We start from the raw sequence: 51,973 nt of genomic DNA on the forward strand, positions 1-51,973 counted from the left end.
GAATTTTTGAGTTATTTTTGCTATGTCTTATGTCAGATGATTGATTAGTTTTGCATGATAGATAACTTTTATATGTATATGTTTTGTGGTGGCCAACACAGAGTATATACATGTAATTAAAGGTAGGATCGATAAAGAAACAACTCACCTAATCATTTTGTATTCTCTGTTTGCTAAGTAGTGATGCTTTTGACAAAAGTTAAATCAATCAACTTGGGTTTGTGACTAGATGGCTTTCATACTAGAATCTTGCCTAATAAACAGTCAAACTTTCATTTGTACTTAATTATTTGAAGCATGTTTAGACTAGCTTGCATTTCTTGACTATGATTTTATGTTTTAGAATGCTTTTGACTTTGAGTGTGTATCACTAAGATCAAATAACTTAAGGAAAGTAAATAATAACTTATGCATGCGTTTCACGGTTTGTTCTTGGGTGTTTTTTTCTCACGATATAGTAAAGGTACTTAGAATAATTAATTGAACTTGATTGTGTTTAGGTGGTGGAAAAATTTGCTTCTAACCATGTAGGATCCCATACTTGCATAGGAGAGAGGAGATGATGCATGTGTTTTATATGTGTAGAGTCACCACCACATAGCAAGACATCTTTTGGGTGGGAGCCCAATAACAAAACCGTGAGGGCGGCGCCCAAAGTGAACAATATCTTACTATGCAGACTAGGCTGTGACAGAATGGTATCAAAGCCACTCCCCGGGACGTTGGGCTCCTAATGGAGTGTATTGGAAGATCCCACATCACCCGGAAGAGAGGAGATGATGTGCCTTATATGTACAGACTTACCTCCCCATAGTAAGACGTGTTTTAGGTGGGAGCCCAAAAAATAACTGTGAGGACGGGAGCCAAAGTTGGACAATATTTTGCTATGCATACTGGGTTGTAACAAACTATCTTCATCCCATTGGTATCTTTCTTAAAATCAAACGTTTTCTTGCTTTAAAAATTCTGTTTTCTAAAACCTCTCATCTTTAGTTCTTCGTTTTCTTTTATTTTCTTTGTTTTCTTGTGTGAAACTTGCATTCCCCTCTAGTCCTTGGCATGAACGATCCCCATTTACTCTATATTATTCTAATGACCATGTCTTGCAGGGGTTAAATTGTGCACTACTTTTAGCGTATTACCACCGAGCTTTGATAGGTAGCAAAAGGTACGGACAAGTTAGTGATGATGGGTTAAAGTCATATATCCATATTTTTCAGACGAAGTGTTGTTGTACGTAAGTGGAATAACAATGGAGAAGTTGAGCTTTATATGGTTTGCTAATTAGATTTTTTTATTTTTTTTGAAAGAGAAGATATTAAATGAAATTGAGAAGTGAGGAGAAAGCATAGAACATAACAAAATGCAAAGCCGCATCTAGCCTAAAAAATTGTGAACCAGACCATATGTCAAAAGGCATCAAACAATGCACTATCAAGGTCATTTGAGCAGTGCAAAATTGTAAACATAACCATTATTGTAACTATAATAGGTGAGAAGACCACCTAAGAGAGATGAGTCGCTCACCGAGATAACGAGAGCGATCAAAGATGTCAAAAACTCGAATAATTGCAAACGAACTTTGAAGAACAAATTCCATGAACCTAGGTCCCAAATTCAAGAGCAACAGTGGGCTGAGGTCTAAATCCAATGCGGAACCCAAGTCCTTTGCCATATCCAAGGTCGACCTGGGGTCCCATGTCTGGATATGAAAATTACACGGATGTAGGATCGGGAACAAAAGACCTCCATACGCAAGGCCGCTCAGTAGTGGTGCTGCCACTCCCCACATCGAAGATCCTGGACTCCATAGCAATTAAATCTATCTGTTTGTGAAGCCCTACCAAAACCAAAGAAGGTTTAAGCCACCACAACACCTCCCCTACATGAGAGTAGCCTTGCCATAGCTTACAACCTTCAAGCAAATTATCATCCTGAGCAAAGCGATAGTGATCACCTCCAATGGGTATTAGAGATGCATGTGAAGAGATCAAATGATAATCCCACACAACTCGACACCGGCCAAGATCCGAAAGCCACCACAATTTAGGCAACAAAAACACTAACACATCAGCTGCCATCAACCCAGACCAATCCATATGAGATCCACCGCATTGAAATTGAACCTTTCAACCGCCCCCTTGTGGCCTCCCTTGCCTGCCACAAACAAGCCTAAACAAATTTTCCATGACAGATCCATATGCATCTACCAAAGGCAAGGGATGGAGCCAACAACGATGGAAAAATGTTGTACTAGACGACAACACACGCGATCGTTTTGGGTGATCGGGATATGTAGAGACATGACCAAGGTCGTGCACAAAGTGCTTGACACTGATGACGGTGTTGCTAGGGTTATTGAGAGCTAGAGGCTTTTTTTTTGTAAACTCAATATGAAAATAACGAAGTTTATTCTTTTCTTAAATTTAGTAAAATAAGTGTTATGTGTGATTTTGCTAACTAGATAGCTATGACAATGAGAAAGAGAAGACATTTGTTAAGAATTAAGTAACACGTACCACATACATTGCAAATCACAGACGTGATGAGTTATGACTTCTCTCTCGTTTACAACTCAAGTTATAGGAGAGTCACGCACAATCTTGTAAATCAGTAATAAATAATGGTACATGTAATACGTCAATAACGATCATTATAAGCTAAATGAGACTCAACTTAGAACCACCGAGGTATTCCATCATTTTAGATCGAATAAATCTGTCGTGAAAATAGTAAGTAGTATATTAGTTCGTGTTGCTTTTTAACGTACCATTGGAAGTATTGACGATAAGAAATGAATTATTCATAGTAACATAGCCCTTGGTAAATAGGAGTAAATTTTTTTAACTAGAGTCAGAGGCAGTAAATTACTACCTTTACACACCGCTTTGACCAAAACTTTTTCCTCTCCGTGTCATAGATGGTGTTTGGCTCCAATTTTGTTGCAGCTGGTCAACAGTCTCTTTTCTGCGCGGGCGTGCCAGCACCGTTCGGGTGCGGTCGTCGGGGGTGTCCCTTGACCTGACTTCTTTCAAGCAATTGTGGACGAGGAGAGCACCAACCTCGTTGTGGGATTCTTTGTGCCTCGTGGCGAGGACTTTTGCTGAGTTTCTTGAAAATCACAATCGATACTCGATGTTGTAGATCGAGCAGAGCGAGAACCACTGGGAAGTGAGGAGAACTTGCTAAAGCGTGACTTTAGCTTGGCTGGGTTGCTAGGGCTTTACCCTTGCTTGGCTGGTTCTGTAACAGTTGTGGTCGCGACACTACCGTCGGCTCCCGAGGAGACTAGGACCGAAGTACGTTGACAGAGGGTTTGGTGGCACTGAAAGTCGGCTTCTGAGAAGACTAGGACTAGGAGTGTGATCACCGCTAAGAGAAAGAGAAGGAGAGGAGTTGCTCTTAGAGAAGTTTGCTCTAGAGAGAACTTAGATCATCTTAGAGATGTTGTTGTTGTATGTGAATGGGTGTTTTAGAATGAGAGGAGAAGGTGTTTATATAGGGAAGAAAAAGAAGAGTGAAATGATGAGTGGAAGAAAAATAATGAAAGTGGAGTATGAAAGTGATTTGTAAAATATGGAAAAGATAGAGAAATGATGAAATGAAAGCAAGGCATGAAGGTGCAAAAACATGGAAGTGATGATGATCTATTAAAGAGATTGTTGTAGAAAAATATATCCAAGGAAAAAAAGAAAAGCATCTAGTTTTCTTCATGTGGGTAGGAAACATGAACATGTGAATATTGAGCTGGTTTTAGGTCAGTTTCTGCCCCTTTATTCCTTCAATTATTTCTCCAACAAGCCTTCAGAATGAGCCTTCGACTTCTTCATAAAAAATGTTCCACTATGAGTGTAGATCATCCTAACAAATTTTCAGAGCTTTATTCCATGCGGTTGGGCTGGAAATGCTGCTGGACCTCTTACAGGTCCAGTTTTCCAGTTTTGCTTCTGTAGAAAATTGGACTGATTTTTTGAAGGCCTTCCACTCAAAACTAGCTCTGGCACTCTTCATAAGAAATGATCCTTGGGCTTTCTAGAATTAATCTGGAAAGTTTTAGCTCATTTAGATTTCATTTGGTTAGTCTGCCGCCCCTCCTTCCTTGTTTAGCTCGGCTTCTCCTAGCCGAAGTAGGAAAATGTGCTAAAGTTGACTTTTCATGCTTCCATGCTTTCATAATAGGCTTTATTTAGCCTCTAAATATATATTTCGAGCTTGTCGACAATATATAGCTTGAGCCACTGACATTGGCTCAATTTCTCAAACACATGCCTTGTTAGGCCAAAATGTTCATTTTGGGTCCAAACAGATGGGTTAGACTTATAGAAGCAACGAGCTTCGTTTTTCCGCGAACGAGAGTAACAGGTGGCCTCTTTTTTTTTAGGGGAATGGAAGACTGATCAATTGATATAAAATCATACGACCTCACTCGGTCAAGCATGAAGGGTACAAACACCCCTCATATTACAATCATTGCTCATTGCTCAACTAGTGCACTGCACATAAAATGACCAACAGGTGGCCTCTTAATTATGATTATGTCATGAGAATCGTGTGCCGTGACTCCATCTCTCTTTCTTTAATAATTAAAACTCGTGACCCTATTCTTTTCTACCCCCGATTCACGACTCTTGACCCTTCACGACACCCCCGAGCCTCCGCCGGCCAAGGACGCCCCCTTAAAACCCCGAATATTCGCTGCCATTTCCGTAATTAAACCCCCAACCCATGCCCATTTCCGTCAACTCCAAGCCAAAAACTACCAGCAAATCAATGTGTGATGGACAGCTCCGCCCGCAAAACCAAAGCCTCCAGAAAAAGCCAACAGATTTTCAACTCCAACTACTTCCTAGCACACAACGCAAACCTTCAAAGACCCACACAGAGAGCTATGGAGTGACTCACTGCCAATTCAACTGTCTAAATTTCTCCGATTGCGGAACCTCCAATGGCTTCAATTTCCGGCATTTGTTCCTCTTCTCCGACTCTCAAGCCGCGGCTGAGGCCGCCGGCGGCGAGTCTATTACGTAAAGACTCCGTTTCGTTTCCGACGGCCCGGCCGAGGCCCGGCGATCGGAGCTTGTTCGCTCAGTCGGTGGCGCGGGAGATCAAGGCCGAGTTGGCAAAGGCTGACGGCGATGGCGCTGTGATTAAGGACAAGAAGAAGAAGGTTCTGGAGAAGGATCCTCGGGCGTTGTGGCGGAGGTACGTGGACTGGTTGTACCAGCACAAGGAGCTAGGGCTGTATTTGGATGTGAGTCGGGTCGGGTTTACCGACGAGTTCGTCGCGGAAATGGAGCCCCGGTTCCAGGCGGCGTTTAAGGCGATGGAGGACCTGGAGAAAGGCGCGATTGCGAATCCCGATGAGGGGCGGATGGTCGGGCATTACTGGCTGAGAGACCCTAAGCGGGCGCCGAAACCGGTGCTCACGGCTCAGATTGAGAACACGCTCGAGGCGCTGCTTAAGTTTTCCGGCGACGTCGTCAGCGGTAAGGTCAGAATTGTAATTTCAAATGTCTGTTTGGTTGTGAATTTTGATTCGGTTAAGTTTGATGGCAATGTTGGTAGAGTGATTGAGGAAATGGTTGATGAGAATTGCAGATTAAGCCGCCGGCTTCTCCGGAGGGTCGTTTTACTCAGGTTCTTTCGGTTGGAATCGGAGGCTCGGCACTTGGACCACAGTTTGTTGCTGAGGCATTGGCGCCTGATGTTCCTCCTCTTAAGGTACATTGATGGTAGATAGTGGGAATTATACTGTAGAGTTATGCAAACTGCATGCAATTGCTTGTAAGGGGAGATTAAGAGAGGTTTACAATAGTTATTTGCTAGTTACCGGTGATATGGATCATACTATCCCCTTGTATTTTGATGAATGTTTGTTTATTAACATTGGATTTTCTTGGCAGATACGATTCATTGACAATACCGATCCAGCAGGAATTGATCATCAGATTGCACAGCTCGGTGAAGAGCTGGCTTCTACTCTTGTCATTGTGATTTCAAAGGTTTGAACCGACGTTTTCTTTGCCATTTTTCTGCTGGTGTGTGCTAATGCTATGATATGAAGTTCTGAACTATGTAGTAAACGCTCCCTGTGAATAGGCATGATGTTGGATCATGAAACATATCTAATAAGCACCTGGTGAATTTACATTATGTTATAGCAAACAATTTTATTCATCCCCACTTTTCGGAGACCACTCTAGGATTATTGGATAAGTTCTCTTAATGTTTCCCTAAATTTTAACTTGGAGCTCATTCAGGGTGCCCCTAGAGAATGTTCTAATACCCTCAGTTTAAAGACAAATAACCCTTAAAGTGTACGATAAGTGAGAGCTAAATTGAGAAAAGATGGAGACAATTCTATCCAGTTTTTTATTCTGTAAATTTTGTTCTTGCTTATTATGTAATGCATGTTTCTGATGTAATATTGATTTCAATCATTTTCAGAGTGGAGGTACTCCTGAAACTAGAAATGGTTTACTCGAAGTACAGAAGGCCTTTCGTGAGGCTGGCCTAAATTTCGCAAAACAGGTTTTGATCTCAGGTTTTTCTTTATGCTTTGTTAAAATTCCATGCTTTGTAGTGGAAATGTAGGAGTCTGTTTGGTGTAATTAGGGCTAGAGTCTAGGTAATATATTAAGTGGTTTGTTGACTAGCTGGATGCTGATTGCTGTTCATTTACTCATTTGTATTTGACAGTGGGATGTTATCATGTTTTCAAAAAGTTATTTATATTTTTGTCACTTTTCCAGTGCCTGATTGACCAATGTGCTTATTTTTCATGTGCATTTTACTCTAGCAGCAGATTTTTTATCGTCTTATTTTAATTGTTTTACGCCATTTATTTCTCATGCTCTTCTGTTTCTGTGTAGGGTGTGGCTATAACTCAAGAAAATTCATTATTAGACAACACTGCTAGAATTGAGGGCTGGTTAGCTAGATTCCCAATGTTTGACTGGGTTGGTGGAAGAACATCTGAAATGTCTGCAGTTGGTCTTCTTCCAGCAGCGCTTCAGGTTGGTATTACAGAATTCCAATTGTACATGATCATCATTCATGTTTTTTAATTTTGTTTATTTACTTGGATGGTTATCTATATTTCATCCTTGTTTCAGGGAATTGACATTAAAGAAATGCTCGCTGGTGGAAAGTTGATGGATGAGGCTAATAGAACCACTGTGGTAAGCATGAGGTTTTTACTTCTGCTTGAACATATTGCTGAAGTTTCTGAATCATAATGTCAGAGTATCTTTTCAATTTTGATTTTGAGTTGTGATTCCTGTCAAGTACCTTTTCGTGGCACATGGGCAAGGTCATCTATGAGGGTTGGTATATTATAAATAATGGAATAATTAATGAAACTATACCTTGTATTGCAATATATGAATCATGTCTTTGGCCCAGCTGCACCATAGCTTCATTGAAGTTTGATTAATGATATTCAGTATATTATATGCCTTACCCTGCCTCCTTTTTTATTTCTGTTTGAAATAGTCCATTTGCACACCAGTCTAGTACTATTATATCTGTTGCCTTTAGCATCAAACCCAATTCTTGTTGTTCTTTGCTGGTGATGTAATTAGTTTTATGTCCTAATAATAAATGATTTTCAAGTCTGAGCTCCAATTTGTAGTTGAATTCCATGAGAAAAAAATTGCGAAACTAATTGACAATAGTGGTTGTGTTGTTGTTTCTCGAGTTTACCCTGACTAAAATAAGCTTGGAATTCGTTCAGGTTAAGAATAATCCTGCCGCCTTGCTTGCTTTATGCTGGTATTGGGCTACTGATGGATTGGGATCCAAGGTATTGTTTGCTCAATCTATGAATGTCTTTAAATAGTGTATTTTTCAGTGTGATTTCTTTATGGTTGGTTTCTTTCTGAAGATATTTAACTGTTTCCCCTTTCGATTTTCTCAGGATATGGTTGTTCTTCCTTACAAGGACAGCCTATTATTATTTAGTCGGTATTTGCAGCAGTTGGTCATGGAATCTATTGGGAAAGAATTTGACCTTGATGGTAATCGGGTATGTGTAGGTTATTCTTTTGTTTGGGGAATATTAATCATCCAGAAAACTCTTAGTTAGGTTGCCAATATCATGTATTTCTAGCATTTTGCATTATAATTGTTTATAATGGTGATTGGGATTCTAGTGTCAAGCTTCCACCAAGTTCTATGAGTCTTTGTTACCAAACCGCTCATAATTTGTATATCTTTATGAATCAATTTGGATCAGAGTTGTTAACTGATCAAGTAAACATGGATTGTTTTCTGAGTTGTTCAGTCTATTTGTTCACTGGATTGCTTCAGTCCATTTTTTCTTTAAGTAGTACTCTCCAATCTCCATCGTTAAGATGGTCCTGCCCTAGATTCTTCATGTGTCAAGACTTTGTAATTTATAGTTTTAGCATGGCTTGAAGCTCACCTTTTGATTTTTCAGGTGAATCAAGGACTTACAGTGTATGGAAATAAAGGGAGCACGGATCAGCATGCGTGAGTTTTCAATTTACTTTATTAGGTTTATCTATATCTTGATGTAAACCATTTCCGAGCCTGATGCACCTGCTTTTGCAGATACATCCAACAACTGAGAGATGGCGTGCACAATTTCTTTGTGACATTCATTGAAGTACTACGAGATAGGCCTCCTGGTCATGATTGGGAGCTTGAACCAGGTGTCACATGTGGTGACTATCTATTTGGAATGCTACAGGTTAGATTCATCACATTAACCAGTTAATGTTATCTGGAGAAGAGATTTTTCAGTTTCCTTGTACTTTTCTATTTTAAAATTCCTGCCTATCTAAAATTAACTTCTTACAGGGAACACGATCGGCTCTTTATTCTAATGACCGAGAGTCGATTACGGTTTCTGTGGAAGAAGTGACACCTAGATCTGTAGGTGCTCTTATAGCACTTTATGAGAGAGCGGTTGGGATTTATGCCTCACTTGTCAACATTAATGCATACCATCAACCTGGTAAGTAAAACTGTTTTGACCATCCTTGGGTTTGAAATGAGAGATAAAAGGGATTTTTTTTTGTTTTTGTTTTTTTGCTCAGTGCATTATGCATTTGTATCTGATATTGTTAACTGAGTTCACCTAAAATGTCTGACCGGTGATTTTTCTTTGATCTGTCTTTGTTAATCCTACATGTATTGTTGTTTCAGGTGTGGAGGCCGGGAAGAAAGCAGCCGGAGAAGTATTAGCTCTTCAGAAACGGGTTTTATCCGTACTTAATGAGGCCAGGTGTGATGTCAATTATACACTCTTTTTGTGCATTTGTTCTGAAATAAGGAGTTGTTGCAATTCTTAGTTATATTCTGGCATATAATCTTGTATTTTTACAAGAAAGGGAAAGAGCAATTTGCTTCGGAACAAAATTTGTTGTTTAACGGACATCCTAGTATTGAAATAATGTTCTCTGATTTGTGAAGTGTTTTCAAATGTAGCAAAAAGAAAAATGTGGAAACTTTTACATGCTATACTTCTGAGAATGTGACAACAAATCATATTTTAAAAAGATTCTTACAGGCAAAATCTGGAATGTTACGAAATCTATAGGAAAAAAGGCACTTTGCTTTGGACCAAAATTGGCGTCACATCCTTGTATTTTTGAGTGCAGAAGTTTTCTTACAAATATGGCAAAAAGATATGCTACTAAGAGAATGTGACCACTTATCATTATTTGTGTTATCGAAAAAAAAAAAAAACTTGACCATTATTTGGAAAACAGACAAGGGGCATGAGGGGAATGAGGGGACCGCTTCTAAAATGTGACATATGCTAAAGATATGACTGAGTTTGTCTTGTTTCTAACCATCACCACTTACCCTCCTTTTGTTTTCAGCTGTAAAGAGCCTGTTGAGCCGTTGACACTAGACGAAGTAGCTGATCGGTGCCACGCTCCTGAAGATGTATTACCAGTTTTCTGTTTCCATCCTTTTTTTTTTTTTTTTTCCCATTTGCTAACGTACTTACCTAATTGCTTTGCTTGCTTCAGATTGAAATGATTTACAAGATCATCGCTCACATGGCGTCAAATGACAGAGCTCTTATTGCTGAAGGCAGTTGCGGTTCACCACGGAGCGTCAAAGTTTTCCTCGGCGAGTGTAATGTGGAGGCATTATATTGATTTCTTTCATCTCCAATCTCCATGTGCCATAGAAAAACAGAACAGAGCAGAACAGAGAGTACATCTCCATGTGCCATAAACGAAGAGATCATCTCCATGTATTAGCAAGCATTATTTAATTTCAGTCCCATAGTATCTTTGTTAATTTCAGAATCGAGAATCTGGTTAAATTAAGCTTGGAAATAAAATTCAAGTGCGAGGCTCTGTCATTCGACCGTTGTCACAAACTACAGTTTCTAGACGTTATTGGGGAATAAGCTGGTTTAACAGAAATATTATACAAATTAATCTTGGGGTCATAATCTTCATTCTCTGTCAACGTTGTCTGCTCTGCTTGTTGCTTTCACATGGTTATGGCTATTGGCCTTTAAGGGTTATCAAAACTCAAAAGCTTTTATTAGGAACTAGATCTCTAGCGCCTCCCGTACTAATGGATGATTTCCGTTACCTCTACGTATTTGAATGTATAATAAGTAGGTTTATTTCTATGTACCATCCACAATCACTATATTCTTTTCTGTCTATGGCCTTTCACTAATAGATGATAAATATAGTATTTCGCTTCAGGGGTTTGACTCAAAAAAAAAAAAAAAAAAAAAAACAACTCAAAAGCTTTTATGAATTAGCCCACGTATTGTATTTTCACATATTTTTTTTTAAATGTGGATTTCATTAAACACATGCCAAGATGGCTATTACATATCATTTTGCTGCCTTCAACTAAACAGATCAAGAAGTTGTAGTAGAAGAACTACTATGATAGATTTGGAAATTAGATATTACCATTGGGGTAAGTCAAATTTTCAAAATACTATCATTCATTTTTTTTTTTGGATTTATAATCAAGATAACTATGTGGCATTGTCGAAAAACCTTTTTTTTTTTTTTTTTTTGGAGAAGGTCAAAAACCTTATTTAGAGCAAATAAAAAAATTACCACACCCTTAGCCTTATAATAATACTAGCTTGCATTTTGTTTGATATGGCTTATACAAAATTTAAAATGTGTTGTATTTAAGGGTCAACTGTGTTCTTTAAACATTACAACTTGTTCTTAGAAGGCTTAATATGCATATGATCTTTATGGATTTGATTGAGGTACTTTGTATTTCTTACTCGTTACTTTGTATTTCTTACTCGTTTTTTATGAACACAGGTCGGACAAGGCCATAAGAAGTCGATTCTATATTGAAATGTGTTGAGCCGACTTATATCCTACTTATTCATACTCTTACCCATTCCGTCAATTTCAAAATATTACATGATTATTCATTGTAAAAATAAAAAGAAAGTGAGAAACTATTTGAGAATGAAAAATGATGGGATTTTATCAACAAATAGTAGACAATTTTTTTTTTTTTTTTGTTATTTGTATACCTAAATATTGAAAACTATTTAAAATTAAAATATGTTTTTTTGATACAAAATTAAAAAATTAAAAATTAAAATATGTTGCAAGGATAATCATGTTTCGTCATAGGGACAATGATTGACAAAGTGGAAACAGAAATATTTAACCCACTACTTGATCATTTTGTATCGTATTGATATTTAACCCACTACTAAAATTATATTTCATGAGCACCCCATTCAACAAAACAAGCCAGGAAAATCTCAACACTCTCCTCCTCCTCCTCCTCCTCAAGATCAATTGATGGGTTATTCAAGGACCCATCACCATTATCAATCTCCTCCTCTGCCCCTAGAATCTGACCATCACAAGTCGGATCGAGCAGTAACTCGTCCGCTGAGAATATTAATTCCGGATCTGTAAATTCAAACTGCTGATCTGTCGGATCGAGCAGTAACTCGTCCGCTGAGAACATTAATTCCGGATCTGTAAATTCAAACTGCTGATCTGTCGGATCGAGCAGTAACTCGTCCGCTGAGAATGTCAATTCCGGATCTGTAAATTCAAACTGCTGAAGAGCCCTCTTCTTCTTCTTCTTCTTCTTTTCAATATCCGCCTTTTGCTTCCTCAACGATTTCATCTTTCTGACACCAAATGCCCCAGAGCGCACCAGCCTCATCTCTTTATTGATCGAAACAAACGGACAGAATCTGGAGGAAAAATGGCACAATGCGAAATTGCAGAAAAGAAAACTAGGGTTTTGGCAAAACGATGAACAGAGAAACTGAGAAATAGAAGGTTTGATTTGTGTGTTATATATAGACAGGCCTATCGGGTCGGTTGCCCGAAAACCACGCGTAAACTCCACGCGCTAATCCAACTGTAACAAAGGCCTTTTGGGCCTCTGATTTGAGCCCAAAACATTTGATTTTTGTAATTTCCCAAGAGAAAATGGAATAAGATATTTTAATTGGTACGCCAATTTCTAAAAAACAAAATGGAAATGGTGAAGTTTTTTTTTTTTTTTTTTTTTTTTTTTGAAATTTCTACAGTGCATATGCTTCATGTTACATAACATCATCTTAGCCATTGGTGTTCCTAAGACTCTAATATTTTAACTTGGTAGCATAGACTATAATTAATTTATAATATTTTTCAAGTAATATTAAATATTATACTGTTTATTTATTCTCAAAGTCACAAAATAAAAATTTTAAAGCTATAAACTAATTACAATTAGCTTTCATTGCCTATTTTGATTTACCTCTTGTTAGGGAAATTAGAATCCCTCCCGTCAAGGCTCACAGAGTAGACCGATAGAAAAGTAAACAAACCACAAGACAAGCGACAAGAGGACACCGAGATTTAATGAGGTTCAGCATAAATACATGCCTACGTCCTCCCAAGAGATACATGTTCTTCACTGTGAGAATAATTACAGTACAAGATACAATTGAGCTAAATCACCATAACCCTTGTACACCCACACTCATAGAATTTCCCAAGAACTCACTCTCACCCAAGAGCTGTATTCACTCTTGACATCTCTGCTCCCTTACCCAAGAGATATACACTCTCTTGTCGATGATCGCATGCACCGACCATGCCTTGGTTTACTACCCATGCCCTCTATATATAGGCACCCCAATTATAATCCAATTGGTAGTAGGAAAACCAAACCTTCTTGTACAGGAGAAAGATCCTATTCCTGATAGGAATAAACTTTGACATCAACCATGTCCAATTAGGAAGACTAACCAAATCCAACTAGGACTTGCCTTTCCTAATTAATTCTCATCACATCCTAACAATCTCCACCTTGATGAGAATGCCATGCAAAATTACCTTGCACCATCTTTAACCATTGGCCTTTTTTTGTACCAGCAACACATAGCCTGAATCAATTGTGGTCCTCCCTGATTCGTAAAGACCAATCCTATGTGTAACTGCACCGAGTCAACAATCAACAACTGACTTTGAAGAGGGACCTCAAAACAACCCCTTCCCTAGCAAAATTTCCTTCTCACCATCATCTGAACTAGGAAACTTGTCAATGATGTTGTTTGGCTCCAGTTTTGCTGCAGCTGGTCAACAGTCTCTTTTCTGCGCGGGCGTGCCAGCACCGTTCGGGTGCGGTCGTCGGGGGTGTCCCTTGACCTGACTTCTTTTCAAGCAATTGTGGACGAGGAGAGCACCAACCTCGTCGTGGGATTTTTTGTGCCTCGTGGCGAGGACTTTTGCTGAGCTTTCTTCTTGTTAACACAATCGATACTCAATATTGTAGATCGAGCAGAGCGACATCACCGGGAAATGTTGAGATCTTGCTAAAGCGTGACTTTAGCTTGGCTGGGTTGCTAGGGCGTTACCCTTGCTTGGCTGGTTCTGTAACCGTTGTGGTCGCGGCACTACCGTCGGCTCCAGAGGAGACTAGGACCGAAGCACGTTGACAGAGGGTTTGGTGGCACTGAAAGTCGGCTTCTGAGAAGACTAGGACTAGGAGTGAGATCACCGCTAAGAGAAAGAGAAAGAGAGGGAGAGGAGTTGCTCTTAGAGAGGTTTGCTCTAGAGAGAACTTAGATCATCTTAGAGATGTTGTTGTTGTGTTGTGAATGTGTGATTTAGAATGAGAAGAGAAGGTGTTTATATAGGGAAGAAAAAGAAGAGTGAAATGATGAGTGGAAGAAAAATAATGAAAGTGGAATATGAAAGTGATTTGTAAAATATGGAAAAGATAGAGAAATGATGAAATGAAAGCAAGGCATGAAGGTGCAACAACATGGAAGTGATGATGATCTATTAAAGAGATTGTCTTGAAAAATATATCCAAGGAAAAGAAGAAAAGCATCTAGCTTTCTTCATGTGGGTAGGAAACATGAACATGTGAATATTGAGCTGGTTTTAGGTCAGTTTCTGCCCCTTTATTCCTTCAATTATTTCTCCAACAAGACTTCATTATATTCCTTCGACTTCTTCATATGAAATGTTCCACTATGAGTGTAGATCACCCTGGTAAAATTTCAGATTTTTATTCCATGTGGTTGGGCCGAAAATGCTGCTGGACCTCTTACAGGTCCAGTTTTCCAGTTTTGCTTCTGTAGAAAATTGGGCTGATTGTTTGAAGGCCTTCCACTCAACAAAAGTTCTTGCACTCTTCATAAGAAATGATCCTTGGGCTGTCTATAATGGATCTGGAAAGTTTCAGCACATTTCGATTTCATTTGGTTAGTCTGCCACCCCTCCTTCCTTGTCTAGCTCGGTTTTTCCTAGCCGAAGTAGGAAAATATGCTAAAGTTGACTTGTCATACTTCCATAGTAGGCTTTATTTAGCCTCTAAATATATATTTCGAGCTTGTCGACAATATATAGCTTGAGCCACTGACATTGGCTCAATTTCTCCAAGACACGCCTTGTCAGGCCAAAATGTTCATTTCTTATGATCCAAACAGACGTCTCTGTTGTACCCCCAAACGAGACTCGCCTATGCGCACTCCTGTTTCCCAATATCCATCGAGGTCTGACATACCAGATGATACCTACCACACTGTTCTCCCTGTATGAGGACTGTACCGCCATGTGTGATTTTTCCGCTCCACCTGCTATAAACACTTATAGCCCTTGGAAACCAACTAGCTCCTGAATATCAAATTCCTCTGTAACTTTGGGACATCGTCACACCACCCAAAGTACGCCAATCCCAAATCTAATATCCAGTCAAGAACATGTGTCACCTATGGAGATTGTGAGAGCATCTCCATATGAAAATCGGTTTCTGCTACAGCAATGCCATCCAAGCCTTTCGCTTCATATGACCCTAGTCACGACGCTTGTAGCATCCCTACCTCTGGATTTAGACCTGCTATGATCACTAAATCCCCTACAGTTTTCCGTGCATTATTCGCTGTCTTCTCCGGTTTCACATCCTTTCCCTTCAACACTTTACTAAGCCCTGTTGAACTAGGATGTCTTTCACTCACTTACACCCAAAGAGTGAAACTTCCTTTTCTGTCAAACTACTCCACCTCAAACTATGAGGCAATACCTGAAGCCATGACGAACAACCACGATCAACATGCAAACCTTCGGCGAACGAATACCACGAACGACGAACAAGCACGATCGCTGACACCACGAACCACCTTAGTGAGATATACACTCTCACCAAGCATCATTCCCTTGAGTCATATCTTGGTCTCTTGCAACTCCACCTTTAATTAGGATTTTTTTCTGAGTCTGGCTCGCACCACTTAGCCTCCGAGTCACTCCACCTATCGACTACCTTCGATTAGGACTTTCTTGAGTTTTTGACCCACTCCACGTTGCTAGAAATTTTCCCCGAGCTGGCTCCACCTAATGCACTTTGAGTTAACACCTTAACCATGTAACTGACTCCACCTGGAATGATGAGGTGTCCCAGCCGAACCTTCGGCTCTAATACCACTTGTTAGGGAAATTAGAATCCCTCCCGTCAAGGCTCACAGAGTAGACCGATAGAAAAGTAAACAAACCACAAGACAAGCGACAAGAGAACACCGAGATTTAATGAGGTTAAGCATAAATCCATGCCTACGTCCTCCTGAGAGATACATGTTCTTCACTATGAGAATAATTACAGTACAAGATACAATTGAGCTCAATCACCATAACCCAAACCCATAACCCTTGTACACCCACACTCATAGAATTTCCCAAGAACTCACTCTCACCCAAGAGCTGTATTCACTCTTGACATCTCTGCTCCCTTACCCAAGAGATATACACTCTCTTGTCGATGATTGCATGCACCGACCATGCCTTGGTTTACTACCCATGCCCTCTATATATAGGCACCCCAATTATAATCCAATTGGTAGTAGGAAAACCAAACCTTCTTGTACAGGAGAAAGATCCTATTCCTAATAGGAATAAACTTTGACATCAACCATGTCCAATTAGGAAGACTAACCAAGTCCAACTAGGACTTGCCTTTCCTAATTAATTCTCATCACATCCTAACACCTCTGCCGGGTGTGATCATGTTGATATGGTTCTGGACACCATCTCAAGTAGAGTGATTGATGCAAAAAATTTCACCCTTTTACGAAGAAGGAGATAGTGATCACATTATAGCAAATGGCCTCACAAAAGTCACCAAGTCTTTATTGGATGCATGCATTGTTTTTCCAGAAGTACTGGCACATTGTAGCCAAAGAGACAAGTCAGTTATGTTTCTGAGGGCTAAATGAAGGAATGGATCTTGGTACTATTAATTAATCATACCCACTACAAAAATATTCCAAACAAAATCATAATAATTATAAAATAAAAAATAAAAAAATACAGATCTATATTTAGGGTACTCTATATTTCTGCCTACATAAGAGAAAGAGAAGTATAACGAAATAACTCTATATAACCGTGTGTGAGGAGGTTCGAGGAAATAGAATCAAACTCGATCAAAACCATTTTTCAAAGTACTCGTCTTTTGCAGATAGGTAATTATTCTCCTCTGTAATTACTGACAGTCGTCAACTCGTCACAGTCCTTCTTACACTCTGCTCCTTAAATGTCTGCGTTCTATGGAAACTACAAAATGTAGGTTATTTATAGGTCCTGTCTGATATCTGCTGGAATAGAATTCTTGGTTTTGAAATGCAAACACTTGAGAATACTTATTAGACTAATCCATCAGAGAAAGAAATTCCGAACTTTTGTAACTTTAAACCGGCCATCCAATGTGCAAGTACAACTTCATGAACTTTTTTTTTTTTTTACAAGTCAGTACTATTATTAATTTGATTCCAAAGATTTCCCAGCCACAACATGTCACTAATATTCGATCGATAACCTCTACAATGTCATATACAAGCTTATTTCAAACACAATTGTGAATCAAATTAATGAAAATTCTATTTGAAACTATTCATTCAATTATTTTTTTTTTGAATCAAACCCCGAAGGGCAGCAATATATTCATCTCAAGCCAGAATGACAATTACATACCCTTTCGCTGCCATCAACAGACAGACAATAAGATGTGTTAATACCCACAGTGGTACATAGACTTTGTCCATTCACTAGACATCAAATACATAGAAAAAGCGGGTCTCTTCCTTCGGTACCACTCCAGAAGATTCGTTAAAAGCACACAGCTGTGCATAGTTCCCTAACAAATAGAGAACTATTGGAAATAGACTAAGCTACTAACATAGAGTTCCCTAAACAAAGGGAAATAATAGAAAAATCTGACCTAATAGGAGCCCAAAAGGCCCAAGAAAAGTCAACCTAAGGCCCAAAGAAGTTGGTCAAGCTCAGTTCTCCACCCCTCCTCTTCACTTCTCCTTGCGTTGCAACCTTCCACCGCCGCAAAGCAGTCTATCGCCGGATGACCCACCCCAGCAGCTAGCCGCCGTGACGCGCCAAACACCACCGCCCCGCCGTAAACATCCGGTTCACTGCCACGAAGCCACATCGCGACGGCTTGGAAGCGCCCAGTCCGACTCTAAAAGAATTCGGATCCCAGCCCCCCAAGCCACCAGCAAATCGCTCTCGATGTCAGCACCACCACCATCAGCTTGCCCGGAAATCGTGGTTGCTCCTCCACAGAGCTTCGATCCGGAGAAGAACTACGTCAACCAATCTCGCGCAACACCTCAAGCCAACAATCCCACAGGGCTATGGACTATATTGCATTCATCACCCATCAGGCAGCACCACGACGTCGGCGAGGCGATGCCAGATTGCCACCAGACGAGAACGAAATTTCAGAAATCAGCCGCCGCTACAAATAAGGTTTTTCCGCTCCCAGCAGTCGAGAGCAAAAGATCTATAAACTATTCATTCAATTAGAACACAAACAAGTGGTTATAACCATAGAATGGTTTTAAAGCTAGATATTAATAATGCATATGATCGAGTTGAATGGATTTTATACATCTTAATTCTATCTTTTCTGTTAATTTTTTTTTCTCTAATTTGTTATTGTCTGTTTTTTTTGTCCAAAAAAATTGCAATTGCACCCTCACTGTCATTCTTTTAGCAAACAAAAATGAAATATAATAGGGTGTTTCTATTTGAACCCAGCAAATTTCTTAGTATACCCAGCAAATAAAAAATTCTCCTATATTTTCCAACTTTGCCCTCGTTATAATACACCCAGCAAAGTTTTTCTCGTCTTCTTCTAGTTTAATTTGATGCTAGTGCATACCCAAACAATCATCATTAGGTTTGCTATTAATTGTTTGCCGACGACGACCTGAAACAAAAGAAACACCGAGATTGAGGCGGTTCCTATTGCCCTTGAAGTCTTGAACTGAAACCACCGAGGGTCTTGAACTGATCTTTCCCAGAAATCCATCAACACTCCATTTGGTGAAATTCTCTAACTGAAGTAAAAACAGCCATGTTTCATGTTGGCATGATTTCAACAGTTGAGTAAATTCCAATTAGCTTGTTGAGGATTTTCATGGTTTAGGTTATTTTCTCTAGATGAAAGAATTCCATGTCAAGAGGAAAATACCATTTGAGATCCAATTGATCAAAAGCGAGTAATAGTGCCCACTGCCCAGTAGCTATCAATTGCAACTATATAAGAAGGAACTCTCCATAAACATCTAGATGCAACGAAGAAAACTAAGTTTCATCAAGAATCAAGTGGGCGTATGATTGCACTGCACTAAACTTTCATTGATGAAAATATATATGTCCATCTAGTTGGCCAATTGGAAGTCTGGAACTATTAATCTATATTTATGGGCCAATGATCGGAGCCTCGGAGGGAGAACACAAACTGTGGTTCTTCGAAAGAATTGAAGCTATGTGGAAGTGGAATCATGATGATGGAAGTTGGTGCTGGGTTCTATTAGGGGTAAAGTTGGAAATAAATGGTAAACTTTTGTGTGCTGGGTATACTAAGAAATTTGCCAAGGCCAGGAAATATATATTATTTATATTATTTACTTTTATTTTTATTTATTTACAATATATCAAATGAAATCCAATGGAAATGGGCTTGCTTCCTATCCAATGGGCCTTCCCTTTGATTTTGTCCATTTAATATGTCTCTTGTGTAAACATATATAAAGAGAGCAAACTAGAGCCTTGTCTCCAATGTGGGATCATCTCCCACATTTTCCAATAGGTTCTAACATGCCGCACCCACCATGCAGCAGAGGTTGCGCAACCAGGAACTCTGCCTCAACCATCTTGCAAAAATTTAGAGCAGCAACCTTTCAAGCACCTTCCGAGCAATAGCATGAAGAAAAGATCCCGTCTGGTCGGACACCACACCCCGACTAGGCCATAGGCTTGCCCCGAGGGGGAGCCGCCGGACGAGACATCGAGATTGGAAACTTTAAAACCCTAGATCTTCCGAGTTTTTTTTAGCAAAGTCGTCTATCTTCTATTTTCACATTTCATTCCTATTTGATTCCATTTTATTATAACTTTGATTAAATTTTCTTTCTAAATTTTATCCCAATACCATGTTTTGTTTTAATAGCATAACTGAATTTTCGAATTTAACTCAAAGCCTACCAGTTCTGCTAATAAACCACATAATCATGAGTAGTGACTGATTCAAAATTTCAAATACCTATTTTTTTGTTTTTTTTTTTATTGGTGCAAGATTCAAATATTTTTGAAAATATGAGATAGTAGATATTGACAAAATAGTCTCAATGATCAAAATGGTCCAAGAGTAAGGACGGGGATTGGAAAGGACAACTATGGAATGAGAGTTCCAGGGACTCAATAATTCATGTCACTGTCAAATATCCAATTCCAACTGTCAGCCTACTTTTGCTTCACTAAGCTCTGCATTATTGGCTTAAATTTTAATCAGTGCACTGCTGGAAGTCGAAGATGGCCGGGTCCTTAATAGGGAATAAATACATTGAATATGACCGGTGAAAAGGAGATTAGTGTTTTACTTACTAAACAAACATGAAATCAGAGTTATAATGGAGAAATATTTTTTGATACGATACATCACAAAAGAACTTTTAGATTTTGAGAATAAATACACTGAATATGACCGGTGAAATAGATATTAGCGTTTACTTATTAAACAAATATGAAATTAGAGTTATAACGAATAAATATTTTTCGACATAGAGACATTACAAAAGAACTTTTGGATTTTGACAATGCTGCCATTACCCTATTAATGGAATAGGGTATGTGTTAATGGATTGACCTATTTGTGGATGAAAGCATAGCTACTTATATGAAGTCTCTAGCTGGCCGTATTTAATCAATTGAAGTTTACGGCTGGCCAAAGTAGAGCCTCAATTTAATGATATGAGATACGCGCTGGTCTTTTGAAATTTTATCCATACTCATATTTTTTTTACGATTCTTTCATTACTTTATCGTTAAAGAAAAACTCATTAATAAGATTAAGTTACATAAGAAATAAGAATATGAGAAACCAATCAATTTGACGGATTCTTGGTCCATTTTACATCTCAATGAAAATGTAGTTAATTGGTTTGCTGCATTCTTACAAACTCGAGACACATACTTGCAAGTTGCAACAAACCTCATAAGAAACAATCTGAGAGTATCCTTTAGTAGATTCTCTTCAAGAGTTAAGCCAAACTCCTCTTCTCAAACATGAGAAACAACATACGATGCATCTGACTCTCCAATAGTAGAAGAGAAGCATAACTCAAAGTGCCATTTCTCTACTCTTTGAGCCCAACATTTTCCATATACTAAAAAACAGAAAAGGAAAGAAAAATCTAAATCGTTCCCCTAGTAACAGACGGTAAAAAAGTTAGCGAAAAAAGTTAACTAGTAAAAAACAAGGAAACAAAGAGGACCGAGGTTGGCGGTGTTTGACTCAGGACTGTCTTTGCACGTGGTCCCCACCCCAAGCCCATGCTCTCCAGTAGGCAATAGCTTAAGTGTTAAGGTATAGTATAAATCCCCTAATTTAATTAATCAACTAATCTTTCTCCGTCAAGTAATTAATTAAAGTAAAATTCCAAAAAAGAAAAAAAAAATGGGGATATTCTTTATTCAAATTAAAGTTGCTTCCCCAATGATTCTATTTTTTCCATTTCACACACGGAACCAAAAATAGGTCAGAAATAAGAAAAGCATGGCCGTGCGGGGACCCCACACACCATGTGAGTGGATTCTAGTTTAGCGGGAAATAGATTAGATGACTAAAGAAGCGTGTCCCCACTACAACGTTCGACTTTGGAGATTAATGTCTTTTTTTATTTTTTTTTTTCCTTAAAAAAAAAAAAACCTAACAAAACTCGCACGCCGAAAAGCAACAAGAACCGGGAGCGGCTCCGGTCTGCCACGTCATCTTTCCGTTACAAGTGCGCTTTATTCTCGGCATCTTCATTAAAATTCTGCATTATAGTCCGAGTTCACTCCCCAAAACGACGCCGCTTGGTTCTCTCTAATATTATTCTCACTCGACCTGGCCTAGATTTGCTGGGACTTTTGATTTTTGAAATCCCAAAAATGAAAAATCCGGAACTTAAAAAAAAAAGTGGTAATAAAAAAGGAAATTACCAGTTCACAAGTGTGACTAAAAACCTACAGAGAAAGAGAGATCAGACTTCAAGTTAGGCATATGTCCCATTTTTGCCACAGCTCAAAGAACCAAAATTCAAGGGGTTCAATTATACACAAGAAGCTTTTGGCAGAAGCCAACTTTCTTTCTTTTTTTTTTTTTTTTTTGGTCTTCCAAAATCTCTAGCATTTAAGTTGATCTCCTTCACTCTCTCTCTCTCTCTCTCTCTCTCCTCTCTGTTTCTCTGTAACCCTTGTCTTCTGCATTGTTGTTGTTCTGTTTTTTTTCACTAGCCCAAACCCACAAGTTGGATTCATATGTGAGTTTTGTGTTTTTTTTTTAGTGTTTTGGATTTTGGGGTTTTCTGGTTTTTTTTGTTTGTGGGTTTTTGAATTTTTTTGGGTTTTGGGTGCAGGTAAAGGAGAAGAAACCCAGAAGATATGTTCACTGAAGGACTGGATAGGAGCGCCCTTCGTTGGGTTAGAGAGGTCTGCTTCTTCTTCTTCTTCTTCACATTCTCATTACCCCTTTTTCTTTTGATTTTGAATTTTCTGAGTTTGTGTGAAATGGCTTTTTGGTTGTACTATTGCTTTGAGTGAATGCTACTTCTGCTTTTTTGTGTTCTAGTGTTATTAGGATCTGGGTTTGTGTGTACATAAACTTGAACTTCAACTTGAACATTCTTGTGTTGTTTGGAATTGATATTTAGTGTGTGGGTTTTGTTGTTAATCAGAAGAAGGAAGTTCCATTCTCTGCAACTTCCAATTTGGGATCCAGAATTGATCCGATTACACATATTCGGAGTGGTAGTGGAGGCAGAGGATTTGGGCTCCCCCCGCAGGCTAAATTTAGAAGTGGGCACTTGCCCTCCAATGCCATACCCGTTTCTCGGGCAATTCCTGGTGATGAGGATGAAAGTGGGTCTGCTTCTGATAATGACAGAACCACTGATTCAGAAGACGGCGTGTATGGGGGTAGATACTCACTGGATTCATCACCGCAAGATGAGAGGATTCCAAGTGCCGCTAGTGCTCATAGGTATGGGAAACCGTTGAATGGGCAACCACATTACGGCAGTGATTATATGTACTCGGATGTTAGTTCATCGATGGACACTGTTGTGGGGAGACAGAAGCCTGTGACGGAGAGGATGGCGAGGGGGAATGAGAGGTATCCGGTTGGGCAGAATGGTTATGCTGAGGATGAGTCATCTGATTCAGCTGCGAGCTCAGAGTTTTCTACTTCGCAAGCAGGAGGAGGAAGTATCAACAGTGCGGTGCCACGTAGTAGAGCTTATGCTTCGGAAGGATATGCCTCGAGTGTGCAGTCAAAGAGGAACTTGGGAAGTACTGCTGAAAAGGTTTGTATTGCTTTAATTGTACTAGCATTGTTGTTTGACATCAAAAGGAGCATTCTGTTGAAGTCCTACATGAGGCATTTAAATCCTAGTTTCCTATTAGTTGATAAATGGTGGATACCATGCCTTTGTTTATGTTATATGTCAGAAAAGCAAAATTGTGCATGAGTCTACTATGATACTGATGCTCTTACTATTTTCCAGGGTTTGCATTCCAGAAATCTGCAGAGTGAAAAGTTATCTGACGACGATGACGTTCCCAGTGCACCACCATTTTGTGGTGCAGCTCAGGAAATTAAACAGGACAATGAGAAAAGTCCATCTAGAATACCTAGGACACAACATACAACCTCTTCGTCAGACCAATTTGTAAGGTATGTATGTTATTTCAGTGTCTCTAGTTTCAACAAATGGCATCCTTTAATGCCTAAGCTTAGAAAGCATGCGAGACTTTTGTTTTCCCAAACATATACCCTTGAGGCATACTGCTATTATTTTTATGTTTTCCAAAAAAGAGTTGCACATTCATACAAACACATGGTGCACACACAGATATATAACATTTTGGTAAGCGACCAACTCATTTATTGTCTGTTCACAGAACTACTGATACTTCCGAAGCTGCTGTGTCCTCATGTCCAGCTCGCGTTCCCACATTTTATGCAAGGTATCTCTAACCAATACGATAACTGCAGATGGTGTATATGCTGTTAACCTTAGTTTCCACCATATAAGAGTTTATTGACTGTGCTTGTGCTTTTTTGTTAATCAATACCAGTGCTCTTGGGCCATGGCACGGTGTCATCGCGTATGATGCATGTGTGCGTCTTTGCCTTCATGCTTGGGCAATGGAGTGCATGGAAGCTCCCATGTTTTTGGAAAATGAATGTGCTCTATTACGAGATTCATTTGGGTAAGTCTACGCAAATTCTTGCTCTCAATTTAGTTCACCTTTTGATACTTTCTTGGACTAGATCCTGTTGCTGTGTCCCAAGTTTTGGGGATAAATCCTCGCTTGAATTCATAATGTAAACACATTTTGCTGAACTGCTGCACTAGGTAATTCATTGCTCTGTGTTCTTTTGTGGTGCATTATCAAAACATCATACTTTTTTGCAACTTTGTATTTGGCTGAATGCTAAAAGTAAAAGGTTAGGTAACAATGGTATATAGAAAATTCGAATATCGTGGAAGACGTGAACAATGTTTTGATCTGACTAGTTGGTGTCCTGTATTAATGCTGAAAACTTGACACTTCAACTGTACTTCCATAATATAGAAAGATACGCTGCATGATCTGCAAAACTGTCTTGAATTTTATCTTTTCCACTGTTGACACTTCTAATCTTGTTATAACCTTGTTAAAACTGTAGTTTACGGCAAGTGCTTTTACAATCAGAGGAAGAGCTGTTGGCGAAGCGCACTTCAGAGCTTGCCAGTGAGAAAGCTGCTCCAAAACCTAAGAAAATAGTTGGGAAGATGAAAGTGCAAGGTAGTATTTCATGCCAGTTTTTGTATTCTTACTGGTCAGGTCCCTAGTAATGAGACCATCCTGAATTTTTCATCTGCAGTGCGTAAAATTAAAGTGGGTCTGGAGCCCCCTACTGGATGTAGTATTACTGCACTAAGGCCACCAGTTATCAAACTGGACGCCATTCGATCTCGCTTCTCCAGCTTACAGTCTACAATCACTTCTGGATGGCAAGCCCTTCGGAACATTCGTGTTGCACCTCGTATACCTGCAAATGGTTCTTTTTCACGTCAAAGTCTGGCATATGTGCATGCTGGTACTCAGTATATAAAACAGGTGTCTGGACTCTTGAAAACTGGAGTAACTACACTGCGCAGCAGTTCGTCCTCATATGAAGTTGTGCAAGGTAAGAGAATGGAAAGCTTCATGCTCTCTCTCTCTCTCTCTCTCTCTCTCTCTCTCTCTCGTGACCCTTTAGTTCAACTTACCTGAGGGAAACCCATGACTATAGATGTAGTAGATACAAAACAAACTACATAGTCCAATGTTTTCCTACAATTTTTATACTATAATTGGCAAATCCATATATCCAGACAATCTTAAAGGTTTTAAGAATTACCTATCATTTAAAATATTATATCCTTAGAGTATGTAACAAATTGTTCTTTTATGTCTGGGCAATTAACTTCAGGAATTTATAGTCTGCTTATTAGGCAGCCTTATTAACTTCTTGTTTTCATGATACAATTTTTCTGATATATACTGTTATATCATCAATTCGGTAGCTATAAATTTTGACTATCTTCAAATTTTGTTTTTAATGAAAAACGCTTACTGTTAATTGGAATCAGAAACGTACTCTTGTCTGTTGAGACTGAAAAGTTCAGCTGAAGAAGATGTCATCAAAATGCAAGCTGGATCTGGTGAAACTCACGTCTTGTATGTTATCTTGTCCCTATTGTTTTTTATTTATTTAATTTTTTTTTTAACTTGTTAATAAACTATATCTGCTGAGAGAGGTACTGACAACTTTTACAGCTTTCCAGAGAGTTTGGGAGATGAGCTAATAATTGAAGTCCTTGATTCAAAGGCAAAGCATTTTGGCCGAGTCCATGCTCAAGTGGCAACTATTGCTGATGATCCAGTAATACTCCTCAATCCTGACAGTACTAGATGAATAAATTAAAATGATAATGCTTCTGGTAAAAAGGCTCATCTCGAAGTTGAATGCAGGCTGACAAGCAGCGCTGGTTCTCTGTCTATCGCGAACCTGAACATGAGCTTGTAGGAAAGATACAGCTATCTGTATATTATTCAACAAGTTCAGATGAGACTCCCAAGGTGTGCTTTTATACATTAGTAGCCTTTAAATATATCAGTTATTAAGAGTTTCTCCATCTGTTGTGCCGTAAATGAATTTTAAAATGTTTTGACTACAAAAGAACAAGGAGAGAAAAGAAAAAACAAGATAAGGGAATATAGAATAGAGTGTTTCTTTGTTGTTTGAACTTATAATATTGTATGAAGAATGATCAATAATTTATTCCCTGAACATGGGAATATGGATACTCCATCTTATAATATTGATTACAATAGCTTTGTGATATTCAGTGTAGATTAGCTTTTATAAATAGTTATTAATTATTAAGAGTTTCTCTATCTAAAGTGCCGTAAATGAATTTTATACAAAAAATACGAAGAAAAAAGAAAAACAAGATAAGGGAAAATACTAAAATAGTATAGCGTGTTTCTGTGTTGTTTGAACATTTAATACTGTATGAAGAATGATCAATAATTTATTCCCTGAACATGGTAATATAGATGCCTCATTTTATAATATGGATTACAAAATAGTGTCGTTATATTATTTGTCTTGTCATTCAGTGTGGCTCGGTTGCGGAAACGGTGGCATATGACATTGTTTTAGAAGTTGCTATGAAGGTTCAGCATTTTCAACAAAGGAGTCTATTGTTGCATGGTCCATGGAAATGGCTTTTAACAGAGTTTGCATCATATTATGGCGTTTCTGATGTATACACCAAGCTAAGGTAAGAAATGTGATGGATTGGTTGCTTGTTCCTATTTAAATGATATGGCCATGTAAAACATTCCTATTGTTCCTGATTTCATATCTGAATCATGCTTTTGATGTGTGAATCCGACAGATACCTATCTTATGTTATGGATGTAGCAACACCAACAGCTGATTGCCTGAATTTGGTGTACGATTTGCTAAAGCCTGTATTAATGAAAGGCCACAATAAGAGCATGTTGAGTTTCCAAGAGGTAGAAATTGCACCGTCTTGAAACATCTATCGTTGTTTTGATACTAATTTTAATGTTTTGACTAGCTTATCTTTTTTGGTTTGGTTTTTAACAGAATGTCTAATACTTTTGGTTGTCCCAGAACCGTATATTAGGAGAAACTAAGGACCAAATAGAACGAATTCTTGGGCTAGCATTTGAGAACTATAAGTCCTTGGATGAATCATCTCTTTCGGGTATTATGGAGGTTTTTCGACCGGCTACTGGGCGTGCTGCACCTGCATTGGAGCCTGCTGTTAAACTTTTCACGCTTCTTCATGATGTCTTGTCTCCTGAGGTTCAGACTGCTTTATGCCACTATTTCCAGGTTTGAGGAACTTTCGGTTTATTTAACAATGGTTGCTGTCATTGATATATCTGTTTGTTTTTCTAAGTGGTAGACGTTGGCAGGTTGCTGCGAGAAAGAGATCCAGAAGGCATTTGACTGAGACTGATGAATATACTACAAACAACAGTGAAGGAATTCTGATGGATCCTTTGACTATTACTACAGCTTACCAGAAAATGAAATCCCTGTGCCTTAATATTAGGAATGAAATCCGTACTGATATTGAGATCCATAATCAGCATATACTCCCCAGGTATATATACCTCTAACCATCTAGTGAACACATCTAAATCTGATTTATGGCAAAACCAACTATCATGTTTTGATGCTTTTTTATTTTTTTCAACCAGTGGCTTATTCTAGTGTTCACTAAATGATAAGTTGTTGACAAAATGATGGCATGCATGTTCTAAGGATCATTTGTTGTTTACAGATTTAATTCTTTAATTTTTCTTTTGTTATGTATACGATCCTGTAAATACCTCATTATTATTAACAAATAATATTAATAATTTTTAATTTCATTTCAACATATATATTCATTTCAACATATAAGCTCTGATGTTGGACAAAATGGTTTTGTGCTATCTCGAACATAACAACTCAATGTCTCAATCTCTTAATTTCAAATTTTGAGGCCTCAGTTGAAAACTGTAAATTGCCACTCTTTGATACTCAAGTCATATTATATATAAAATAATGTAACTAATTTTTTATATTATCGGAAATCATTTTTATCGAATTTTGAGATGCAAACAACTGTTTAAGTCTGATTATTGATGATTACTTTTAACTAAATCCCTCTCAATAGATTGCGTCTGTTCCTTCTATTGACACATCCATCTCACACAATATTTTGATCAAATATGGACTTGAGGTTTAGGGTTAACACAGTTGGACTCTGTTTCCTTTCGTTGCGTGAATTTAGAAACATCACACCTTTTGTTACTCACACTGCAGTTGTGAAAAGTATCCAAATGTATACCTTAGTGAATCATATTTACATTATTTCCTTACGTGTTGAAGAATATGGAAGCTGCATCACTACTTCATGTCATGCAATCTGTATCCATGTGGCTAATCTATCCATGTGGCTAATCTGCATTGTGGTTATTCTGGTGTCTGATGGCGAGCATTTATTCTAATGGTTGTGAACTTTCATTATCAGTTTCATAGACCTCCCACATCTGGCAGCATCCATATACAGCACAGAGCTATGCGCTAGATTGCGAGCTTTCCTCATTGCTTGCCCACCATCAGGCCCTTCACCTCCCGTAGCAGAACTTGTTATTGCCACAGCAGATTTTCAGAGGGACCTTGCCGGCTGGAACATCAGGTAATAATAATAATTTTTTTCTCTTTCCAACTATTGTTAATTTATTGAGTACTTGGTTTTCGTGGGTCTCACTATTTTTTTTGTTATTTCAGTCATATTAAAGCTGGAGTTGATGCAAAAGAATTGTTCCACCTATATATTATGTTGTGGATTCAAGATAAGCGCCAAAGTTTGCTCGAAGTATGCAAATTAGACAAGGTACATGTGTTAAAGAATAGCATTGTTGTGCACATGCCAGACTTTCTTTTTAGATCATACCCATTATATATTGGACAGAAAATAGGGGTAGATAACACGGAAATGTTCAAATATGTATATATTTCTAATTTCTTGGGGAATTTTTTAACTTATCAGCTCAATAAGGTATCTAAAGTTTTTGCACTTGCAGGTGAAATGGTCGGGAGTTAAGACACGACATTCCACAACTCCTTTTGTTGATGAAATGTATGAGCGTCTCAAAGGAACTTTGACTGACTATGAGGTCATCATTTGCCGATGGCCAGAATATACCCTTGTTTTGGAGAATGTATGTCAGATTTTTCATGTCTCAAACTTTTCTCTTCAAGTTTGGTATTTGTCCATTGCCATTGCACCCACCTCCACCATTCACTTGGAACAGATTCTCAGGAATTTATTGTTTGACATGTTTAATAACAGGCTATTGCTGATGTTGAGAAGGCAATAGTAGAGTCCTTAGACAAGCAGTATGCAGATGTACTAGCTCCTTTGAAGGAAAATATGGGACCAAAGAAGTTTGGCCTTAAATATGTTCAGAAACTTGCCAAACGATCTGTGTGCTCCTATACTGTTCCTGACGAGGTTAGTGTGACATCTTAAACTTGTTGCAGTGACCTCTATCTTGATGATGCATTTGGGTAAAATTTTTGATGTTGCATTTCAGCTTGGAATTATGTTAAATTCGTTGAAGAGAATGCTTGATGTCCTCCGGCCCCAAATAGAAGTCCAATTCAGATCATGGGCTTCCTGTATGCCGGATGGTGGACAGTCAGCTCCTGGAGAGCGTCTTAGTGAAGTTACTGTAATGCTGAGAGCAAAGTTCAGAAACTACCTCCAAGCAGTTGTGGAAAAGCTGGCAGAGAATGTGAGTGTCTTTCTGATGATGGCACATTTCTGGTTGAATTAGTTGCTATAAAAGAGTGTCAATAATAAGAATTAGTTTATTTCGCAGAAATAATAATTAAGCCATCTAGTACAAATTTGTGCAAAGAGAAAACATGTTTTCAAAATTTATTGGATGAATATAGATATTCTAGTGTTCCACAACGTACAAAATGCCTTGTTCATTCTCAAAGAACAATTGAGCAAGTGCAGATTATTAAGTATGTTTCATACCATAGTGTCATTTTTATATTTTCTTTTGTTCCAACTTATCTTCAACAATCGTGGCAGCCGCATTGAATATTTGTGTTTAAAGGAATTCTTGGTCTTCTCCACATGTTTGCAGTATAACTGTATATGCAAGCTCTCCCTTGTTCCATTCAGTATGGTGACTGGATACTTATGATTAAGTAGTGATTTCATTTGAGGTCCCACTGATTTGTACATTTTTCATTGTTCTAGACAAAGTTGCAGAGTGCTACAAAGCTGAAAAAGATTCTACAAGATTCAAAGGAAACTGTGGTAGAATCTGATGTGAGAAGTAGAATGCAGCCTTTGAAAGACCAGCTCACAAGTACAATAGACCACCTCCACACAGTCCTTGAGACTCATGTCTTCATTGCAGTCTGCCGAGGTTATTGGGATCGAATGGGACAAGTAAGTTCTTAAATTTGGGTATTTCAGGATTCCAGAGCCTGGAATGACGATTTTGCTTGTCTAACATGGCTGTTTTTTGTCACAGGATGTACTAAGTTTCTTGGAAAACCGAAAGGAAAATAGATCTTGGTACAAGGGCTCACGAGTTGCTGTCTCTGTAAGTGTTGATAACTTCAACCCAACCCTTCCCCACTTTTCTTTACCTTTACGGATCTGTAATTTCCCTTCTAATATGCAACCTATTTTTCAATGATTTGCAGGTTTTAGATGACACATTTGCATCACAGATGCAGCAGTTGTTGGGTAATGCACTGCTGGAGAAGGACCTGGAGGCCCCGAGATGCATTATGGAAGTCAGATCGATGCTGTGTAAGGATGCAGCCCATCAGAAGGACAACAGCTATTACTTTTAGATACTAACATGTTAATATGAGCAGAGGTCATGGAATGTGTCATCAAGGCGATGGGGGATGATAACGTTTCTGATGGATCATCCTTTTGGCCTGCTTATATCAAAAACCATGTCGCTTTGGTTACTGATGATGTGTATAAAGCCCGGTGCAGCTAATTAATTTTGTAGAGAGAGCAAGCAACTCGGCTGCTCCAGTATCAAAAGCCTGCTCTGCTCTATGTTTCACATATACTTTCTTATAGATTATAGCAACTAGAAACTCGATTCACATTTTTGTAATACACATATATGGCCCAATAGCCTTGCTTCGACACAATTTTGTCATACTATGTTGAAAATGCTATGAACTCTTGGAAATACCGATCCATCTCACGAAGTTTTGTCTCATCCCGTTTTGGGTTTGTCGAAAGATGAGTAGTGTCCAATGTGCTTGTTGTATTCTTGTCTGCTTAAGGACATGTTTGTGTAAAAGCGCCTTTGTTCAGTAAAACTTCAATTAGGAATGGCTGCAGCTGGTGTTGATGGTGTTAGGGATTGAAATGGAGAATGGCTGCTAGAGTTTATGGCTAATTTTGCAATAATATGGAATAACATGGTGGCTGAAGTTTAAGCAGTAGTAAAGATAAAATACAAGGAATGAGCTTTTTACATCTCTATTAATAAAGCGAAGCTGAGTTTATTGTTCATCTTTGGAAAACTTTCGGACTTTCGAAATTGCCCATGGTTAGCAAAGTGAATTATACAAAGCATGGGGAGAAACCAATGGCTTTTGCCGACACAGAGAAAAAGAGGAGACGAAAAATGAGTTTGAAGAATAGAAAGAATTGATGGGATCAAAGTAGCTTCAATGTAAAAATTGCAGCATTCTGTTGGAAGCTCCGGAACTTACCTCTGTCACATAACCTGAAATTTCGATCAGAGCGGATCCAAATTTAAATCCCCAAGTCCTCTTCCTCTTCATTCTTCTTCCCCTGTTAACATGAACGACGCATATTTCTAACCAAAGTAGAAACCTTAAGAACTCGATCATAGCTAAGCCTAAAGTCATAAACTGTTATTTGACAGGTGAAACATCAACATATCTGAGAAGTCAAAATGAGATGTACAATAATCACAACTAGGTGAAAACTCAAGATTTTTTGCATAAATTAAAAATCTAATTTATCATGAAAAATTCAGAATTGTTTAGCCACTTGAAGTATTTCTTTTTCAAAGTTGGAAAAAGTTGTCCTAGGGGTTTCAAGTTGTAATTTTTTTTTGCTCCTCAAAAAAAAAAAAAAAAAGTTGGAAAATTAGGAAAAACGTAAAAAAAAAATAATAATAAACGGATCTATATTTTCGAGTTCTTTATTGGAATATCATTTTGAAAATCATGCTTTAGCAATATTGTAAGCTCATGGCATGAAAGAATTTGAATAAAAATAGCAATTTAAATGATTTGGTATATCTAGAGTTAACTAGTTTTTTTTTTGAGTTGAAAATGTCACATTTTTATAAATTTCAGCAAGCAGTACAATAACGGCTTGCCCATAGGGCCGTCAGAAGAAGCCATTACATAGAGCACACTACACTAGCACACCCCTCACACAAGCGTACTACTCAGCACACCCCTAACACACCCACATTTTTTTGATAACTAGTTAAGTACATCTTCCCTCTTCTTATTTTTTCATTTAAAGAAAATTTCTCTAATAAATAAATTTGGTATATAACTTTTGGGTTTAGATAAAATATTTTTATCTATTTAAAGTAAATAACAACATATTAAACATGTTTCTATATAAAAGAAACTATATTAGATAAAAATATTGATGCGGATTTCAGTGGGAGAAATTGAAAGTCACGGTTATAATAACAGTGTGCAAACAAAACATACGGATAAGGGTGTGATCTATCAGTTTTATATATTTTTATTTTATTTATTATTATATTGTCTTAGATACATATTGATATTGGTATCTAATAAGTCTCAATATTTGGATTTGTCATGGTTACGTGTATCTATTAAACAAATGAAACATAAAATAACAGAGGGTGTCATTTGCTCGATCTATCAAACGATACTGTTACAAAAGTGTGTCTAATAAGGGGGTGGCTAGCAGCCAATTTTCTAGTAGTGAATGTCATGGTTATGGAGTCATTCTTGTTAATTAATGAAGGTTATTTTTCTTCGCCAAAAATATTATCCTTTTAGATCTTGAGAATTTATGAGATTTCTGCTTCTCTTAACTTTTATTAGGGGCGTAACATGTAGGATTCAAATTTTCTCACCACTTTTATTTTGTGGTAATATCACCACCCTATTAAAACTTGCCACGTCATATAGAATTAATTGAATACTTAAAATATATTTTTTTAATAAAACATCATGATAAACTATAATTATGTTTTATAACACGTGGCAGTTTTGTATTGAGTGGTGGTATCACCACCAAAGTATTGGTGGTGAGCAAATTTGAATCCTAACATGTACATGCATGTAAACAATTTTGTTTCATACAATACGTAAATGAGCACACGCTTTGTGCAAGTTTTATTTATATCCGTCAACTTGCGCTTGCAAACAAATATAATTTTTTTTCTCCAACATATAAGCTTCATGCTGTAAAACTTAATCGCTAAGCATTGCAGTTTAAATTTACTCATTGTATATATGTCAAAAAAATAAATGACCATTAGTATATAGAAAAAGAAAATCATACATGGACATGTAATTATATTCATTGTATATAGCAAAGAAAAATGATTCCTGTCAAAATACATGCATGTACACCTTTCACATATATATTAAACTTCCAAGAGTATAATGTTGGAATAGGAAAAAATAACAACTGTAACATAGAGTGTATGTCCTATAAGTATGACAATAGGGAATTTGGGTGGCAAAATTAATATCGAATTTAGGTTATTGTATGCAATATAACTGCTCTTAATTACTGGGGAAAATTTCGCAAATAGTACACCAAGTAAAAGCCACTAATAATTTTTATACATAAAGTTCCAAACCAAACATTTCGGTACACGAAATCTGAAACTCGACCCACTATCAGTACACGACGTCAATTTTTGACACCAAAATGTCTATTATGCCCTCAGTTCTTTTTTTTTTTAATAAATTTTTTTTTCTGTTATTTTTTTTTCCTTCGTTTTTTCTGTTATTTTTTTCTATTATTTTTTTTCCTTCGTTTTTTCTGTTATTTTTTTTCCCTTCATTTTTTCTGTTATTTTTTTCTATTATTTTTTTTCCTTCTTTTTTTTCTGTTATTTTTTTTTTCCTTCGTTTTTTCTGTTATTTTTTTCTATTATTTTTTTCCTTCATTTTTTCTGTTATTTTTTTCTATTATTTTTTTCCTTAATTTTTTCTGTTATTTTTTTTTCTTCCATCGTTTTTTTTTCCTTCATTTTTATCTCTTTCTTTCTTTTCACATGAGTAAATATTGGCTGAGTTACAAATATAAGTTGTAGAACCATAAATCTCACCAATTGGAGGGCAAGGTCGGCGTTGGAAGCGAGGGAGTGAGCGTGGAGGTGAGGAAGGCGGCGTTGGAAGCGAGGGAGTGAGCCCGGAAGAATGAAGAAGAAAGAGATAAAAACGAAGGAAAAAAAAATAACAGAAAAAACGAAGGAAAAAAAATAATAGAAAAAAAATAACAAAAAAAACGAAAGAAAAAAAATTAACAAAAAAAAAGAAGGAAAAAAAATAATAGAAACAAATAACAGAAAAAAAATTATTAAAAAAAAAAACTGAGGGCATAATGGACATTTTGGTGTCAAAAATTGACGTCGTGTACTGATAGTGGGTCGAGTTTCAGATTTCGTGTACCAAAATGTTTGGTTTGGAACTTTATGTATAAGAATTATTAGTGGCCTTTACTTGGTGTACTGTTTGCGAAATTTTCCCTAATTACTGACGGCCTGTAATTATTTCAGCCTTGTGTATCCATTTTATTCTTTTGTCTAAGATGAGGCTGTACCTTTAATCTTATCTTTACTGTCCTATGTAATATAAATACCATTGAGTGGGTGGAGTTTGGTGCATTGGAGTTGAAAACCCTCTCCTTGAGTAAAACAGTTGACAGAGAAAAAACATCTTTTGAAAAATAGCTATCAACTTTTTCTACTTCCATGACTCGATCAAAGGTGAAACTTGCATGGATACAAAAGAAGAGTTCTCGAAAATCCACCTTCAAAAATAGGAGCGAAGGCTTGTTGATGAAAGTGGAGCAACTCTGCATTCTATGCGATTTGCATGCGCTCGTCATCATATACAACCCAGATACTGAAGAATTGACTGTATGGCCTAACCACCAAGAAGTGGAACAACTTCTCAGAAGGTTCATGAGACTTCCTGATTTCACACGAAGAAGGAAAAAGAAGGACCAAGAGAGTCACATGGAGGAGAGAGTGGCCCATATGCAAGTGGAACAGACGAGGGTACTCAAGAAGAACAAAGAGATGGAACTAAACGATGTCATTGGTCAAATTGAGAGGAAAGGTAAATTTTTTCATGAGTTTAGCCACAAGGAGTTAACTGATCTGGATTCTTTCTTGAAGGAAAAGATGGATGAGATCAAGAAACTAATGGATTACCATGGTCATAATAATATTCCTCATCCAGTAGCTATTGAGGATGGAAAGTCTTATGATCACATCATGAGCCAAATCGGAAGAAATACCACTGATTCTCTATTTGGTTCTTTGAAGAGAGGAAAGAGAAAACAATCTGGGATAATGATAGAAACTTCTGGCAACAGTAGTACAATAGCTGCCAATAATATGGATCTACCCTTAGCAAGTAATGATGGCCGTTGTGGACCTGGGGGTATGGAGTGGGCAACTTTTGGAGTAGAGTCTGATGGAAATAGAAGTGAGCAAATGAGAATAAATCATTTGTGGTTTACTTCTGATATGCCTTTCCATGGTGATGATATTTATTTGGATACTGTTGGAGGCAGCAATGCTGGGTATAATGATGTTGGAGGGAATTTGCTGCATCTGCCCGAGAATGAAGGTGGTATGGAAAGTGATATGGAGGTGCCGCCTTGGTTTCTTGGAGATAACGATGCCGGAAGTGATGAAGGGCTGCCTCCAAGTCTGTTTGGAGGTATTGACACCGGCATTGATGACGGGCTTCCATATGATTTTAAGGAATTGTTGCAAAGCTCTTTCCCTAGCCCTTCTAGCCCTCCTAGCCCTCATTCCCCATGATTAATTGCAATTTACTTATATAGTGTTTCTTTGATGCAGTTTGTGTTTGAGAATTTCCATTTTTCGAATATGTTTGTTTTAGAAATAAATATTGGTTATCCAATAAATCTTTGTCTCTTTAAATTTTGTCTAATCGATTGTCCATTGAAATTATAAATGAAGTTAGAAAAGTCTTCTATTTATTCTGATAAGAGTTTGGAATGTCTCTAAGAGTGAAATGGAGAGTCTCCAAAAAAATATGCTTATACGTGCAGAGACTATCGTTCGAAAATTCGTGACATGTTGCGGCTGGGAAATCTTTGGAATCAAATTAATAAGTGTATGATTAATTAATAGTACCAAGATCCATCCCTTCATTTAGCACTCAGAAACATAACTGAGGACTTGTCTCTTTGGCTACAATGTGCCAGTACTTCTGGAAAAACAATGCATGCATCCAATAAAGACTTGGTGAGTTTTGTGAGGCCATTTGCTTTAATGTGATCACTATCTCCTCCTTCGTAAAAGGGTGAAATAAAGGCTCATGCATTGCATCAATCACCCTACTTGAGATGGTGTCCAGAACCAGATCATTATGATCACACCCGGCAGAGGTAAATCAAAATAGGCAACGAAAGCTGATTGTAATTAGTTTATAGCTTTAAAAATTTTATTTTTGACTTTGAGAATAAATAAACAGTCTAATATTTAATATTATAAGTTACTTTTTCTGAAAAATATTATAAATTAATTATAGTCTAAGCTACCAAGTTAAAATATTAGAGTCTTAGGAACACCAATGGCTAAGATGATGTTATCATTGTTATGTAACATGAAGCATGTGCACTATAGAAATTTCAAAAAAAAAAAAAAAAACTTTACCATTTCCATTTTGTTTTTTAGAAATTGGCTTACCAATTAAAAATCTCTTATTTCTCTTGGGAAATTACAAAAATCAAATGTTTTGGGCTCAAATTAGAGGCCCAAAAGGCCTTTGTTACCGTTGGATGAACGCGTGGAGTTTAGGGGCAACCGACTTAAAAGGCGTGTCTATATAACACAAATCAAACCTTCACGATTTCTATTTCTCAATTTCTCTCTTGCTCTGTTTCTCAGTTCATCGTTTTGCCGATCTACGAAACCCTAGTTTTCTTTTCTGCAATTTCGCCTTGAAATTGCTTGAGATTCCCAGAAATCTCTCTCTCACTTTCCATCGTCGGTGTGAAACCCTAATTCTTAAGTCTGTAATTTCTGTGCGATTTTTCCTCCAAAGTCGGTTTGTTTCGATTAGTTAGATCAATCAAGATGAGGCTGGTGCGCTCTGGGGCTTTTGGTGTCAGAAAGATGAAACCTTTGAGAAAGCAAAAGGCGGATCTTGAAAAGAAGAAGAACAAGAAGAGGGCTCTTCATATTCTAGTCCGAATGTTGTCTCTAGATGATCAACAGTTAGAATTGACAGATCCGGAATTAATACTCTCAGCGGACGAGTTACTGCTTGATCCGACTCATGATGGTCAGATTGTAGGGGCAGAGGAGGAGATTGATAATCTCATGGCTTTTGGTGATGGGTCCTTGAATAACCCATCAATTGATGATGCCCATCTTGAGAAGGAGGAAGAGGAGGAGGAGAGTGTTCAGATTTTTTATCAGACGAATATTTTCTATGTTTTTAGTGCATTTCTCTCTACATTTTACTTAGTTATTCTCTTAACATTAGCATTTCTAACTTAGTTTTTATTTTTAGGTAGTTTTGAGTCAAAAATGAAGGCAAGGAGGAAATGAGGCTCAGAAATGACAAAGAAATGGAGAAATGAAGCTTTCCTAATCCTACTAGGAAAAGAAATCCCAGTTGAAGTAGGAATTCTAATGCAACTAGGAGTGAGCTCGGAAAAATGATGTTTGGAAATGAAGAAATGACAGAGTCCCAGTTGGACTAGGAAACCTGACCACACTAGGAGTCCTGATGCTACTAGGAGACCTGGTAAAGCTAGGAGATGCTGTGTCTTGAAGATGACTCAAGATAGTTCTAGAATATTGAAGGAATTTCGGCAATATTGATAATGGATTTCGAATTGGCCCATTTTGGGAGAGGTTGGCCCGAAGTTTGAAGCATGTGACTTGCACATGAGTCTCTAGATCCTTCTTGACGTCAGTGAGGTATTCTTGGCCCATTCTACATGCTTTTTGCCTTGAGAATTACAAGGAAATATAAAAAGATTTCGGCAATTATCTTTATGGGATTATTTTGGATTTTCTTGGGAATTTTTGAGAGAAAATAGAGGAATAAGTATTGATTTATGACTCTATATACAAAGGAGGCCGAATTAGGGTTACATACATGGAAGATTTCGGCAAAAATAGAGGTTACTTGCTCTCCAATTCTTATGCTATTTTTCTATTGGCCGAGTGATGCAATTAAAGAGAAATTCAAGGGACCCCTAGCCCTTGCCGTTCACTATATAAAGGAGGTTTGTGAAGACATTCTACACACCACAAAATTCAGAATCAAAAGCCATAAACATTCCTCTTTCTCTTCCATAGTTTCGGCAATTCCAAGAAGTTCAAAGTTCAAGGCCGTGAAGCATCCATTCATCCATTCAAGCATCCTTGCCGTAGCTCTCATCCATTCCACCACCTTTTGAAGCTTCTTGCGTCCTTGAAGATCAAAAAGTGTAACCATGGAACCTTACTTTTGTTTTTCGGTTTTGCCCTGTAAACTATTTCGGGTTTTATATAAAATTGCGATTTGGTTTTCTATTCTTGTTTCTTGATTTGCGATTTCTATGGTGGATGAAAGATTGATTTTAGATATGTAATTTTCGAATACTATGAAGCATGTTTTAGGTTTTCAAAAAGATAAATTGCGATTTCATTATGTTCTTGCATGATTGTTAATTTTGAACTTCAATCCCATCTTTTGTGTGTTAATTGATCTTTGGATGCATACTTAGGTTGATGAACATATAATTGAATCCATATTAAGGTGCTAGCGTTCTAGGCTTTAATAATTTCGGTGGAAAACCTATAATTACTTAGGTAAATTAACAATGAGTCTTGCATGCTTGATTAGCGTTCTAACTTGTGTTCTTGACTTGAATTGATCAAACTTCCATGATTCTTAATGCGTTGAAAGTGTTTTTGTTAGTGATTAGCTACCACTAGTGATTGCATGATTAATAGGGTTAACTACGGTGCGTTCATCTAGTTAATTTAATTAAGGGAAGTAAAAAGAACTTTGTATGCGTTCATCTCTGTTCTTGATTGATTCTATGCTTGGATATATTTTGATTCGTGATTTGATGTTTGAAACCTTGCCAACGTGTTAGTGGTAGTTAATTATTTCTGAATTCGTTCCATTCATATATTTCTACTTGATTCTGGTTTTGATGTGTCACATATGTATATAATTACTTAGATAAAATAAAATCCTAAATCCCCTCTTATATTTTCGTAAATAATGTATATATATACTCTTTAATTTGTCTTGCTAACGCTTTATTTTTCAGGAATTAATTAGACCCTAATTCCCGGATGAAGAACGATCCCTACTTATTCTTACTATATTGATATACTTATTCTTACTATATTGATAGGGTTTTAAATTGATACACTAATTTGTGTACGTCAATTTTCCTGGCTTGTTTTGATGAATGGGTTGCTAATGATGATCCCCATTGATGATGTTACGATCTAATGGAGTCTTTGACTTCCGGCGCCGGCAACTATTCACTTTTACTCAGTCCCGGTCCCCTGGTCAGCTACTGACCAGGGATGATTTGGTCACTCGATCACCGTCTGATTGAAATCGGACGGTTAACAGCTCTCATCCCAGATCTCATCACTTAGCTGTCAACCGTTCGATTTCAATCGGACGGTGAGTGACCAAATCATCCCTGGTCAGTAGCTGACTAGGGGAACGGGATTGCACTTTTACTAGGATATATAAAAAAAAATAAAAAATTTGAAAAAAAAAAAAGTCTTTTTGTTTCTAGGATTCTAGTATAAGCAATCTCGTTCCCCTGGTCAGCTACTGACTAGGGATGATTTGGTCACTCATCGTCAGATTGAAATTGGACGGTTGACAGCTAAGTGATGAGATCTGGGATGAGAGCTGTCAACCGTCCGATTTCAATCAGACGGTGAGTGACCAAATCATCCCTGGTCAGCTGGACGGTTGATAGCTAAGTGATGAGATCTGGGATAAGAGCTATCAACCGTCCGATTTCAATCAGACGGTGAGTGACCAAATCATCCCTGGTCAACTACTGACCAGGGGAACGGGACTGCTAGTATAAGTGTATAACCAATTCTAGCTAGGAGGTCTATGGATAAATTTATTGGTTACCTAGCTTCTAAAACCAATTCATCGTCTAATTTTGTTCAGAAGTAGTTAAACAGAAAATTAACCAATTCTAGGAAAGAAAAAATTAGCGAAGGAAAAAATATATATAAATTGTTTACATTGTTTCTAAGCCCTTAAGATTAAAACCGTTCAATGGCTCGGATTAATTTTGTGAATTAATGATGTTAATATACCAGAAGATGATTGGACAAATGACGTGGCATCAAATTAATTAAAAAAATTATATTAAACTTTTCTTTTTATAAGGAGCCATAAAATGAAAAAAAAAAAAGTAATTAGATGAACAGAAGAACACGATTAGAAAAAAAGTAAAGGAACAATGAAGAACCCTAGCAAGTGTATCTCTCAAGTCTAAACTAAGGAACAAAAACACCCGAGCAAACCCATCCTAAGGTTTGAGCAGAACGGCGGTAGGCTTTCTTCGGTGGCCGGCTGATCTAACACCGGCGAGATTCCTCGTCAGGGCGAGGTTTGCGTAGGGAGGAGCACTCGAGTCGAGGACAGATCGGGGAGGAGTCAAGGATCATGTTGATCAGTTTGGGTCGACGGATCCAGATTTCTCCTCTGAATTTTTCTGGGCTAGGGACTGCAGCTTGTCGTCGGTGACCAAATTCCGGGTTGCTTCTCGATTCACTGTGGAGCGGTTTGTTTGGTGGTTGGGTCGTCTGTGGCTGGCGCTTGGAGTTGGCGTCGGCGGGGAAGACTCTGATCGACTCGGGGTCGCGCAAGTTGGGACAGATCGGTTCTGGTCTGATCTGTCGAACGTGCTGCGTTGGTGGTCCGGTTAGCTTGGATACAGAGGGGAGGCGATCTACGGCCTTCTGGAGTAATCGACGGCCGGAACTTGCAACGAAGGTGGTGTTGCTCAGAGCAAATTTCTGGGCTTGGAGTTGGGCTTGGGGCTCTGGGCCGGATTCTGAGTTTGGGCTAGCTGGGCTTAGTTCATGGGCTCTCAAGGAGGGTGCTTTGCCACCCTCACTTGTTACTTAATGGATTGGGCAGGCCCGACCCAAGAGTTTTAGACCTACTTGGGCTTGTTTGGGGCTAGTTGTGGTCTTCAAGTGCCAGTCTATTCGGATCATGACTTCTTTGAGAGTTGGTAATTATCTCAAATATGATTGGTGGATTTCAAGCGGCTTATGAATAAGGAGGTGCTCCTATTTGTTGGCTAGGAAGTGGCTTTCTGTTGGTACCACAATTGCGTGATTGGCTAATGGGAGGCTAGTGAATGATTTTGCCCTAGAAGACATGGAGTTTCTTAGTTTATAAGTTCGCTAATTATAGCGAGCTTATCATTGACTTATAATGAGTTTGCTTAGCTTAGATTAGGGTTTCCGGATTTTCTTACCGGCTATCTTTTTGTAAGTGAAGCTAGACTCTAGTCCTTGGCAGTCTGCCGGCTATTGATTCTAATGATATCAATTTCTATTCAAAAAAAAAAATGAAGAACCCTAGCATAGCTTCATCGTCTTCTCCAAGATCCAAGTATTGAAATCAATACAACTTAATTCCCCAAGATATTACAGTATTCTATTGTGGGATCTGTCTTCTGTTTGGTGGGAATTTTGACACTTTATTTCATGATTGTGATCATGATGGAGCAGGAGGATCAACTGGAGAGCATTTGCATAGTCTTTTGGTTAATTAATTAATTTCTCAATTAGTTTGGGATCTTCGAATTCTCTTCCAAAAGATTTGAACCCAACTCTAGGTTGATGATGGATGTTAAGTTCCCAATGGAACATGAAATTTCACCGTGAAAGGCATTGGTAGAAAGAATTAAGGACTCAAGATGGTTCAAACTATACAATCACTTAGGTATTGGAAGATTAAGAAATTTCATGGAGATATCAATTTCCTCAAGAGACATGATATTGTGTCGACTCCTGGAAATAGAACCTTGGAACTCGCAGCGCTTTGGATGAAGATAAACTAGATTTCTAAGACTGAAAACCCACCTTGGCATCACATAATAAAACATGTTGTAAGAAAGATCGAGGATGGCAAGCGAAGTAAAATTGAGCGGAACATGTTTATCAGTAGCAGCCAATGATCAGATGCTTTTCTAAAAGAAACGTATAAACCATAGTCTCTTGGGTAAACATTTCAATACTTGGACCTAAACCCAATGATTGAGATAGAGCTAGGGTTATTCATTGTTCCTCTTACTTTTTTTCTAATCGTGTTCTTCTTTTTTTGAGTAAAATGAGGTCAGCCTTTTATTGAAATTGAAAGATTACAACGATACCATGCCAATAGGCATAAAAAAGAAAATAAACAATGCGAAAGGAAAAGATGCAAAAATTGCATCTGAAATACAAAGAATTAAAAATGCAAGAGCAGCAGCGTCGAAACGCAGTGCTGATTTTACACTACGGATTGCAGCCGTGTAGTGAATTGAGTAGTCGGTGGTTTGACTACCCATCGAACTCCAACGTACAATTTGACAAAAATCAACTTGGTGCCGGAATGAAGGCACTCTCCCACCTAAAGATCAAAGCCGGCCAAGGGTGTCAGAATATGGCCATGTTGGTAGACAATCTTTCACGAACAGGTACCATAAGCTTGGGTCTCGAATCCAATACCAGTAAACAAGAGTCCCAAACCAATCTAGCAACTGATATGCAGCCCACCAAAGATAGTGGGCCATATACCAAGCCCAATCTAATCGTGTTCTTCTGTTCATCTCATTGCAATTTTTTATTTTCCAATTTTTTTTGAATCGGCCCGAGGGGCAATAATATCATTCATCAGAAGCCAGAATAGACCGTTACATACCCTTCCGCTGCCAGTTAAGGACATAGGCAGACAAGAAGATAGTGGTAGTACCCACAGTGGTACATAGAAATAGACCTACTCATTAGACATCAAATACGTAGAGATAGCGAGGATCCTCCATTGGTACTACGCCGGAGGCGCTAGAGATCTAGGTTCATAATACAAGAAACATTATTGTAATTAGACAAAAGCTAAAAACATAGGGTTGGGCCAAGGGCCTAAACCCTAGCCCAAATAGCAATGGACTAGGGCAAAACCCTAGCCCAACAGTTCGCGGCCCAACATGGGTAGTCCACCAAGGAAGCTTGCTCTAGGCCCAGCAGCCTGATTCGGGTCCAGTCCACCATCTTCTTCCATTCCCTCGTCGTCCGTCACCGTCCGGCAGTGTTCCAGCCGATCCATACCGCCGACCCTCGTAGACGCGATCCACGCTGCTGACCATCGTCTTCCCGAGCCACGCCGTCGATCTGCATCATCATGGAACAACCCCGTCCTCGTTCTGGGTTCTCACAACCCCACACCACCGTCGATTGAAACTCCAGGCGGCGCCGGCAATCCAAGAGACCCATAGCAAGGACCGGTTACCGACCGGTAACAGCACGATCTGATCCTCCACCACGAGTCCAGCCGAACCGAAACTGACCAAACCGGGATCACGACCCCTCCGACAAAATCCTATGGGTGTTAGATATTGATCTCCCGTTCGGAAGCAACCCCAGAACGGTGTGGAGGCCGGAGGCCACACAAACGTCGAGGTGCCGCCGGACGAGCACAATGCTGCAGCAAACGGAGAACTCGTTTAGGCTTTAGGGTTTTTCTTCTCGGTGCTTTCTTTAAGGGGTGGTTTTTATTTTCCAATTTTATGGCTTGTTATAAAAAGAAAAGTTTAATCTAATCTTTTTGTTTTAATTAATTCGATGCCACGTCATTTGTCCAGTCATCTTCTAGTATGTTGACATCATTCACAAAATTAATCCGAGTCATTGAATGGTTTTAATCTTAAGGGCTTAGAAGAAGTGTAAAAAATTGTGTGTTCCAGGATCCTGACCCATATAAATATTATTAGAATTAGTTAACCATGATCATATAATTTTTGTTTCCTCTTAGGAAAATACCAATACGATATAAAGTGATTAAGTAGTGGGTTAATTTCATGGAGAGCCCTCAGAGCCAATCATTCCAACTAGAGGAATAAGGCGAGGGGACCCATTGTCGCCTTACCTCTTTATCCTCTACACTGAGGGACTTTCTGCATTGATTTCCAAAGCTATCCAGGAGAATACATTGCAGGGTCTAACTATGTGCCCACAAGCTCCCACATTGCATCATCTGTTTTTTGCTGATGATAGTATACTTTATGGTACAGCCACAAATGCCGAGTGTGTGCAATACCGAAGATTACTGAGTGTGTATGAAAGGGCATCCGGCCAAAAAGTGAATTTTGACAAAAGCAGTGTTGTTTTTAGTAACAATGTCTCACAGGAAAGGAAGGAGGAACTTGCTAATATTCTTGAGGTCAATTGTGTGGCGGAGCATGATAGATATTTGGGCCTGCCTATGCGTGTTGGAAGATCCAAAACTGCTATTTTTGAGTACATTAAAGAAAAGCTCACAAAAAAACTTATCAGCTGGAAAGCCAAAGTCCTCAGTGTTGCAGGTAAAGAAACTTTAATCAAAGTTGTTGCACAGACCATGCCCTTGTATGCCATGAATTGTTACTTGCTTCCGAAAAGTTTATGTGATGACATCCATCAATTATGTGCATCTTTTTTCTGGGGAGACACTGATGAGAAGAAGAAAATACATTGGCGAAGTTGGGAGCGGCTTTGTCTCACAAAGATGGAAGGTGGTATGGGATTCAAAAATATCTATGCCTACAATTTAGTGATGTTGGCCAAACAAGCATGGAGGCTTGTTACTAATCCTCATTCATTGATTGCTAGGTTATATAAAGCTAAATATCATCCCCATTGTAGCTTTTGGGAGGCCGAGCTGGGAGACTCTCTATCCTTCTCCTGGCGAAGTATTCTTCAAGGGCGTTCCATTCTTAAAGCAGGTACACAGTGGCGTGTTGGTGATGGCTCGAATATAAATATATGGACGGATAGGTGGATTCCCCACTGTCCTCAGTCCGTATTGCAAAAACCGGAGGCCTGCCCCTTTGACCAGGTAGCTGACCTCATTGACCGGAACAGTAAACAATGGTTGCCCTCTATTGTTAATTTGTGTTTTTCTTCTGAAGTTGCACAAGAGGTTCTATGTATCCCCATAAGTCAAAGACAGCTGCCTGATCGCATCTGTTGGCAGCCGGAGCAGAATGGGCTTTTTACGGTCAAATCTGCTTACTGGATAGCTCGGTCTACTGTCCTTGAGCGTGCGTTAGCCTCCTCCTCACATGGGGATCCTTACAAGGTACTATGGCAGAGGGTCTGGCAAGCAAAAGTGCCGGGCAAGGTACAGATATGCATATGGCGAGCTTGTCAGGATTTACTCCCTACACGAGCTAGGTTACAGTCTAAGGGATATGAAGGGGACCTTCGATGCCTTCTCTGTGCTCACCAGTATGAAGACAATTCCCATTTATTCTGTACGTGCCCCATAGCCTACTCTATCTTAGCGGCACCAGTGTTCAGTCTAACTGGCAGCTTACTTCCTAATCTTGCCTTCAAGGAGTGGATGTTAGAGCGTGCAACCCAGTTGAGCAATATCAAGTTTGAGAAGTTGTTAATGGTGGTATGGGCGTTATGGAAAAATAGGAACAATGTCTTATGGCAGGGTAAAGGTCAAACTGCAGAAAGCATCATATGTAGCTCTATCGCTTGGTTGGAGGATTTTCACAAAGCTCGAAACATTGATAGGCATCCCAAGTCGAAGGTGAGAGTGGGATGGAAACCTGCAGCAGATGGGAGGTGGAAATTAAATGTAGATGGGAGTTTTTTACCTGAGAGTAATAAGGGAGGCCTTGGGGGCATTCTGCATGATGAAGCTGGGCAATTTAAAGCAGCTTTTGCCATCCCAGTTTCGAATATGGCAAATCCAAAACAGGTGGAACTCAGAGCAATTAAAGAAGGTATTCGTATGCTCAATTTGATGCATGCTAGAAGTGTTATTGTGGAAACTGATTGTCTGCAAGCAATCTGGGACATAGCTAATGCACACCATGAATTTCTGTTGGAGGGCAATCTAATAGATGACATTAAGACAGCCTTGCATGCCTTACCTTCGGTTTCGGTTAGTCACACTCCCAGAACTGCAAACTCTGCGGCTCACAGGCTTGCGAGTATTGCATATGAAGCCAGCACAAGTTTTGTTTGGTTTGATCATGTTCCAGAATGCATCATTGATGCTTTTAACTTCGATTGTAATCAACCCGTCTCGGGTCTTTGATTGAATGAATCTTCTTTTAACTCAAAAAAAAAAAAAAAAAAAATTTCTGTTTCCACTTTGTCAATCATCGTCCCTCTGAGGAAACATGATTATCCTTGCAACATATTTTAATTTTAAATAGTTTTCAATATTTAGGTATACAAATAGCAAAAACAAAAAAAAAAAATTAACAAAAAAAAAGAAAATAAAAATTGTCTACTATTTGTTGATAAAATCCCATCATTTTTCATTCTCAAAGCTTCTCACTTCCTTTTTTTTCAAAAAAAAATAAATTGTTTTTTGTCATATAAGACGAGTATATCAATTCAAAAGAAAAGACATAACAGTAATATATAAAAGCATCCATACAGTGAATAATAATGTAATATTTTGAATAATTGAAAATGTAGAGATCACGAGTTCAATTTTAACAAAAATTGACGGAGTGGGTAGGAGTATGAATAAGTAGGATATAAGTCGGCTCAACACATGTCAATATAGAATCAACTTCTTATGCCCTTGTCCGACTTGTGTTCGTAAAAAACGAGTAAGAAATACAAAGTACCTTAATCAAATCCATAAAGATCATATGCATATTGAGCCTTCTAAGAACAAGTTGCAATGTTTAAAGAACACGATTGACCCTTAAATACAACACATTTTAAATTTTGTATAAACTGTATCAAACGAAATGAAAGCTAGTATTAATATTTTTTTAAGGCGAAAGCTAGTATTTTAAGGCTAAGGGTGTTGTAATTTTTTTTATTTGCAAAAGGTTTTTGACCTTTCAAAAAAAAAAGAAAAGTTTTTTGACAATGCCACATTGCCCCTTGATTATAAATCCTATAAAAAAAAAGGAAAAAAAATGACGGCTAGTATTTTTAAAATCTGACTTACCCCAGATTTTTTGAGTAAATGAAGATTTTATTGATAATCGCAGGTCATAACGGCACTTACAAATTTCCCAGATAATGAGAATTATCATGCACCATTCGCTTAAGACATCAAAACTCACTTAATCAAGGAGCCTAACAAACTACAACATGGGGAATGAGGGCTAGGAGGGCTAGGGAAAGAGTTTTGCAACAATTTGGTAAAATCATATGGAAGCTTGTCATCACCGCCGGTGTCAATACCTCCAAACAGACCTGGAGGCAACCCTTCATCACTTCTGTCATTGTTATCTCCAAGTAACCAAGGAGGCAACCCCATATCACTTTCCATACCACCTTCATTCTCAGGCAGATGCAGCAAATTCCCTCCAACATCATTATACCTAGCATTGCTGCCTCCAACAGTATCCCAATTAATATCATCAACATGGAAAGGCATATAAGAACTAAACCCCAAATGACTTATTCTCATCTGCTCACTTCTATTTCCATCAGACTCTACTCCAAAAGATGCCCACTTCATACCCCCAGCTCCACAATGGCCATCATTACTTGCTAGGGGTAGATCCATATTATTGGCAGCTATTGTACCACTATTGCCAGAAGTTTCTGTCATTATCCCATATTGTTTTCTCTTTCCTTTATTCATATAAGGATATTTCTGAAAAGAGAAATGAGTTAGATAAGTAAATTTAATAATTAAAATTAAAATGTAGGTTGTGATAAGCAAATAGGGTGAACAAAAAAAATGGAAGGGTGACAATAGCTGCAGCCTTTATTATTACATATACTCTATGATAGGCCTCATCATATGGCCCTTGGGCCCTAAGCCCGCCAGGCCCGGCCCTTCCATTAGGGCGGGCCGGCCCGACCCTTTTTTATTTAGGGTAGGGTATGGGTCACACAAATAAAGCCCGGCCCTAACCCGGCCCTAAAATTTATATTTTATTTTTGTTATTTTCTATTACATGTGTTATATGTATAAAACTATGGAAGTGTAGAAAATTATTTCAATCTGCCATATTAGGAAATGAGTCTTTTAAATTGAGCCATATTTTGAGAAGAAAAAAATATTTTTTTTTAAAGAATTAACCGTTAATTCGGCAAAAACGCCGCCGTTTTAATATAATCTTATGGGTATTTTAATATTTACCAATAATTACTGTTAACTAATTAACTGTAATAATTATAAAGCTATTATTTCAAATTGGACAATATATTCATGTAATACCAATTTTGAAATAAATCAAGTAATCAACATAACTAAAAATAATCAATTGGTCGAGTTGAAACCATTTTACCAATGTAATGTTAACTTCTTAATGAGCAAAATGGGGGACGAAATGGAATTTTTTAAAATGCACCGCTGGATGTTATTTGCATATGAATATATGTTAGTGGTAGAAATTTCAACAATTTCCGCCTTCGTTTGGACCTCGATCTACCCGGTCAACTCAATACCCTAAATAGAACATAAAACAAATATGCTCTTAGCCGGTCCTTGGCAATTCACTTTTTTCGATCTTTTTCAGCTCCCACACTCTCATGGGTAGGGGGTCTACTTATGGATGTCAAAATTCCGCAACGTTTGTCCGCGCATGGTGCCGCTCCCCTTAGGGAAGTTTGCTTGTGCAAAGCGTTGACCGCTCCGTTAGGTGCCTTATTCACGGCGGATCGGCCTAATTTCTTTACACAATACCTATCACTATTGTATAAACATATAAGAATTTTCCGATTGATCGATTTTCATTTCAAAATTTTTGGATCGCACATAATCCTTATGTCTTGTAATGTAGTATAACTAGTTTATTAGGCTTGTTACCCTCCATGAGCAAAATGGGGGACGAAATGGAATTTTTTAAAATGAACCGCTGGATGTTGTTTGCATATGAATATATGTTAGTGGTAGAAATTTCAACAATTTCCGCATTCGGTTGGACCTCGATCTACCCGGTCAACTCAATACCCTAAATAGAACATAAAACAAATATGCTCTTAACCGGTCCTTGGCAATTCACTTTTTTCGATCTTTCAGCTCCCACACTCTCATGGGTAGGGGGGTCTACTTACGGATGTCAAAATTCCGCAACGTTTGTCCGCGCATGGTGCCGCTCCCCTTAGGGAAGTTTGCTTGTGCAAAGCGTTGACCGCTACGTTGGGCGCCTTATTCATGGCAGATCGGCCTAATTTTTTTACACAATACCTATCAATGTTGTATAAACATATGAGAATTTTCAGATTGGTCGATTTCCATTTCAGAATTTTTGGATCACATATAATCCTTATATGCCTATTAATGTAGTACAACTCATTTATTAGGCTTGTTATCCTCCATGAGCAAAATGGGGGACGAAATGGAATTTTTTAAAATGCACCGTTGGATGTCGTCCGTATATGAATATATGGTAGTGGTAAAAATTTCAGTGACTTCCACCTTCGGTTGGGTCTCTATCGACCCGGTCAACTCCATACCCTAAATAAAACCTAACACAAATATGCTCATAACCAAGAATTTGCAATTTTTTTTTTTTGATCTATCAGCTCCCACACTCTCATGGGGAGGGGGTCTATCACCTGCTATCAAAATACGGGGATGTTTGTCCGCAAAAGGTGCCGCTCCCCTTACGGAAGTTTGCTTATACAAAGTGTTGACCGCTCCGTTTGGTGCCTTATTTAATGCAGATCAGCATAATTTTTTTACACAATACCTACTACTGTTGTATATGCATATGACCATTGTCAGATTGATCAATTTCCATTTCGAAATTTTTGGCCCGCCCGAATAAGCCCTAATTTTTTTTTATTTTTTCTATTTTTTAATTATGTTTCTCTTTTTTCTATAATATGCAATTTATCTCTTTCTTTGTAATTGATTTCATAAGTTTTGTTTTCTTTAATTTCTATTTTCTTTGTTACACAACAATTAATATTGAGAGATTTATATAGATAGTTAATTGAATATAACCACCTTAACTAATATAATAAATGTTATAAGTTACAAGTGTGTGTGTGTATTAAATATGTTCAATAAAAAACAATGAGTCTTTTATTACCAATATATACCACTAAGCCATATTTTGAGAAGAAAAAAATAATGTTTTTTTTTTGTTAAACAAAATAAGGCCCTTTTTTGGCCCATTTCGGCCCTATTTGGCCCTATTTGAGGGCCGGCCCGACCCGGCCCTTTCGGCCCTAACGGATCGGGCTTTTCGGGCGGGTAAGGGTTAGCATATTTAAGCCCTGGCCCGACCCTACCCGGCCCTAAATTTTGTTGACTTTGACTAGGCCCGACCCGACCCGACCCTAAGCCCTAAAATTTAGGGTAGGGCCGGCCCTAGCCCGGCCCATGATGACCCCTAATGTCTCTATGTCCACATGAATTGGTACGACCTTTGTTTATACTGTACTAGCATTTCTCTACACATGCTCTGCATGTGCAAGTATTTTTTTAATTTTTTTTTTCAAAAAAATAAAAAAGAGAACGTTTATTGCAGAGAAAAGATAGTGGGAGAGAAAAGTGGGTTGTAGGTTCTTTTTTTGTTTATTTTAAAATATATATATTTTGTAAATATAATAATTATCCTTGTGATTTAACTAATTCTCAAAGTTTTTTAATCTTCTAAGTCATTTCTATCAAAATTTTGATTTTGGCTAACATACCCTCTTCTCTTAATAATAGTATAGATTATATTTGATATAATGGTACTTATGTCTACTCAAGACAATTATGAAACTTCTAGTCTCGGCCTATATGTATGATGAGAAATGTCCATTGCGGCCTTAATACAACAGTTTGATTCCAATAATTATTGAACTAAACAGGCTAAGGTGATTAGGTTAAAGGATGGTGACTGCAATATTGCTTTCTTCCATTGTAAGGCTTCAGATAGGAAACATTAGCAAACTTCCACACTTGTGGGGAAACTAGTTTTTATTTATTACTTAGGGTGGCTTTACTTAGACATTCAAATTTGATCTTTGGACCTCTTCTTATGTTGGTACAAATTTAATCCCCTCTCTAACTGTCAAGCAACAATGAAAAAAGATAAAGATTATTGCAGCAAATGTCATGTTCCGCCAGAGAAGAATGTAGCATCAAAGGCCGGTAGAGTGCTCATAAAAAAATCACTTCGTATTAAAAGCTAGTAATTAAAGAACATATCTCTGATAAAACGAAAGTTATGAATAAACAAAAATAAGAAGTTCAACTGTGCAATGAGAGAGCAACATGAAGAAGATAAAACATGGGACCATCCATTTTGAAAAGATATCCCGAAGAAGATGAAGTCAAGTGTAATTTTGAATATTAATTATAAAGGTTTTATCTGGTTCTTTTATTTTGACAATATTATAAAGGTGTCCTTTCATTTTGGATTTGATCTTTG

The 51,973-nt window shown here is 38.1% G+C and overlaps 3 protein-coding genes across 3 annotated transcripts; all 3 read left to right on the forward strand.

The window, feature by feature from the left end:
* Nucleotides 1-4,757: 4,757 nt before the first annotated feature.
* Nucleotides 4,758-10,444, forward strand: LOC133743506 (glucose-6-phosphate isomerase 1, chloroplastic). Its single transcript, XM_062171466.1, has 14 exons — nucleotides 4,758-5,491; nucleotides 5,599-5,721; nucleotides 5,904-6,002; nucleotides 6,448-6,531; nucleotides 6,873-7,016; nucleotides 7,116-7,181; nucleotides 7,736-7,804; nucleotides 7,919-8,026; nucleotides 8,441-8,493; nucleotides 8,575-8,713; nucleotides 8,824-8,980; nucleotides 9,172-9,250; nucleotides 9,852-9,918; nucleotides 10,005-10,444. The coding sequence occupies exons 1-14, from the start codon at nucleotides 4,946-4,948 to the stop codon at nucleotides 10,134-10,136; spliced, it is 1,866 nt and encodes a 621-aa protein (XP_062027450.1). The 5' UTR covers nucleotides 4,758-4,945; the 3' UTR covers nucleotides 10,137-10,444.
* Nucleotides 10,445-22,062: 11,618 nt separating this feature from the next.
* Nucleotides 22,063-31,388, forward strand: LOC133743260 (uncharacterized). The gene is made up of 23 exons (XM_062171128.1): nucleotides 22,063-22,315; nucleotides 22,412-22,484; nucleotides 22,730-23,356; nucleotides 23,558-23,727; nucleotides 23,955-24,020; nucleotides 24,132-24,266; nucleotides 24,727-24,845; nucleotides 24,925-25,230; nucleotides 25,676-25,763; nucleotides 25,863-25,968; nucleotides 26,058-26,165; nucleotides 26,709-26,872; nucleotides 26,990-27,110; nucleotides 27,232-27,456; nucleotides 27,540-27,730; nucleotides 28,646-28,813; nucleotides 28,906-29,011; nucleotides 29,202-29,339; nucleotides 29,471-29,632; nucleotides 29,715-29,915; nucleotides 30,395-30,589; nucleotides 30,675-30,746; nucleotides 30,850-31,388. Exons 2-23 carry the CDS (start codon nucleotides 22,437-22,439, stop codon nucleotides 31,000-31,002), a joined length of 3,669 nt encoding a protein of 1,222 aa, XP_062027112.1. The 5' UTR covers nucleotides 22,063-22,315; nucleotides 22,412-22,436; the 3' UTR covers nucleotides 31,003-31,388.
* A 3,667-nt stretch (nucleotides 31,389-35,055) lies between these two features.
* On the forward strand, nucleotides 35,056-36,322 carry LOC133741828 (agamous-like MADS-box protein AGL92). The gene has a single exon (XM_062169547.1). It carries the CDS (start codon nucleotides 35,127-35,129, stop codon nucleotides 36,207-36,209), a length of 1,083 nt encoding a protein of 360 aa, XP_062025531.1. The 5' UTR covers nucleotides 35,056-35,126; the 3' UTR covers nucleotides 36,210-36,322.
* The last annotated feature ends 15,651 nt before the right edge of the window (nucleotides 36,323-51,973 follow it).

Source organism: Rosa rugosa, chromosome 4 (genome assembly GCF_958449725.1).
Source record: "Rosa rugosa chromosome 4, drRosRugo1.1, whole genome shotgun sequence".
NCBI classification, from domain to species: Eukaryota; Viridiplantae; Streptophyta; class Magnoliopsida; order Rosales; family Rosaceae; genus Rosa; species Rosa rugosa.

Bases quoted from the DNA above. Each gene is read 5' to 3' on its own strand.
- LOC133743506 (XM_062171466.1), top strand. From the start codon at position 4,946: ATGGCTTCAATTTCCGGCATTTGTTCCTCTTCTCCGACTCTCAAGCCG. The intron at 6,003-6,447 runs GTTTGAACCGAC...AATCATTTTCAG, and splicing joins TTGTCATTGTGATTTCAAAG to AGTGGAGGTACTCCTGAAAC. The intron at 8,027-8,440 runs GTATGTGTAGGT...TTGATTTTTCAG, and splicing joins TTGACCTTGATGGTAATCGG to GTGAATCAAGGACTTACAGT.
- LOC133743260 (XM_062171128.1), top strand. From the start codon at position 22,437: ATGTTCACTGAAGGACTGGATAGGAGCGCCCTTCGTTGGGTTAGAGAG. The intron at 25,969-26,057 runs GTAATACTCCTC...AGTTGAATGCAG, and splicing joins CAACTATTGCTGATGATCCA to GCTGACAAGCAGCGCTGGTT. The intron at 27,457-27,539 runs GTTTGAGGAACT...AGACGTTGGCAG, and splicing joins CTTTATGCCACTATTTCCAG to GTTGCTGCGAGAAAGAGATC.
- LOC133741828 (XM_062169547.1), top strand. From the start codon at position 35,127: ATGACTCGATCAAAGGTGAAACTTGCATGGATACAAAAGAAGAGTTCT.